This window comes from Durio zibethinus, chromosome 22 (genome assembly GCF_047325235.1).
Source record: "Durio zibethinus cultivar Kanyao isolate XHJ-2024 chromosome 22, ASM4732523v1, whole genome shotgun sequence".
Taxonomy (NCBI): Eukaryota; Viridiplantae; Streptophyta; class Magnoliopsida; order Malvales; family Malvaceae; genus Durio; species Durio zibethinus.
In genome coordinates this window covers 4,013,374-4,085,462 of record NC_143183.1, presented here as the reverse complement: position 1 = coordinate 4,085,462, position 72,089 = coordinate 4,013,374, and the positions used below count along the sequence as shown (strand labels likewise).

The following is a 72,089-nucleotide window of genomic DNA, read 5'->3' as shown; positions in this document are numbered from 1 at the left end:
TGTAAAAATTATCATGAAAAATTTTGAGACATTTTAAAATCATTAATTATTTTTCACAGTTAATAAAAATATATTTATATTACTACTTTAATAGATTAATTTTGACAAATAATCATTCTTATGTGAAAGTTACCACAATACTATGACCCGATATCAAATTTACTTCCATTTGATCAATATACTTTCAATTTTATTTATTTTTAATAAAAATAAAAAATTCACAATATTTAGCTAACACAAATAATAAATTTTCATCAAATCCATTATTTTAACACAGTAATAAATTTCAATCAAATCCATTATTTTAAAAAGTTTACAAAATTTAAATATAATGATTCACCCTTCGTGCAATAAATGATTTTATCTATATTCAATAATTTTAAACACATAACAGTAACATAAAAAAAAAAAAACAAAAATGATGTAATTTAAAATTTAAATAAAAACTGTATAATTTAACAAAAATTGAAAAAATTTATGTTTCACATTTAATATGTAAACACAAATTATATTACGATAACTTTCTTGTATGACAATAAACACAAGCCGAATATACAAATGCCATATTTAATATGAGCACATTTTAAGCTTGATAGATTGAGCTATAGCTGTTGATAATTATGATGCTTTTCTAGTCTATTCCGGCCAATCCATGAGCATTCAAGCCGAGGGAACATCTATATAGAAGTTGTTTTCAAGGCAAAGGGTGAAGTAAATAAAAAATTTCCTAAATTGAAAAAAGAATCTAAAGAAAAAAAAAAAGCCAACATTATAATTGTTCATCCGCAAATGGTTGGAATTACAGCAAACCAGTACCCATAAAAGTATCATTCTATTCAGACATTGCAAAAATTTTAGCTTTGATTGTAAAACATGTTTCACAGCATTGATTTCTCTTGTAATACTACTCCAGATAATACACCTATAACAGCAAAAATGCAGACAACAAACATTACAAGTTTGAAGTTTCACATCACTTATCGTGCAAGGACTTCATTAAATATAATCTGTTGAAGCTCTGCCCAGCAACCCTGTAAAAATTATTTAACCATGACAAAATTTCAGAATGTCATGCCAATGATCGTTTGAGACAAAAAAATAACTGAATAATTTAACCACTTGTACATGAAAACAAAAGTAAAACCTTCTGTCATTTTCTTTCTTTTTTCTTTACTTTTTGAAAAAAAATAGATTAGATTACACTACTTCATATTATTTTGCTCCCAAAGAAATTAGATTTCGGGACAATTGTTGTCATTTTATTTTCAGGTCTGAAATTTTTAACAGTGTGAAGTAGCAATTATCAGTAATACGGTTATAACAGTCAACATAGTTGCAGAAGACAAATGATAATGCAATCACGTGATATAAACAACAAGGACAACAAATAAATAATGCATTACAAAGAGATTGGTTGTGGGAAATCAAGCCAAAGGGGAGCATCCATTAGGATTATATTATGCTAAAGCATTAGTGAAAGTCTAAAAGGAAGAAACAAGTGAAACAAAAAACAGAGAAATAGGTTGAAAAGCAGAACTTGAGATGTCAGGCTATCCTGAAAAAAATGAGATTAAAAAAAAAAAAGACAACATACCCGTTGATTTGGTTGCAGTAATTAGCGATTTGATTTGTTATGAGAAAGCTCTCCAACCGTGACGGCTCAGGGATTGGCTTAAATATGGGATTTGAGGGATCTTCCTCAGGCAAAGGCTCCTCTCCGGCAGTTTTTCGTGCCATGTTCTCAACCCTACAGATATAAAACAGAACATACATGCTCAACCATACATTACATAAATTAGGTGAATTAAGAAAATAAAAACACAATATAAACTATAAAGCCTTTTGATAAAACAAAATCCACTCTATCCAAAAAAGAACAGAGAAGTGGCAGCTCGAAATCCTAAAGAAAGAAGAGCAACCTTCAACGAAATCTGCTTGAAAACTTTGTGCCCCAGAAATTTCAAAGTCATCATACACTAGAAAACAATTTCTTTTATTTTATTTTCTTTTCATTTTTTATCTTACAACTTTGTTGTTCTGTTTCCCTCTCTGGCAAGGGAACTCACTTATAAGGTTAGCAGAAGGAATTTGTTTGAATAACATGGATAGCTCAAGCATTCTACCTCCTTTTCTGAAGCCATGCCTGTTGCTGGGCTTGTTGACGTGACAGGCTCCTATTGTAAAATTGAAACTGCAAAATTGGGAGGAAAAAAAAAGAAATTTATGTTAGACATAAAATAACAGCTAATGACAGCAGTGTAATTATCAGAGAAAGGAAAAAACAAACCTTCTGTTGTTCCATTGACAAATCATCCATGCATTCAATCAAAAATTCCATATTCCTCTCCATATATGGATTTGTTGACAATTGCAGTCGGTCATAATCACACTAAAATAGAAAATTACAGTTAGAAGGAAGGAAAACTTCACAAATACAGTCTTTGACCATGGTACTACTAAATTTTATTTAACGAACATCTTATATTTCACCTGTGTGACTGGTGTATCAGATTCCAGCTCAGTCATAAACGCACTGATAAGGGCAGAATTTGAGACTTTGATCTGTCATACATAAACAGCACCAACATTAACATGAAAGTGGGAACCATGTTTTTTCCTTCTTTTTCAGTACAACAGGAACCATGTTTGTTTCATTTGCAAATACACTAGACTGAAATCTTTATAAAAAATGTAACAACACAAACTTCAGTACACATAAGGCCAGTCCAAGCTACAAGCTCGTACATTCAATTGTCAGGACACTTTGCTAATTATATGCAAAGTAATTACCAGGACACTTCACTTGTTTGAACTTCGATCAGCAAGATGAAAAATACCAATAGACTAATAGTTATATCATACAAAATGACAGCCAAGGATAATGCGGCCTCTATGATAGATTACATTAGTTCATCAAAACAGAAAACAGTGGAAGCCTTAGAACTTACAGGAATTTCCTCAAAAATATCTACCCATGACAAGTTTTTCTCCCTCAACCTATAACAGCAAAAGAGACCATCAATATGGGATAATACAAAATTCATATTCATAATTTTTGACAGTAAGGAGAAACCATACTTCTCTCCGCTAAAGTTATTAGCCCGGTAAAGTTCCATAAAAGAATCAGATAGCTTCAAAGCCTTAAGAGCCAAGACACCTTGATTTGACCTTGAAGGATCATAGATAATGCACACACACCTCCTAATATTATCCTGCATGGAATAACAATTAGGCAGATAAATAAATACTTTAATAAATAAAACAACAAAATAAAGTTTGACAAGTGAATTTAAATGGAAAGCAACACAAAATTTTAAGTTCAAACAAATGGCCATAGAGCTTCTATTTGATTGTATTATTATTTTTAGTTTTTTATTCTCAGATTGAAGAGAAACATCATGTTCATTATCAAGCAAACATTTATATTCAGGAGTTTCAAAAAAAACTGACACCAAACAAAGGCAAGGATGTTTCCTTTACAGCTGTTCAGGTTAAAGCAGGGCATATGTTCTCTTTAATAGCCACTGTCATGTCTTTAGTTCTAGCTGTGGTGCTCATGCCAAGTCAATAGAAGCAGCGAAGGAAGACGCATAAATCTGAAGCAGAGATTTGCAGCAATCTTCATATTGCAACAAAATAAAACAAAGGTGAACCAGTGCCCTTAAGTTCAGTACCTGATAATTCATGAAGGTCTCAATCAACTCGACCGTCTGATATGAACCCAAAATTGTTGATTGGTACCTGAAAAATATGCATGGCAAAGATCACTGCAGGAAACATAAAAAGGTAGAAGTGTGCATAATTTACCATAAATTAAGGTACAAATTACTTGAAAAACATAACTATTAAGATACTTAACATACTACAATAATGGTATCACAATTAATTATTAAATGAACTAGTATTGTTAATAACTTAAAGTCATAAACAGGATTGTGGTTGCTAACTCTATAAGTATCTAATAAAACATCCATCAACTACTACAAAATGTTAGGCTCAGCTTGATGTCGTGTTTTTCTTTTAGAAGCAAAAGGCACACAAATGCAAATGTTTAGAGAAATAAAAAATTAAGAAAAAAAGGTTTTCATGAACAGCTGCAAAGTGCGTGATCTTACTATTAAAGAGAACAATTATTTCGGGATGTTTCGCATTTTTTCAATCAAATATGAGTTTATCTTTTACTCCTTACTTCTACATCTTTCAGCAGCTTTTAATGAACCAAAAAAATCAAGTTACAAAGTAACAATCAAACGAAACCAAAGAAAAAAATGTTAAATTTGTAAAACATAAAAGACAGACATTACCATCCAACAGTGTTGTTATCAACATTAACCTCTCTAAGACATCTCATCATCTCAAGCTGATAATTAGCTCCATCAGCTTCAATCTCCTCCTCTTCCTCACGAACCTGCCTCCAATATTTAAAACATGAAACATTCTAATTCAAAACACAGAAAACAAAAACAAAAAACAAAATTAAAAAGAAAGTAAAAGGAGATTGGCCAAATTACCGGGAACGGGAAACAGTTAGTAACTTCAAGGACACTACCAACATCTAATCCAAGAAGCTGGCCAGTAACCAGTGCCGGTGAAAACTCCTTGCAGTGTTTGATTATTTTTAATATCACCTAATTTTCAAAATGTATAGAATAAATTTAATTGACAAGAAAATAGAAATTCAAACAAAATTAGCAAAAAAATTAGAAGAAGAAACGAAGGAATACCAGCCCTTCGATCTGGACAACTCGGAGAGGAGAAGCAACCTCTTCCGTTGCTGCAACCTGAAGGAACGACCTTGCCATTGAGTTCGCCATTGTTGATTTTTCGGTTATCGCCGACGAGAAGCTCTGGTAGCAAACAACTGAAGAGAAAACAAGAGAAGCTAAGAGAAGAGAAGAGAAGCCCTAGGTTTTGCTCCGCTTTCTCTTCTTTTCTTTTTTTTAAATAATTCTTTTTCTCTTCTTCATTGATTCGGATTGGGATATGTATAGTATTGGGCTATTGCTGTTTGGATTAAATTTAGGCTTTGACTTCAACCTGTTATTGGATTGGATCAGGTCAAATTTAAACGGGTGATGGTTTTTGAACGAAAATTTATTTATTTATTCATTTGAAATAATAATATAAAATTAAATATTTTTATATATTTTTTATTAATTGATTGACATTTATTCGAGGGTTGAAATTTTTATTTACCTTTTAAATGAAATAAAAAAATAATAAATAAAAAAAATTAACGCAACAAAGTATGGATGAATTATAGCTTACTCTTTGAATAAAACTTGGTTTGTTACTATTTTTATAATTCTTACTTTTTATTTAATTATTTTTAAAATTATTTTATTATACACTAAAAACCAATTTTTTTAAAATTTACAGACATAATTAAAATATTGTCATGTGCTCATTTAAGTATTATCGAGCTATTGAAAGGAAAGCAAAGGAAATATATATTATTAAAATATTTTAAAATTAAAATTAAATAAAAATATTTCTTATTTATTAAATAATAATGTCTCGAGCTTCATAAACAAGAGGATAATCCACCACCAAAAATAACAAATTTAAAATCAAAATTTAATGCAAGGGTTGATACAACGATAGGACATAAACATTTGGGCGGTTATGATTGATTGCCCATTTGCCTTATATATGACTAATAGAAAAAGATGTGCGTTCGTAGAAAAAATTGCAAATGTCACGATCCATGCACAAGTCTAAACCCATTATAATTAGGCTTAAATTCTCAACTCATGACAGTTGCAGCCAGTGTTTATTTGTTAAAGATGGTGGGTCGACAAATGGTGATAACAACTTTTAGAAAGGAAGACTATGATCGTAGGCAAGGAAGGCACTCAATGGGCTTGCCGGCAGGATTAGTAACATGTTCACTCCCCTCCTAGACAGTAAACCTCACAATTTGTGCTTGTCTATTATGTTCATTTTGTTTTATTTTAATTAAATTTATATATAATTTTTAAAAAAAATTTAAATTATATCATTTTTTTTTTCGAATCAATTTTATATTGTACTTAAAATTATTAAATTTATTAAACAAGACTTGAATTTTCGTAATCGAGTAAACATTAATTAGAGGGTGAAGGAAGGGGTCCTTTGGATTCAAACCCAAACCTCTACGGTGCACGATTCCTCACTTCGAGTAAGAAATCATTCACCAGGCACCGAGCCAAATGCTCAGATACAATGATATGATAGTTTATTGATTTACTTATTCATTTCATTTTATTTATTAATTTTTACATAAAAGATAATATATTTGATTGTAATTATAATTTTTTTTTATACTAATAACTTTATGATGGCCCTACAAACGGCAGATGAATAGCGGTTTGTTCTGAAAGAATCGGCTATTCCCAATACATTCACGGATGCAAAATCCTCGTCCAACAGCACATGCATGGCACTTACTACCGTATTGTCGTTTTTCTTTTGTAATTTTTCAAAGATTTTTTTATTTGATTTGTCTCTGTTTTTGTCTTTTATTTATTATTAATTATATAATTTAAGATATGTTGTTGATGTTGTATGTTATGGTTTTAAATTAATGCAATCAATGGGGTAAAGAAATGAAGAAACTTAAACAAAACAATTTTAAGAAAGCTTTAGTTTCACTGTTAAGGTGTAAATAGAGATATGGAAACATTATCCCAAAATACAATATTTAAATGAAGAAATTTAAGATTACATTTTAAAAAGTTTTAAACACACATGAATCGTAAAACAAGAAATTAAAATGAGAAAGAATGATTTATTTTTTTTTATTAATCAAAGATTTTATTTTTTTGAAGATTATTTCAGGAATAAAATACTAAACACATCAAATTAATATGAAAATATATATATGTTTTTAAAATCGTTCGAGAATTAAAAACAAATAAAATTTAAAGATATATTTATTCCTGTTATCAAAAAAGTAAAAAATAAAACATTATTTTTCTTTCTGCCACCGACAAAAAAAATGTATATATTACTGTTAATTTTTTAAAATTTTTATCTTATTTAAATATATTATGGAATTTTTAGATTTTAGATTTTTTTCATTTTTATCTAATTTAAGTATTTCATGAAAATTTAGATTTTACAAATAAGATTAATAAAATAATATATACCTCTTAAATCATTAAAAAATTAAAAAATAATTAAAAAATTAATCTTTTAATTATATGAAGTTAAAAATTTCTTTGCCAATTAAAAATGAATTTTCAAAAATAGTTTAACCTGAATTTTATATATACGAGGACAGGGATCCGCATTTCGGTTGAAGATTTATACAAATTTAAATGTAATTTTTTCAATTGAGTAAGATAATTTAAAAAATAATTGATTTAAAATTTATATAATCTAATCAAGAGTAAGACAATTTAAAAAAAAAAAAAAAACTGTTTTCAAAAACCTATTTAATCTACATTTATTTATTTTTTTTAAATAAGCAAGACATTTTAAAAAAATATCTTTGTGTTACATGCATTATTATAAAATGCTTTATTATCATCAAAAAATAATTTCAATATCTTAAAAAAAATATAAACAAAAATTTCAGTAGTTTTATTAAATCACTTTAAAATAATAAAAAAAAGAAGGTAAATATATTAACTCATTTCATTTAATGGGTTAACTCGTCAAATCAATGCATACAACTTTCATATATCTATAAATATATAAAACCTAAAAGCATCTTACTTACTTTTATTTATTAGATTTGACATATGTTATATATGTGTATGTAACGAAGATCATTTGAATTGGAAGTAAAGCTCAAAAATTATTACCTAAGATCAGACGTCCATATGAAAATGAAGTCAACTGATTGGGCCTACCCTGACAGCATCTCTCGTGGGTTCCACCACTGTTTCAATCACGAGGCAGCAGCTGCTGCTTATACATATAGTCCCTAGCTGATCTTGCTGCTACTATATGCAATGGACATGAAACCATCTGGGATGGATTTGGCTAACCAGAAGAACAAGGCTGAGGAAGATGGGAAACAAGAGGAGGAGAGCAAGATCAAGAACAAGAAGCTTGGAGGCATCAAAACAATGCCATTCATTCTTGGTGAGTTTGCATTAGTATTGTTCTTTGTGTTTTTGTCTGTGCTGCTCATGTTTTACTTCCAAAACCAACATTAATTCCCAGATATGGCGTAATAGTTTGTGAAGACTAAATTTCATCATCCAATTTCTTTCTTTTGGTACTTAACTTGCGGGGATTGAACTTGATCAATGAAATTAAAAATCCAACATTTTATAAATAGATCATATATATGTCGGCAATCATCCAGTTTTATATTCTTTTGCAGGGTAAAAAACATGATTTTTTATCCATAACATTTTAAATTAATATGTTTCAAATTTATCCTTTCATTAACATATAATTAAAATTTGGACGGAATTTATCAAGTGCATTTAAACAAAATCGTCGTGCAACAAATTTAATCCACAATTCATCCAATCTTTGGTGGATATTTAATGGTGGAAGTGTAACAAATTCAAAATTTTGGATATGAAAAAGTTTATGTTTTTTAGGAAAAAAATCAAAGACTAATGAAGCAATTTATTCAATTAAAGGAGTTGTTAGCCAGAGAATTAACTGCATCTTCGATTTTTTTTTGACAGGAAATGAAATATGTGATAGATTTGCAGCTAGTGGATTCCATAGCAACATGATAACATACCTAACTCAGGAACTAAACATGCCCCTGGTTCAAGCCTCCAACACCCTCACCAATTTTGGTGGAACCGCCAACTTTACTCCCCTCTTTGGTGCTTTGATTGCCGACTCATTTGCTGGTCGCTTTTGGACCATCACTCTTGGTTCCATTTTTTATGAACTGGTCTCTCTTTCACTCATTTTCCTCAAGTGCTAAGCAGTTTGCAATGATAAAATTAGTAATGAATTCATTCAATTGATTAACCCATTGCCCTGTATCTTGCTGCAGGGCTTGGTTAGCATCACCATATCGGCAGTGCTACCATCGCTTCGTCCGCCACCGTGCCCGACTCAAGAAAACTGCCAGGAAGCTTCAACATTTCAGCTGTGGATATTGTATATTTCTCTTCTCCTCACATCTCTTGGCACTGGTGGCATTAGGCCTTGTGTTGTAACATTTGCTGCTGACCAATTGGACATAGATAAACCAAGCACTGCTCGATCTAAGAAATGGAATTTCTTCAATTGGTACTATTTTAGCATGGGATTGGCCACATTGACTGCCTTGACTGTGGTGGTTTACGTCCAAGAAAATGTGGGCTGGGGTTGGGGTCTTGGGATCCCAACAATAGCCATGGCTATATCTATTGTAACCTTTCTTATAGGTTCACCCTTCTATAGAAAAATGAAACCAGGTGGAAGTCCATTGATTCGATTGGCTCAAGTGATTGCTGCAGCTGTGAAAAAAAGAAAGGAAATTATACCTGAGGACCCCAAGCTCCTGTATCAGAACAAAGAGCTTGATGCAGCTATTTCTGTTCATGGAAGACTTGTACATACAAATCAATACAAGTAAGCTATGCTTTTCTGTTCAAAAAACTTATTTTATATTTGAAATTATCAAGATTTGAACCCTGATCACTAAAACCAAGAGTCTGGCATGGCGTAACTGCTTGTTCAATCTCTATTTACAGATGGTTTGACAGAGCTGCAATAGTAACAGAAAGTGAGGCGAAAAATTCCAACCCACCAAATCTATGGAGGCTGGCAACAGTCCATAGAGTGGAAGAGCTAAAAACCATAATCCGAATGTTGCCAATTTGGGCTGCTGGAATTCTACTTGTCACCTCATCCTCGCATCAGCATAGCTTCACCATCCAACAAGCTCGAACCATGGACCGTCACTTATCCAAATCCTTCGAAATCCCACCAGCCAGTTTGTCCATCTTCGGCATCCTTACTATGCTATCCGGATTAGTTTTATACGAACGCCTCTTCGTTCCATTCGCCAGACGGTTCACGGGCAACCCCTCGGGAATAACATGTTTACAAAGAATGGGCATCGGTTTCGGAGTCAACATCCTAGCAACACTAGTTGCATCATTTGTTGAGATGAAAAGGAAATCAGTTGCAGCCAATCACAACTTATTGGATGACCCAAAAGCCATAGTTCCCATCAGTGTGTTTTGGTTAGTTCCTCAATTTTGCCTCCATGGGGTAGCAGAGGTTTTCATGTCAGTGGGACACCTAGAATTCCTGTATGACCAGTCACCTGAAAGCATGAGAAGCACAGCTGCAGCTCTGTATTGGATAGCAATAGCTATGGGAAATTACATTGGGACATTGCTGGTATCACTTGTCCACAAATACACTGGTGCAAAAAGGAACTGGTTGCCTGACAGGAATCTCAACAGAGGAAGATTGGAATACTATTATTGGCTTGTCAGTGGGATCCAAGTTGTGAACCTGATTTACTACATAATTTGTGCTTGGTTTTATACATACAAGCCATTGGAACAGGTTAAGGAAGAAGATGGTGAATTTGATGAAAATAAGGTTTCAGAAAATGGAGTAGAGCTTGCTAGAAATGAGACAGCTTAGAATTTGCTGCTTTAGGGAATTACATGGTCGGCTTCCTAATCGGATGGCAATGGATAGCTTACGTATCGTTAAACATCATGGTTGAATTAATAAAAAGAAAAAAAAAATGTAATCTTCATGATTTTAGTCCAAAAACTACAAAACCAATGATTGCCAGCCAACTCAGCAAAAAAAACCTCTCTCTTCAAAAGGCCGAAAAAGAGAAAGTAAATTTCAACATTATCCGGTGAATTTGGACTAAAATCTCATTTTAATCACTAAACTTTAATTTATTTCAATAACATTATTAAACTTTATAAATTATATTGAATCTAATAATCGTAGCCGATTTCATTAAAAAAAAAGGAAAGGTAGACACCTAAGCTGCCACGTAATTTTTTGTGCATACCACATCATCATTTCTCAAAAAGAAAAAAAAAATCAAGTTTTTAGCTAGCTTTAAATTATCAACATTTTTTAGTACTTAGTTCTTCTAAGGAGTAAGAAAATAATTAAAAAATAAAAAATTGATTTTAGAATTGTAATATTTAGTTCGGATTGATTTTTTCATTCAATTCAAATTAAATTTAGATATTAAATATTATTATTAGGGTTAAATTAGATTTTGAATTGAGAAGTGAAAAAATAAAAAAATAATCAAATCAAATCGAATTATATATTTGTTATTAATTTGTATATAGAATTCAGATTTTTATAAAATAAAATTATTATTTAATATTTAAATTTATTTAAATATATTAAAAATCATATTAAATTTTTGTACAATAATGAAAATATCAATCATAGAAATTGTGGCATACATAAAGTTAACTTATATATTCATAAAATATAAATAATATTTATTGATTCATATATAGTATAAATCTGTATTATAATTTTTTTGTATTTCATTATAGCCTTTTTTGCAAGCGTGTGAAGAAAAGATAGTTGATTGCTGCTTACAATTTCATTTATTTAAATCACATATCCAGTGGCACGGGCTCTATTTTTTAATATTTTATTGCTTTGGTATTTGTAACAGAAAAAGAGTCCTAATATTTTCTTGTACTTTATAATCTTATGAATGCTTTCATGATATATTATAATACGTGACTAAATCATTACTAAATTATTTTACATTATTTTATACAAATTTGAAAATAATTAAAAGCCTTAAATTTAAACATTGTAATCCATAATTAATTAATCTATTTATAGGTCATTAGCAGTTGATTGTGATTGACTCTGTAAATGATATGGTTTACTTTTTCAATTTAAGAAAAGGTAACCCTAAACCATCACAATAACTTAAGGATATAATAAAGATATACTTGTCTTTCGTAACGTGAAATTAGTTCTATTATATTTATGATTTATTTAAGAGTATAATGTGTGGGTATTCTATTATTGTTTCAAGGATTGACTATCCATAATAATAATAATAAAAAAAATCATGAGTTACATTCATGGTATGTTTATTTATTTTGTTTTATCAATTGTTAACACTAATGTAAAAAGCACTTGACAACTCTATAATCATTTGCAGGTTTCTCATCAATCAGAAACTAAAAAATGTGAGTATTATATCATCCGTTTCATGAAAAAAGTAATAGATAATGATATTCTTAATACACCAAATAAGGCTAATTATTGTTTTTAATTATATATATAATTAGTATATGGAGAACTATGAATTGCATATTGATTTTATATATTCGTTTAATTAATTAATTTTGGTAGATTAGAAAGGAACATTTCATAGATGAAGAAGTTAATGAGGTGCATCATGAATGGTGTGACTATATAGTCGGATTTATAGAGTGAGGACAAAGAGTTTACAATATGGTATACAATATCCCTTTTATATTTTATGTATATTTATGTAAATTTAACATATAATGTTTATAAAAGTCCAAATCTTTTTTTCTTGCTTTTATATGAATCATTTGTTTTCATCCAAATTGTGTAAATTGAATAGTTGAGAACAATGATTTGTCAAAAAAGTTAGTTTTTTATGCGTTTGAGGACAAAATATGTTGTTAAACTTAACAAAGCGGATGTTTTGTATAAGTTATAAAATATAACTTGATAAAAATGACGTTTTCAACAAATTAAACGTAATATTTGTCTAATTTAACTTAACAAAGATTATGCCTTTATGTTAAAAATACAGTATTTGTCAAATTTTATTAAATTTAAAATTTTAATTATGTAAAATTTTACGTTAATTTGACAAAAATGATGTTTTTATTAAGCTAAACTCAATTTTTGTCTAATTTAATTTGATAAAGATAATGTTTTTATGTTTAAAATGCAGTTTGAACCAAATTTTATAAAATTTAAAATTTTAGTTATGTCAAAATTTATGTTAACTTGATAAAAATGACATTTTCATCAAGCCAAACGTAGTATTTGTCCAATTTAACTTTGACAAAAATGATATTTTTATATGAAAAAATGCAATCTTTGTCAAATTTTATTAGATTTAAAATTTTTATTATGTTAATCATAATGTTTTTGTTTTAATAAACCTAGTATTTGTCTAATACTTTCTTAAATTAAAAAAGTAATTATATAAATTTAAAAAAGTAATTATAAATTTCCAACATACAGCCTTTTAGTTAAAGGCCAAAAGATATAATGTTTTCAATATTATATACATTTTTTAACATTACAAACAAAATATAATGTCCATAATTTAAAACAGCTACATATTTTTTGTAAGAGGAAAATCAAATGATTATCGATACGTATTATATTCATTCAATTGCTTCTTTATGTAATCATTTCTAAATTCATTTGACAGAGTAAAAAAGTAATTAACTTTGTGTGTATCTCTCGTGATATATTCCCCAACAGATACTATTTCATCTCGAGAGATTCATCTAGTTGCATAATTTTATTAAAGAGCAACATTTGCCTATCATTTCCCTCAGCTTCTTTCTCAAAGAAAGTCGAAATGCCTTTAATTTCTTGCGCTATCTTATAATATGTAGCCCTATTATTACCTATATGCTCTATTAATTTAGCTAAGTTATCGGAACCCTTAGAATGCTTCTTGCTTGATAATGTTTTGCTTATAGTAAGAATTATATCATAGGCTGAACCTTCAACTTCCTTATCTTCTATTCTCTCTTTATCATGATAAATGTCAAGCTTATTTTCATTAAATCGAAAGTCTAACATTATCATCACCATAAAATGATTCCACATCATCAGTTATGGTTTCAACTCTAGCTTCAATTGCTTTATTTTGATCAAATATCTTCACAAAGTCATCAAAGTGAGAAAAATGTTTGTTCCTTAAGCCTTTAGCATGGGGTGAGTCTACAAAAAAGTTAAATTAAAGAGATTGAATCATATGTATAAAATATTTTGATAAAAAATAAACAATCAAAGTAAATTTGACTTGCATATTAACTACTTATTTGAACCTATTGATCAAATACATTCTTGGATGCATTTAAACATTTATCTTTATTGTTCCAACCAAATTCACTTTTGATGGCTATTATATCACAAATAATATTATACTACCTCCTAAGTAACTTGACCCTTAACTTTATGTGTGGGTTTGCCTTCAATTGTGAGTTAAGAATTTTTGCCTTTAACACCCTTTCCAATTGTCTTAAGTATCCAACTCTGAATGTATCATTATCAGCTTTCTATCTAGGATCATTTGCCAATACATGTAGGTATTGGACAAGTGTGACATCCTTAGCCTTTGTCCATATGTAATTACTAAAAATTTGTTCCTTTTTATGTACTTTTTACATTCACATCGGATGACATGTTATATCCTAATAATTTAGTTAAACATTATGCAACAAATACTTATCACATAAAAAACTAAAAATGAAGATGAACCAATAATAAGAGGGGGAAGAAAACCACTTTACATGTAACAAAATAAATATTATTGCAAACAATAGTTAACTACATCGTATCATAAAAAGTATATCAAATAATACAAGAAATACATCAAATAATAAAAAATAAAACAATTATAGAAAACAAATAGTATACTAACTCTATCATACACTTAACAATGTCAGCAAACAAAATGATAAAAAAATTAAACAAATTGTCCTTAACTATTAGATTGCAACCAATTAGTGAACATCTCTTCTGCCAACTTGTTTCTAAAATCAATTAAGGCATCGCTTGGCTCAATTACCTAATTAAATCTTGATGATCATCACTTTCTGCTTAGTTACTACTCAATTCACCATCACTTTCAATATGATCAACTAACAACTCAGACATAATAAAATTATGAAAAAAACAATAAGTAAAAATGATTTTACATTGTGTTTTAATTGGATAAAATGATTTTGCCCTTAAAATTATCTATCTAGCTTTTAATGTACAAAAACATCTCTCAATACAATTTTTTATTGTGAGTGTTTCATGTTGAAATATTCTTGGGGTGTCGTACGTTAGTATCTTGGCCTTCAATCATTCAAGTAATATCTTTGATCTTTATAAAGTGTCAAAAAACCTTCCTTATTTGTGTGTCCAATATCACACAAATAGTAAAAACCTAACCTAACGTTACAGTTCATTAATATATATTTAAAATATGTTTCATGGCATAACTAAAACCAAAATATGAAAGCCAATACCTTGTAGGATCCTTAAATCATTTTTACATATAGTGGCATTGTTGAGCATTTTGCCATCTATTGCAAAACCTTCCTATCCTAGTTAAAAAATAAATGAATTGCATGTCTGGTGTGTAAACACTAAGAACATTTATAGTAATTTTATTTTTCTTAAACCTGTACCTTGGCCTGTCAACTGAGTATACATTCACCTTTATGTAAGTTCCATCTAAGACACCCAAACAATCTTGAACCCAAAAGCTTTGATTAATACATTCATATATATATATATATATTATACAAAATTGAGAGTTAATATTTATTTATTGTAAGCAATGATTAATGCATTACCGTGAACCATTTTCATCTATTTTTTTGTTGAATTCTCTACTACAGGTTTCAATTCCTTAAACAACAGGACAATCTTGAACCCAAAAGCTTTGATTAATACATTCATATATATATATATTATACAAAATTGAGAGTTAATATTTATTTATTGTAAGCAATGATTAATGCATTACCGTGAACCATTTTCATCTATTTTTTTGTTGAATTCTCTCCTACAGGTTTCAATTCTTAAACAACAGGGAATACAGTCTCAAAACAAATTTCAACAAGCATGAAATTACCTATTAATTGTCTCTCCAGATCTTGTTACTTGATGTTTTATAACCTTATTTTTCCTATGATGAGTAATGATGTGAAGAAAGTTAATAATTATTTCTTCTATTGATATATTTCTAAATACCTTTAATCCTCATTGTGTTTGAGGCAATTGACATATTTTATCCATCCAACAATTATCCACACTTCATATATTACTCTTAAAGAATATTTTGTTTAAGTTCAATGACATAATATGAAGTCTATCAAGAGTTTCATTAGTATAAAAGATTCTACATCTTTTTCTGAATTTCATAGCATCTAATGTCAAAGTAACAATAAGCAATAGCTGAAACATATACTCTTCATCTACTTTATTTGCAAAATAAGTATTGTTACCAATTGTATCTTCTTTCTTATTAATAAACAAGCTATAACTGTTTACAAGAAATATTTTTGCTAATGTCGAAAACATTTGTTAAAAACAACAATGTGCATTTGGTAGATCAAGATTTAGGCCACATCCAATAAATAACAAATAGCAAGAACTCTTATGAAAGATTAACAACTTTTAAATAAAGATCTAAGCCATATCTAGTAATATAGTAAGAACACATCTGATGCAAACAAATAATATAAAAATTAAAAAACATAAACTCAATTGCACAAAAACTGAGAATAGACTGATCAGATAATGACAAAGATAAGCTAAACTAAATTGAAAGCTAGAAGGTGATATTATGTGAAATAGAAAAGCTACGATTTAGGGTTTGCCTAGAGCTTTAGGTTTGGCATAATAGAATAATTATACAACATTAAGATATAAGAACAAAAATAGATATGCCAATTACTATGTCTCCAGAATAAAAAAACATTGTTAATATTACAAAAATATAAATTTATTTTGTTATTACCTTTTATTATCAATTATGTTTTATAAGTAAAAATCGTGATCATTACCAGGTGATAACCGATAAATTATTTCATTTAATCAATGATTACATTTTCATAACAAGAAATGTTGTTGATATAGAAAAATATAAAATTTATTTTGGTTTTATAATTAATTACATTTTATATGTAAAAAAAATCATTAGTTCTAGGTGATCAATTACTATAGTTTATATTAACTCTACATTCCAACAACAACTACGTTTTTATATAAAAAACCGTTATGTTTTATCAATTACTATGTTTTTATATTAAAAAATGTTATTGTTATTGAAAATATAAAATCTATTTTGTTATTATTTTCTATACTCAACTACGTTTCATGTATTAAAAACGTAATGCTTCTGAAACTATATAAAATTCAAAATTATAATTTTGGAACAATCTAATACATTTTAAAAAAAAAAACATTGTTTTTAAAGATATTATTTTTATTATAATTAATTTTTTCATCATATTATAACATATGAATATGTTTCTAACATAACTATTGTCATATTCCTTATTTTTTATTATAATTAATTTTTTTTTGTCATACTAAAACCAACTACATTTCTATTATTAAATAACAACTAAAGTCATAATGATTTTTTAGACTACTAGATGAATTTTAAGAAATTAAATCAAAATTAAGGGATTTGCCACTAATCTTTTTTGGTTAGATATGATCGATTATCTTAAAAGTTTATCTTTTTAATAAAATTTTAAAATTAATTGAAACCTATTAAAAGATAATTTTTGGTTTCATCTGCAAAAATAAATTTGAGTTCAAGAGTATGGCTATATATGAGAAATGATTAGCATATACACATCGTCCGTTTTGAAAATAGTATGAATTAATTATATGTTATCTTTAGTATTGATAAAAAATAGTCTTAATTTGAATATTTAAAATAATTTCCTTAATTTGATTTATTCTTGCAAAATCTTTTTTAAAACCTTTTTATTTGAGAACAAAATGAAAATTTTTAGTGTCAAAAAAATTTTCTAAATTCCTCAATAACTAGGCGGAACATCAAAAAATATTTTTTCACTTACAATCTTCATAATAATCCTTAAAACATGGCATAATATTCTTTTGTAAAGAATAATTATTCGAAATCCCTTTAATATCTAAGGAAAGTCTTAAAAATTATTTTTTTACTTAAAAATATCATCCTTTTTTATTTCTAAAAAGGCTTTTATTTTACCACTTCTATTTTATTATTAACAAACGCCATGCATAATGATGCAATATAAAATAAATGATACAAATAAAATAAAAAAATAAAAAAATCACACACTGCAAATTAACAAACACCATAGATAATAATGCAATATAAAATAAATGATACAAATAAAATAAAAAATAATAGTAATAAAACCACACACTGCAAATTGAATTCTTCTGTGCGGTTGCTACAACAGCATATGGTCAACAGGGTTCGTTTTGTTTCCTAATCTCTTTCTCCCCCCTCCCCAATTTTGCACGTGCATTGGTTAACAATAGAAATGGTGTATGTGTGTGTTCATGCGTGCTGGTTGAACACTTAAGAGTCATCAATTGACCTCTTTTTACATACTGGAAAATTTGTACTCTTAACATCTTTTTCATACTTTTTCCTAGTTTGATATATGCATTAACTAGGTAGATGATTATTCCCTAAAGTTTGAAAGAAATTCATATGTACCATAAGGACTGAAAATTTTGGTGTTTTCTACATATCTAGGATGCCTACCACGAAGCTTGCCATCCGATGTGGTCTTTGACAATTCAACAGACTACAGCTTTGCATGTGACTTGACTGACAATATTGCAGCTCCATGGCCTTCATCATCTTCAATGTCATCCTTGTCTCTCTGTGCTCCAGCTTGTAATTGTTTGAGAAAGAATAACTTTTTTATGTTACTTTTATTTTGAAGGGATCAACACAGTTAAAAAGTTGGGATTCAATAAGGAGCATGTTTGCCTTGTTTCTTCATCTTATTGTTCTTAAGGCTGCTGCCTGCTGTCGCAGACATGTCATTGCCTGCCTTACCAACACCGGAGACGCTGAAAATCCTGGTGTGTAACATTTATTATTTGTATTGCCTTTCTATTTGGTTAACTACATAGAAGCATGTGGCAAATGAGAGGCTTAAGGTAGCAGATAAGAGGCTGTTTAATAGGGTATATGTAGTAAATGACACGTAGCTTGTGCTTATTTAGTAGAAAAGTTGTTTCAAAGGCAGACACATGCTTGTTTCTCATCAATTGGTGATGACGTGATGAATTTAAGTTATTTGTAAAGTTTAGGATAGCATGATTACATTAAGATATATTTAGTTTTGCATATGTTAAGAATACTGCAGGACTGAATGCAATCTATCGATGCTAAAGGTAAATGCTCATATCACTGTGTAAGCTGGTTTATTAAAGCGTATTCTCCTTTCTCTTACAAGTTTTGAACTGTCATGGTGTTTGTATTTCTAAAAATAATTGGAAACTTCTTCCCTTCTTCCAACTGTCATATCAATAGATGCTATGAACAAATTCTGGTTTTCTTTGTTTTTTAAAATTAAATTATAACCAGCAGAATATGCAATAGCATATTGAATGATATGGGAAACTTATATTCTGCTAACGATTGGCACCAGTTAAGCCCGTCCTTCAGAAAAAGCTTGCAGAATATGCAATGTGTAAAAGAGTTGGAGGAACATTATGAAGCTTTTTTTTGTCTCTTGTTTAAAAAATTAAATCCAGATTAGCAGCCAAAATAGCCTATAAATCAACTAACTCGTACAGAAAATGTACTTCTACTAAGGAATATCTGAGAAGATGCATAAATAGATTGCTATTGAAGTGAGAAACTTGCAGTTGAAAGTTGGAGTAAAGAAGGTGAAAGAAGAGTTAAAAAGCATAAGCAATAACTTGATGACAAAAGTTGATTTATCTCTTGGACCTTCTGCAGAGGTTTGATTAAAAGATATAGAATTGAAGATGGGGGAAGGGTGGGGAGGAGGCATGTACAATCTAAGACTTGAATGAAAATATTTTGATACTAAATAATGAAACATATACATTTATATGTGGAAACATTATTTATAACATTAAACCTTGGAATTAATTAAATGTTCTAACAATCTTTTATGGATGAATGTGATAGGCTGTTACGACAAGTATCATCACTGAAGGTAAGTGTGGCCCCATATGCAGAGTATGACACATGAGACACTCATATGCTCCAGAAAATAGTCCAGGGAAGAATTTTTAACCTATCCCGTATCTTAGCCTACTGAGTCAAAGCTCTCTGTTATTCATCCCAAAATATGGAATTAACCTAGGGACCTGGCCACTATTCCCAAGTTTAAGTCCACTTGCTTAATCAAAAATTGGTAAAGATAGAATGAACCAAAACAAACATCTCCAGTTATCAATTTTCTTTACATTTTTCTTGATGGCTTAACTTAACTTTTTATGCTATGCAGTCATAGTTTGGTCAATTTTAAGTTATGCATTAGTAATAATTAACATCTAATGGGTGATGTCATATCTGGAAAAAGTCGTTAGTAGAATTAGATGAGACTAGGTGTTGGACATTATGCAATGATTTTGTTCATCGTTTGTTTCTACTCATCAATATTTGTTGCTTTACTTGCCTCTCCAATTTTCTCACCGTGATGTGAGATTGATTTGTTGTGTCTTGTGTTGTACATTTTGGAAAGTTTTACTTTCGTCTTTAAATACCCACTGTTTTCTATCTTGTTAACAAGAAACAAAATACTGTTTATTTGGGCTTGACATCTTCACTCTGCATTCTGATGCATAGATCATACTCATTCTGGTATATTATCATTTTATGCACTTTTATCTGCCTTAATTTGTATTAGTAAACACTTTAATTTAGCAATCAGTACCTTTTTCTTGATGTGATACAGCTTTTTCTAACTCTAGTTTGACAATCTTTTTATTCATAGGATATAGGTTTAATTTAACTATCATGTCATTGTGCAGAGAGAATATGAGTTAACTTGGAGTGGTGTTCCACCTTACATGCGTCCTAACATATGGAGACTTCTGCTGGCAAGCTTGATGGTCTAATAAACCATCGGTTTTAGGCATCAGGAGGACTTGAACCGTTTGAACCACTTTGATCCACTTCTTTTCTGTAAGGGCTGAAATTTTTGTTTTTCTCCTATTAGGATTAGAATGATGTTAATGATTTTTTGTTAATTACTGCCAACTTTAATTTTATCAATCTTGTGGAATCCTCCAAATAAACAATTTCTGTATGATCCACAGGATTGTGCTTTTAAAACTTTATAACATGTTATTGCTGCATCCCTGCTTCTGCTTTTAGTGTCACATGTATCTTTTTTAGGAGGTATTGTTTTAGTATGTTACAAATGCAAGTTCTGTCAAGGGGGTTGGCTTTCTCTTTGTTGTATATTTTTGTCAGCTTTCTCTTTGTTGTATAACCTTGTTGGCTTTCTGTTCCAATTAACGGAACCAATGAGGCCACTTTTTAGAGCGGAAGAATCTACATGTCTCATATTTGGTATGCAGGTTTAACTAACGTGACGTCTAATGGGTATAGGTTGTCTTTATCAAATAGATTTGGTTGCTTGTATGAAATTAAAGTATGAACAGACAACAGGGATATGCACCACCTAATTCAGATAGAAGGGAGGGAGTTCTAAGGAGGAAAAGCCTTGAGTATCTTGATTGTGTTGGTCAATTTTATGACATTCCAGACACTGAACAGTCAGATGATGAGATTAATATGCTTCACCAAGTACCTTTAGCCCTTACTTAATTCCAAACTCGATTGTACGCCTTCTATATCCAGTTATTAACAAATGCGTTTATTTTGTTTGTTAAATTGCTGTTGATTGTCCTAGAACTGTACCTGATGTTGCTTTCTTTCAACAAGCACAAATTCAAAAATCCTTGGAGCGCATTCTTTATACATGGTAAGATACTATTTGGATTGGTAAATTCAAATTTATTGATGGCTTTCTTATAACACGTACAACACAATATTTTTTAAGAACTGAAAATTAAAACTTCTGTTTTTATGGATAACGGAATGCTTGATTGTTCTATGTGGAATGCCCGAGACATGGTTATGATTACAGCGTAGCTTTGAAGTATACTATCTAACTTTTTGCTGCTCCAATTTTAATGTAGATCTCTACTGTGCTGCCCTGATCACTTCTATTTCTTATTAATTTGTGTTTAAATTCCTTATTTTAAGTGAGACTATTAATTATTAATTTCAAATGGAGCTATAACTTTGTGCATCTTAAGATGATGTGGAGATCCCAGTGTCGTTTTGGGAGAAATTGATGTTTTTCTTCAACTTCATGTACAGGGCCATTTGGCATCCTGCAAGTGGATATGTGCAGGGGATAAATGATCTTGTCACACCCTTTCTAGTTGTCTTCTTAGCAGAGTACTTAGAAGGGAGCATAGATAGTTAGTCACACCCACTATCACATGCATTTGTTTAATTATCCTGCCTTTCAAAATTTTGTCTGATTGACAAACTAGTCCTACTTTCAATTTTTCTTGCCGCTCTTTTGGATTTATTTATTTGTTCTTTTTTTTGTTTAACAGATCCCTTTCTATCTGGTAATCCGTCTATGGGACACCTATCTTGCAGAAGGAGATGCACTGCCTGACTGCCTGATTTCCTTGTGTACATATTTGTCAGTTTTCTTTAACGGTGAGAAGTGCTTTAACTTCCTTCATGCTGATGAATTTACAAGCATTCATCTTTGACTACAACCTTAAGGGGATACAGTTATGATAATTCTTCAAAAAAAAAGATGTGTGTCTGTGTGTGTTTTTTCTTGCTTCTTTTTCTTATGATTATTTCGTTGGTCAAAAACATAATTAATACGCCAACGGGGTTGATTGAGTTGGTAAGGTTCAAATACTTCGCTTGTAAAGCCTAGGATCAAATCCCGCTGCCAACAGTTCTTGTTGGCGGGCGATCTCTAAATCTAATGTATGTCCTCTATGAGGCTTGGTCATTCTGTTCTGGTCCTGGAAGGAGAAGCCTCCTCTCACTCTAAACTTCATAGGTATAAGAGCTTGTGTTCTCTAGATTTACTCTATTTAAATTGAATGACGCTTGTTGTCCTGGATTGCTGCGACATCCTCGTAAGCGTTATATCGTTTCTGTTCTGTGTAATGTCCTACTCTAAACTTCACTTCTGCATGATTCCTAAGGAACATCCACCTCCTTTTTGCTTTTCTTCCTTCTTTCCTTAAATATTCTTTTCATCATTTCCTTTATTTTCCAATAATACTTTAGAACATTTATCTGATTCCTTATGGACTCTGTTGATGATCTTTATTGCTGTGATTTGTAAACATTCAACTGCAATTCTTTTAGTCGCATAATTAATGATGCTTCGATATTGGGTGCCTCTGAAATAATTTATTCATTTATGATTAATCATAATCCTTAACGAATCTTGTGAAGCTAAACGGATAAATAGTTTGTTCTATATGTTCAGTGATCAGATTAACTTCAGAAGCTTGATTTCCAAGAGCTGGTGATGTTCCTTCGACACCTTCCAACTCACAACTGGACATATCAAGAGCTTGAAATGGTATTTTCTAGGGCACACATGTGGCACAGTATGTTTAACAGCTCTCCCAACCACTTGGCTAGCTAAACAGAAATTTTATGTTTACTATTTCTATTTTTCTCCCTTTAAATTCAATTTGTTTGTTGATCAAAGTGGTTCAAAGAGCAATGTGCATGTTTTTCTTTTCAAGTAGAGGCTAAGAAACGTTTCTTCTTGTATTGTGGCATGCAATTTCACATATCTGGGATACCAAGCTAGCATTCCTTTGTACATCTTCCTTGAGCATAAGAAAGAACACTTTCCTTCTATAACAAATTTTGATTTCCATTAACAGAGTTGACAGAGAATGGTGTTTGATTTCTTTTATTTTGATCACAAATTTTTTAGTCACTCCATATTGTTATCCTATAGACGGATCTTATTTGAGATCCCAGTTTTTACATCACGTTTTATGAAAGAATCTTGACATTCTTGTTCTTGTGCCATATGAGAAAATCTTGAGAATGACATATTGAGTACTGAATCCTAAAAGTCGAAGTGACCGTCGATATTAAAATTGAAAGTGGAGAATAAAAAAAGAAGGTCATTAAGATTTAGATCATATTCGAATTTAAAATTTAACTCAATTAATTTATATTGTTATTTTTAATAGATGATATCTAAAAATTTTGAAATTTAAGTTTTAACACTTACAATTCTTTTTGCTATATAAGGTTACGGCATTTTTTTTTTTCAGAAAAAGAGTGAGACCATAACCAAAGATTAAACTACTAGGCCTCTTTTACATGAATTTTCTGATTTAAAAAATGTATACCTATAATCTGAAACAATTAGACTCCATTGAACTTGTTTCTTCTCAACACAATCAATCCCAATTTAAGCTATTTTTTCTCTTTATATTATGTTAATTTCTGGGGTTGAAAACGCAAGACACTAGTGCAAGAATATGTGCTTCCCTACATTCGACTGCCTACTTGAAACGAAGTTCTAATATTAAAAGTTATCACAGGATTAAACCCAAGAATGATAATAGAATGGATATCGGTTATTTTTAAGATATTTGTATTTAAATTCGTTTAACTTTAATATTATTATTTTAAATCTGAATCTATTTAAATAGGTATTATTCGTTTTAAATATTTAAATTTGTTAAAATTTTTGTTTATTTAAATTTTTATTAAAATATAAAATAAATATAATTTAATTTAAAATTTAAGTTTACTCTTAATTAATAATAAATAAAAATTATTTTTTAAGGTCTGAAATTTTTTACAAATAAAAAATTTTATATATTATATATGTATATGAGTAATATATTCGGATAGTTATTATTATTTATTAAAATTTAACAGATTCGAATAATAAATATTTATGAGATACTATTCATATTTATTCCGAACCTATTATGAATAATAAATTTTTTATCCGAATTTATTAATTATTTATTTATAATTATTTGAATATAATATAAACAGATCAAATAATGATAAATATTCATTTATTTACTTTTTATTGTCATCCCTAATCAAACCATGGTAGGAAGAGAGATAATTGATGGACAATTTCTGATATCAAACCATTCAAATATGTCATATATATGGTAGTCCAGTATCTTTTTAAACAAGTATATTGTACCCGACAAGAAACATACCTGTTTCCTATTTCAAGTAACAAATTCACGATTAATGCTTAACCGCCAACCTTTGTTTTCTTCATCCTCGTTTTGGGTTCAAACAATTATTTATAATTACTAAGTTTAAGGAATCATTAAGGCTTATACTCATGAGCCAATGCTGAAAGTTAAAACTGTTTATGAATCAAACGTTAATAGAAAAATCATAGAATAAATGGATAAACAGTAAATAGCTTTTTTTTCGAACATGGAAGAAATAGTTTCGTTAGCTTTAAAAACATCAATAACGGATGCCTACGGATCATTCTTGTGTAACTAAGTTGAAATGTCATTTTACTAATAACCGTGTTCTAATGTCATATTTTTACTAGCAACAGAAAGAAAATAAACATAAATGATAATTGACTTGTTTATAATTTGTTCTTAGTGATATTAATGTTGATGTATATAAAAATAATGATGAGCATAGGATTCCTTCCTCACAGATTCAAAGACCTAAATGCTGACATCATTTCAGCTAAAAACCCATAACTGAAAAGCAAATCATAATGCATAAAGCTTCAAAGGGTTCCTTCTAATTCATCAAAGGAACCCACGAAAAGTTTCCAAGAAAAGAAAACATATATATATATATATATATATATATAAAAGTACCTTGAGGGCTAAGTGGAATTCATTTTGTATTTGCAACTTAGCCAAAGTGTCCAAAAGGTCAGCTTTGAGTAATCTGGAAAGTCTGGTGGAGAGAGAGAGAGAAAAAAATCCATTAAAAAAGGGTATTTTCGGTATATAGTGTTAAGTGGTCCAGGGCCATGGAAGTTGATTATGCGACTCGGTTGACTTAAAATAGCATTCGAAGTCTTGCAAGCGTGATTAAAACATTTTACACCAGAGGAAAAGCGAAAGCTGTACCATAATTGAAATCTGATTCAGAGATTACCTGCAAAATTTCTCCAAAATTAGTATGGAACATAAGGTAGTTGAAGCTGTCCTCGGTGCTGCTGTGGAGTTGACACTATCCAATGTGATTTCACTTGCTGCTGAACAAGTTAGCCTAGCCTGGGGTTTCAAGAAGGACCTGCGAAAGTTTAGAGTCTTGCTAACCATGATTCAGGCAATGTTACAAGATGCAGAGGAAAAGCATGTTAGAGATGGGGCTGTCAGGCTGTGGCTGCAGGAGCTTAGAGATGTTGCTTATGAGGTTCATGACGTTCTAGACGAGTTTGCTTATCAAAATCTCCAGATGAAGGTAAAAATTCAGAATCAAATCAGTAGAAAGCTCTGCAATTTCATTTCACCTTCCATCCCTGTGTCATGTCGTCTCAAGATGGGTAATAAGATTAAAAATATCAATGTATCCCTCAGAAACATTAATGATCAGGCCAGCCAATTTGGACTCCAAAGGAAAGTTGGGGAAATGGTTCCTGTACCTAGAGGAAACCAAGAGACCCACTCTTTAATTGGTGATTCATTTAATGTTGTAGGAAGGGAAGATGATGTCTTCAAAATTATTGACTTGTTGATTAACTCCAATACTCAGCAAACTCTCTCTGTTGTATCTGTTGTGGGTATGGCTGGCCTTGGGAAGACTACTTTGGCAAAAGTAGTATGCAACAATGAGCCAATACAAGATCATTTTGGTAAAATCATGTGGGTTTGTGTGTCTGATGATTTTGATGTGGAAAGAATTGTGGTGGAGATGCTAGAATCTCTTAGCAAAAACCCTTGTGCAATTAAAAACAAGGATACAGTGCTTCGAAGAATACAAGAAGAATTAGGAGGGAAAGATATCTTCTCATACTTGATGATGTTTGGAATGAAAACACTGAAAAGTGGGAAGATTTAAAAGGATGTCTGTTGGGAATAAGTAGAAATATAGGGAGTAAAATTATTGTGACAACACGCAGTGATTATGTAGCATGGGTGATGGGAACAATTCCTGAACATAGGCACTATCCTAAGAAATTGGTGGATGATGAATGCTGGTCCATAATCAAAGAAAAAGCTTTTGGAAGCGCTTCAATACCACTAGAAATGGAGGTTATTGGAAAGGATATTGCTAAAAAGTGCAGAGGTGTGCCACTGGTTGCAAGGGTTATAGGAGGGACTATGAGCAATAAAAGGGACAAAGAGGAGTGGTTGTCGATTAAAAATAGTAACATTTGGGATTCTCTCGAAAGGAACGATGGTATTTTGCATGTGCTAAAGTTAAGTTTTGATCGCTTGCCTTCACCATCTTTGAAGCAGTGTTTTGCATATTGTTCAAATTTTCCCAAGGATTTTCACATTGACCGGGAGCAATTAATTCAGTTTTGGATGGCTGAAGGATTCCTTCATCCATCTCAAGAAGGTCATCATATGACCAATGAGGATACTGGTAATGCACACTTTAAAGCACTCTTATCAAATTCCTTGTTCCAAGATGTGGAAAGGGATGCCTATGGGAACATTGACGTTTGTAAGATGCATGATTTAGTTCATGATCTTGCAGTGTTTGTTTCGAAAGAAGAAACCATGGTTTTGGACACCGACTCCATGCGTGATACATCTCATATTCGACATATGAGTGTCATCTTCAATGGGGAACTGGTGCCAGACATTTTAGGACATGCTGCACCAAAGTTGCACTCTTTGTTTTCCAAGGTTGATGTATTTTGCAACTTTTCAGGGGATCTCAAAAGGTTACGAACTCTAAAGTTATCTGGAGCCTACATAAAAAAGTTGCCAGATTCTCTGGGCAAATTAAAGCATTTAAGATTCTTTGACATCTCAAGAACAAATGTCACAGAGCTACCAAAGTCCTTTACTCAGCTCTATAATCTGCAAACCTTGAGAGTTGTAAAGAGTTCTCTTGAGAAGCTTCCTAGAGGAATGAAAAATCTAGTTAGCATGAGGCATATTTATTTCGATCTTGAAAAGTTAATGCCAGTTGATATTGGACGCTTAACTTGTCTTCAAACATTGTCGTTCTTTTTCGTGGACACGGAAAAGGGATGCCGAGTAGAAGAACTGGGATGCTTAAGCCAACTGGGAGGAAAATTGAAGATATGCAACCTTGAAGATGTAAAAGACAATGCAGAAGCCAGTAGGGCTAACATTCAAGCAAAGACAAAATTATACAAGCTGAAATTGAAATGGAGCTACAAAAGAAAATGCCACATAAATGATAAGGAAGTACTTGAAGGCCTCAAGCCTAGCTCAAATCTGAAAAGTCTAACCATTGTGAATTATTGGGGGGATGACTTGCCGTCATGGATGTTGAAGAGTGAGTATGGTTCTGATCACCCATTTCCACTCAACAATTTGGTGAAGTTAAAATTAATCAATTGCAAGGAATGCCTGAATGTTCCATGTCTCGGGCAATTGTGCAATCTGAGGGTGCTTGAAATAGATGAAATGAAGAAGGTGAAGAGGATTGGTGGTGAATTTTATTTCAATCGATCTGACAACAAGATTGACAAAACAAGTAGCCAGGGTCAGGGTGAGGCAACGAAGTTGTTTCCAGCTTTGAGAAGATTTATCTTAGTGGAAATGGAAAGCCTGGAGGAATGGGCAGATGAGATGGATAAAGCTATAATAGAAAGAGAAGATGTGGCTGTGTTTCCTTGCCTTGAGGAGTTGATTATTTCTGGCTGTCCCAAGCTGAAAAGTGCTCCAATACAGAGAAAACTTTCATCTCTTCAGGTACTCCAAGTTTCCTATTGTGGTGAAATAAGCTCTTTAGGGGATGGACTATCTGCCTCCTCTTGTCTTAAAGAATTACACATCCAAGCTTGTCCAAATTTAAGATCCATCCCAACCATGGATGGACTCTCTATGTGTCTCAAAGAATTAAGAATATGGGACTGTCCTAATTTGAGATCCATACCAAGTATAGAAGGCTTCTCCTCTCTTACAGATCTAACAATCAAGGATTGTGAAGGATTATCATGCCTACCTGGTGGGTTAAAATCATGTAATTCTCTTGAAAATTTGAACATACACAATTGCCCCAGCCTGAGCTCTGTTCCACAAGATCTAGGGGAATTGCGTTCTCTTATGTTTTTATCCATAACATCTTGTCGAAAGTTGACTTGCCTTCCAGGAAAGATTCTAGGTTGCCTCACTGGCCTGAAGACATTGCATATTGGTGGATTCTCAGAACAGCTGGAAGAGTTCCCAGGTCTTACTTCAATCTACCATCTCCATGCATCCCTCGAATATTTGGAATTATATGGATGGAAAAATCTGAAGTATCTACCAAATCAGCTTCAACATCTTGTTTCTCTCAAGTCTTTTGAAATATGGGACTTCAATGCGGTGGAAGTGTTGCCTGAGTGGTTCAGAAACTTCTCCTCTCTTCAACGACTTCAATTTTGGAATTGTAACAACTTGATGCTTTTGCCATCTATGGAAGCCATGCAACAGCTCTCCAAAATACAGAGACTTGAAATCAACAAGTGTCCCCAACTAAAGGAAAATTGTGCCGAGCAAAGTGGCCCTGAATGGCCAAAGATTGCCCACATTCCAAACTTACAAATTAAGTAACATTCAGTAATGACAGTTTCTAATTTCCTGGTATTCTGAAAATCAATGGTAAAATCTCCATTTTCTTTTGTCATTCATTCATTCATTTTTTTCCCTATGTATTGATTTATCAATCGTTTGATTACTAAGAAAGATATACATCAATTAGGTTACTTATCATATCAAACAAATTTTCTTTCTTTCACTTTGATAAGAAAAATTAATTGTATTTTTTTATCAAGCGACGAGGTTTTTGGATTTTGTCTAGTAAATTTCTTTTTTGGATCGGTCCAAGCAAACTTACCTATGCTGGACCTAGTTGATTTATGAAAAATTATCTTCCCATTGATATTCCAACAAATTTAAATCTAAACAACAAAAGAGAAGAACATTTTCTTTATCATTTGAATCAATCATCCATTCACACTAGTTGTTTCTTTGATATGACCAGTATCCTACTTGTTGTATCTGTTTTTATATCAAATCATCCGTTCATATTAATTGTTTCTTTGATATGATAAGTATCCTTCTTGTTGTATCTGTTTTTATATCAGCTCTGTGTATTGCCATACCTTTTCAAATGTATCAGTTGAAAAGTTAGCTGTAAATCACTGACTTTAATTTCTAAACTTTCAACCAATTGTATATGCTTTCTATTTGCTATTGGCAAATAAAGAACACAATCATCTTATCTTTTGTTGTTGTTATTGTGGGCTTTTTGTAGGCATTACATGGATGCTTTAAATTCAAACACTTGATCTCTTAGGGACACTATCATGCACAGTTGTCTCAAGTGTTGACTCCTAATCAATACATTAAGAGCTAAACTTGGTGTCAGGATTGGTCTTTTCTTGGTCTAAAAAGGGTATGTGGAATCTGATTTACACTTCGGTGCTAAAATTATGCAATGTTTAATTAATATATGTGCTGGATTCTTATAGAGTAATGATATTAAGCACGTAATCTATTATAGAATTTTGGCAACTTTTAATATAATTTTAGTAATCTATGATATAATTTGATAATCTCTAAAATGTTTTTGATAATATCTATCATAATTTTGGTAACGTAGAATACAATTTAGTAACTTTTAATACAATTTTAATTATTTATGATTGAATTTTGGTAAACTCTAATATAATTTTGGAAAATTTTATACAATTTTAATTATTTTTTATATAATTTTGATAACTTCTAATAAAATTTTGATAACCTTTAATATATTTTGGTAACTTTTATTACAATTTTGATTACCTTTAATATACTTTCGATAATTTTTATACAATTTTTAATAACCTTTTATATAATCTTGATTATTTATGATATACTTTTAATAACTTTTAATAGAATTTTGATAAATAATAATTTTGATATCCTTTTTACCTCACAATTTCTATTATTTTTATTAAAATGCATGTTAATATTAATTGTGATTTTACCATTACATATATTTTAATTTTACTGCAATTAATTTTACTTTTATGTACACGAAAAATGATAATCTCTATCATAAATGATGAACATAGTTTAATATATTGTAATTAATTAAAAATTTTTGCCAAGAGAAAATATTGAAATATAAAAATAATATTTAATTGTCAAAGTTATAAAATAAATTTTTTTGAATATTTTTATAAATTATATCAACTAATAAAAGGCTTTTAATAAAATATGTTCATAAATTAAAGGTTATCATTATAATAAAATAAAATTTTCATAATCTTAATTTTGTATAACAAAAATTATTTATTTTAATTTCTTTAATAAAATTTAAGGTCAACTGCCAATAAACAAATTGACAAACCCAAACTGAAACTGTCAAGTGATTCATATTCACATCATCTCATCTAGAGGTATTGCCTCTAAATTTTGCCTTTTCATGAGCTAGGGGAATGACTAGGTTGTCTTTATTAAATAAATTTGGTTGCTTGTTTGAAATTGAAGTATGAACTGACAACAGGGATATGCACCACCTAATTCAGATAGAAGGAAGGGAGTTCTAAGGAGGAAACGTCTTGAGTATCTTGATTGTGTTGCTTAATTTTATGACATTCCAGACATTGAACGGTCAGATGATATGATTAATATGCTTTGCCAGGTACCTTTAGCCCTTACGTAATTGCCAAACATAATTTGTCCGCCTTATATACCCAATTATTAACAAATGCATTTATTCTGTTTGTTAGATTGCTGTTGATTGTCCTAGAACTGTACCTGATGTTGTTTTCTTTCAGCAAGCACAAGTCCAAAAGTCCTTGGAGCGCATTCTTTATGCATAGTAAGATACTACTTGGATTGGTGAATTCAAATTTGTTGATGGCTTTCTTATAACATGTAGGACACAATATTTTTTAAGAATTGAAAATTAAAACTTCTGGTTTTATAGATAACAGAATGCTTGATTCTTCTGTGTGGAACAATTATGTTTGAATTAGTGGTTTTTCAACTTTTACTCATTTTTAATTATACATATCATATGGTATGATGATTTCTTGTTTCACTATTTGTGGCTGCTTTAAAGCAACATTTCAGGAAGCAAAATACACATGGTAGAAAGCAAGTAATAAAACAACAACCCAATAGAATGCTAACTGTACATTCACATTCAGTTGTTAATAGAATATATTTTGGAAAGTATTTTAGATTGTACCATATTTACCTAATCCCTGCTTTGTTTTCTTTGATTAACCAAGAAAATTCATCCTACCAGCTTTATTTTTGCATTTTATAAATTTGAGTATTTTCTTCTTCTGTGTTAGGATACGGTTTTCAGATTTTTTACACTTTTTTATAAAATTGAAAATTTTTAGTAGTTGATAGGATCATACAAGTTTATGATCTAAATCTAGTATCCACTCACGTGGAACCACAAATGGTCTTAAGTGGAGCTGTTTAACTACTGTGGTTGGACATGTATCTGTCACTCAGATAGATACCTGTTAAAGCCCTATCCTAATAATTTGTATGCTGTAGTTCAGATTCTAGTGGGTAAATACTTCACAAAGATGTCCTACACTCCTGTTGTTGCTTTTGCCTTTACTTGTAAAGTTTTTTAGCTTCTGGTAAATCTTCAATGTAGTAGGCCTCTGAACAGTAAACATAAAAAAAGTTCTCTCCAATATTGGCATGATTTATCCTTTGATTCTTTCTCAACTGTCTACCATACCATAATGACTTAATGATTGCTGTTATTTTGGAGAGCTTAGACATCATGTCATATCATGATATTATGATTACACGTAGCTTTAAAGTCTACTATCTGACTTTTTGCTGCTTTAGTTTTATTGTAAATCTCTATTGTGGCGCCTGATCACTTCTTTATTCTTATTAATGTGTTTAAATTCCGTATTTTAAGCAATAGTTGATGACTATTAATTATTAACTTGTGCAGCTTAAGAGGCTGTGAGATCTCTGTTTTGGTGGTAATTGATATTTTTCTTCAACATCATGTACAGGGCCATTCGGCATCCTGCAAGTAGATATGTGTAGGGGATAAATGATCTTGTCACACCCTTTCTAGTTGTCTTCTTATCAGAGTACTTAGAAAGGAGCAAAGATGGTTGGTCAACCTCTGATATATCTTCAGAGAACATCTCCAGCATAGAAGTTGATTGCTATTGGCGCTTGTCAAAGTTGCTTGATGGCATGCAAGGCCATTACACATTTGCTTAACCAGGAATCCAGAGGCTTGTATTTAAGCTGAAGGAATTGGTTAGGCGATTTGATGGTAACTCTTTAGGGGCCTTCAATTCTATCCACAATTTTTTTTTTATTCTTGAACTCAACCACCATTTGCTTTATGAAGGGAATTTAAGCCTTCACTTATTGTGTGGATTTCTTTTTCTTGCAATGGCTCTAAAAAAAGCAAGACATTGTGCACGCGTGTGCAGACACACCCATCTTAATGTTACAGAAAAAAGGAAAGGTTTTTGTGTGTGTATCGACAAACACTTTTTTTTTAAGGTTACAGACGAAAGAAAGTGGTTTGCATGTCTGTCTTATTGGACATTGTTTAATAATGCCCCTGTATATAATGTGCGCGTGATTTTCTTTATTCATTTAAAGTTTTGTTTATTTTTTATATGTTCTAATTTCACATCTTTGTCATATTAACACTTCTGTTAACTTGTACCAGAACCTGTTTCTAGACATATGGAGGACCAAGGACTTGAATTTCTTCAATTTGCTTTTCTCTAGTTCAACTGGCTATTGATACGTGAGGTAAGGTTTAATCCCACTATCACTTGCATTTGTTTAATTATCCTGTCTTTCAAAATTTTGTCTGATTGCCAAACAGGTCCTACTTTCAATTTTTCTTCTGTCTCTATAAGATTTATTTATTTGTTCTTTTTGTTTAACAGATCCCTTTCCATCTGGTAACCCGTCTATGGGACACGCATCTTGTTGAAGAAGATGCACTGCCTAATTTCCTTGTTTACATATTTGCCAATTTTCTTTTAATGGTGAGGAGTGCTTTAACTTCCTTTGTGCTGATGTAATTTACAAGCAGTCATCTTTGACTACAAACTTAAGGAGATACAGCTATGATAATTCTTCAAATAAAAAGATGTGTGTTTGTGTTTTTTCTTACTTCTTTTTCTAATGACTATTTCTTTGGTCAAAAACATAATTATTACACCAGCGGGTTCGTTGAGTTGGTAAAATTCAAATACTTCGCTTGTAAAGCATAGGTTCTAATCCTGCAATAAGCAGTCCTCTTTGATGTGTGATCTGTAAATCTAATTAAGTGCACTATGAGGTTTGCAGTCTGTTCTGGCCCTGGAAAGGGAAGCCTCCCCTCACCTTGAACTTTTTTACACAAAAAGAAAAGAGAAAAATTATTACCATGGGTGAAGCTGTTGGATGGATGACATCCAAACTTAAAGCGAGCATCTCTTACTGCTTACTTCGTAGGTATAAGAGCTTACGTTCTGTTAGATTTACTCTATTTAAATTGAATGATGCTTGTTTTCGTGGATTGCTGCGACAAACTGTTTTATCGTTTCTGCTATGTGTGATGTCCTACTTTAAGCTTCACTCTTGCACGGTTCCTAAGGAACATCTACCTCTTTTCTGCTTTTCTGATTTCTTTCTCTAAATACAAATTTAAATAATTATAATTATTTGAATAATTATTTATTTAAAATTATTATAACATTTTATTTTATAATAAAATAATTGTTTCCGTTCATAAAATTTTATTCAAAATAAAATAATATTATTTTATTCATATTTTAAAAATTAAAAAGTTAAAAATTTAAAAAATAAATCAATTTATCGAATGAATTCAAATAATTATAATCATTTGAATAATTATCTATTTTAAATCATTATGAAGTTTTGTTTTATCATAAAACAATTGTTTTTTTTTATATAAGCCTATTTGAAATAAAATAATATTAATTTATTAATATTTTAAAATTAATAAGTAGGAGTTTAAAAAATAAATTTGTTTATCAAATTAATTTAAATTGTTATGACTATTTGAACAATTATATATTTCAAACTATTATAACTTTTTTGTTTTGTCATAAAACAATTATTTATGCTCATTCAAGCTTATTCATAATAAAATAATACTAATATAATAATATTATAAAAATTAATAATCAAGAGATTTAAAAAATAAATTTGTTTATCAAATTAGTTCAAATAGTTAAGGTTATATTAATAATTATCTATTTTAAATCATTATAACATTTTATTTTATCATAAAACAAATATTTTTGTTCATATAAATTTGTTCAAAATAAAATAATATTAATTTACTAATATTTTAAAAATTAATAAGAGATTTAAAAATAAATCTGTTAACCAAGCCAATTTGATTAATTATAACAATTTGAATAATTATTTATTTCAAATCGTTATGACCATTTTGTTTTGTCATAAAATAATTGTTTCTATTGGTGCAATCTTATTTGAAATAAAATAATTCTAATTTATTAATATTTTAAAAATTAATAAGTAAAAAATTTAATAAATGAATATGTTGGCCTGACCACTGCAAATAGTTATGACTATTTGAACAATTATCTATTTCAAATTATTATGACTTTTTATTTTGTCACAAAATAATTATTTTGGTTTATACAAGTTTATTAGAAATAATATAATTCTAATTTATTAATATTTTAAAAATTAATAAGAGATTTAAAAACTAAATTTGTTTATCGAACAAATTTAAATAGTTATGACTATTTGAATAATTACCTATTTCAAATCGCTCTAACATTTTATTTTATCTTAAAATAATTTTTTTCATTCATACAAGCTTGTTTTAATTAAAATAATATAAATTTATTAATATTCAGACAATTAATAAGTAAAGAATTTAAAAAATAAATCTGTTTACCAAATAAGTTCAAGTTATTATGACTATTTAAACAATTATGTTAGCTTTTTATGTGAGATAGTGATCTAAGAAGGAGGGTGAATTGGATTTCTTCAAATTTTTCTTAAACAATGATTTCAATATAATTGAAAGAAAATTAAAAAAATAAGCACTTTTGATGAAAATATAATGCAAACAATAACAACTAATGAACCTAAAATCAAATATAAAGAATAATAAATTGTAAGGAGATAGGGATAGAGAAATCAAACATAATGATTTATAGAGGTTCGGTAATTCTCCACAAGGCACCTACGTCCTCTCTTCTTAGTTGTCTACACCAAGGCTTCAATCCACTATTCTTGAATTGAAAATACAACCTATCTTTTTTTTTCTAAGACTTAAGATAGAAACCTCTACCCTTTGTATTTTGCCCAATCTCACTACAAAGTTCTCAAGAGGATACCTCACTTCTTATTCTCTTTCACCCTTGTATATCAAAGGTAATTTTGCAAACAATAGAACAACCTTTCTAAGGCTAAGTGTTTGCTAAATTTAAGTACAAGAAAATGATGAATGAACAACAAATAAAAATTGGATACAATAAATGCAAAGATATGGACTTTGAAGCTTTAAAAACTTTGATTCTTTGAGAGAATGAAAATGTCACTTATTGGCTCTTGCTCTTTTGATTCATCTTGATTCTTCTTTTTTCTTGGTGTGTTGGAGTACTCAATTTATAGAGAAATTGAGAAACTATCCGTTGGGAAAGCTTGGAGTGAAGAAATACCCGTTGGAATGATGAAAAAGTAGCCGTTTGAGGTCTTCACGCCCAGAACCAATCGATCCCTTCTTGAGGGGATCGATCCCTTGCCTGGGTGATCGATCCCCTATGTGGGGGGATCAATCCCTTTTCTGGATTTTCAGCTTGGGGGGCATTTTGTTTGAGGAAGCAATCGATCCCTTCTATAGGGGATCGATCATGTCCAAGCTGGTGGTTGTTTCCCGTTTTGTACTCTACTCACTAATTTGATCATAACTTGAGTTACACAAATTTAAATCATAAATTATTTAAGATTTAGAAACTAGTCTTAAAGAGCTTTCGATCTATATAAAGTTCATCACCTAATTCACTGTGTACGAATTATAATGAATTTTCAAATCTACCCCTTGTGCAGTTTCATGGACAACTGCAGTGTGTCTAGTAAAAATTCAAAATCTTTTTCTTAGAAAATTTGGATTTTCATTTTGTTTAATCCATTAGAAAGTAGACTCAAAGAACTTTCCAACCATATAAAATTCAAATATTAAAACCTTGTGAATTTATACAAAAAAATAAAATAAGTTCAATGTTGGAAAACTTTGTTCTTGTAAAAATAACTTTCTTAACTTAATTTATTTGCCAAAACCAATATTATCAAAATTGTATTAAGTCTGAAATGAATAAGTTCCCTTTAAAAACAACAATTGGACTTTGATTTAAGCTCAAATAAATAATCTTTAAAGGTAAATTTAGTTTGAGAAATATGACACCAAGAAAGGTTTGTTTAAACTTTGAAAATCATATTATTTATTTAGTACCAAAATATAAAACTTAAGAACATGTACTAAATAAATCTTTTTCAAAATCTTGATCAAGTTTATTTAGCTTTAATGTTTTTGTCATTTCAAAATAAAGATATATTTAAGGCTAACAAATTATTTATTTCAAATCATTATAACTTTCTTTTATCATAAAACAATTGTTTTTATTCATACAAGCTTATTTGAATTAAAATAATATTAATTGATTAATATTTTGACAATTAATAAGTAAAAGATTTTAAAATAAATATATTTATTGAACAAATTTAAATAATCATAACTTTTTGAGTAATTATCTATTTAAAATCATTATTTAAAATCGTTATGACATTTTATTTTGTAATAAAACAATTGTATCAGTTCATATAGCCTTATTCAAAATAAAATAATACTAATTTATTAATATTCCAAAAATTAATGAATAAAAAATTTAAAAAATGAATCTATTTACTGAATAAATTCAAATAGTTATGACTATTTAAATAATTATCTATTTTAAATTATTATAGCCTTTTGTTTTGTCATAAAACAATTATTTCTATTTATACAAGCTTATTTCAAATAAAATAATATAAATTTATTAATTTAAAAAAATTAATAATTAAAAATTTAAAAAATAAATATGCTTTTTAAACACATTTAAATAGTCAAGACTATTTAAACAATTATTTATTTTAACTAGTTATGACTTTTTATTTTGTCATAAACCAATCGTTTCTATTTATACAAGTGTATACGAAATAAAATAATACTAGTTTATTAATATTTCAAAAATTAATAATTAAAAAATTTAAAAAATAAATCAGTTTATCAAGTAAGTTCAAATAATTATGATTGTTTGAACAATTATTTATTTCAAATAGTTATAATCTTTTGTTTTGTCATAAAACAATTGTTTCTAATCATACAAGTTTATTCAAAATAAAATAATACTAATTTATTAATATTCTAAAAATTAATATGTAGTAGATATAAAAAATAAATCTATTTACCAAATAAGTTCAAATAGTCATATCTATTTGAACAATTATCTATTTTAAATCATTATGACTTTTTGTTTTCTTATAAAACAATTGTTTCATTCATGGGAAATTATTCAAAATAAGATAATACTGATATCTTAATATTTTGAAAATTAATAAGAAATTTAAGAACTAAACCTGTTTACAACAACAGTTAAAATGTTATGATTATTTGAACAATTACTTATATCAAATCCTTATGATTTTTATTTTGTCATAAACTAATTGTTTTCTTTCATACAAGCTTATTCCAATTCAAATAATATTAATTTAATAATATTCAAAAAATTAATAACTAAGAGATTTAAAAAATAAATTTATTTGTCAAATTAATTCTAATAGTTAAAACTATTAGAACAATTATCCACTCCAAATTGTTCTAACTTTTTATTTTATCATAAAAAAAATTGTTTCAATTCATAAAAACTTATCCGAAATAAAATAACATTACTTTATTAATATTTCAAAAATTAGTAAGTAAGAGATTTGAAAACTAAAGCTATTTTTTGAACTAGTTCAAATAGTTATGATTATTTGAATAAATATCAATCTCAAATCGTTATAATCTTTGTTTTCTCATAAAATGATTTTTTCTGATTATACAAACTTATTTGGATAAAAATATATAAGAGATTTAAAAAATGAATGTGTTTACCGAACCGGTTCAAATAGTTAAAACTATTAGAATAATTATCTTTTTCAAATTGTTTTGACCTTTTTCGTTAGTTCTATAATAATTTTTTCAGTTCATATAAACTTATTCGAAATAAACTAATACTAATTTATTAATATTCAAAAAATTAATAAGCAAGAGATTTGAAAAAATAAATCTATTTATTGAACAAACTCAAATAGTTATAACTATTTAAACAATTATCTATTTAAAATCATTACAATCTTTTGTATTGTTATAAAACAATTGTTTTAGTTCGTAAAAATTTATCCAAAATAAAATAATACTATTTTATTAATATTTTAAAAATTAATAAGTAAGAGATATAAAAGATAAATCAGTTTACTAAATCAATTTAAATAATTATGGCCACTTAAACAACTATTTATTTCAAATTGTTATTACTTTTTTGTTTTGTCATAAAACAATTGGTTTTCAACATACAAGCTTATTCGAAATAAAATAATTCTAATTTATTAATATTTCAAGAATTAATAAGAGATTTTAAAAAATAAATTTGTTTACTAAACCAATTCAAATAATTATAGTTATTTGAACAATAATCTATTTTAAATTGTTATAACCTTTTGTTCTATAATAAAACATTTGTTTTTGATCAAGCAAGCTTATTCAAAATAAAATAATAATAATAATTTAATAATATTTTAAAAATTAATAATTAAGAGATTTAAAAAATAATATCATTTGTCGAGCCAATTCAAATAGTCAAGATTACATGAATAATTATTTATTTTAAATTGTTGTGACCTTTTGTTTTATTATAAAATAATTATTTTAGCTCATACCAGCTTATTCATAATAGAATAAAACTAATTATTAATATTTTAAAAATTTATAAGTAAGAGATTTAGAAAATAATTTCATTTTCCAAACCAGTTTAAATGATTATAACTATTTGAGCAATTATATATTTCAAATCATTATTATTTTTTATTTTGTCATAAAATAATTGTTTTTGTTAGTATAAGTTTGTTCGACATAAAACAATACTAATTGATCAATATTTACAAAATTAATCAATAAGAGATTTAAAAGGTAAATTTGTTTACCAAACTGTTTCAAATAATTTTGACTATTTGAATAATTATATATTTCAAATTGCTATAACCTTTTATTTTGTCATCAAACAATTAGTTCTGTTTATACTATTTTATTTTGACTAAAATAGTACTAATTTAATAATATTTCGAAACTTAATAACCAAGAAAATTTAAAGATAAATTTAATTGCTAAGCCAGTTCAAATAGTTAAGATTATATGAACAGTTATCTATTTCAAATTGTTATGATATTTTCTTTTGTCGTAAAATAATTTTTTGTTTGTACAAGCTTATTCGGAATAAAATAATATTAATTTAATAATATTTTAAAAATTAAAAAGTAAAAGATTTAAAAAATAAATTTGTTTATCAAATCAATTCAATTGGTTAAAACTATTAGAACAATTATCTATTTAAACTTGTTATGACTTTTTGTTTAGTCAAAAAATAATTGTTTCAATTCATACAAGTTTATTCAAAATAAATTAATATCAATTTATTAACATTAAGAAAATTAATAAAAAAATATTTTTAAAAAATCTATTTACCAAACAAGTTTAAATAGTTATTACTATTTGAATAATTATCCAGTTAAAATCGTTATAACCATTTGATTTGTAAAAAAAACAATTGTTTTAATTAATACAAGCTTATATGAAATAAAATAATATTAATTTATTAATATTTTCCAAATTAATAAGTAACAAATTTAAAAAATAAATCTGTTTATTAAATCAGTTAAAATAATTCTGGTTATTTGAATGATTATCAAGTTCAAATCGCTATGACTGTTTGTTTTATCATAAAACAATTATTTTTTATCATACAAGCTTGTTTGAAATAAAATAATACTAATTTATTAATATTTCAAAAATTAATAAGTAAAAGATTTAAAAAATAAATTTGTTAACTAAACCAATTCAAATAATTATTACTATTTAAACAATTATAAATCTCAAATTGTTAAGATCATTGTTTATCATAAAACAATTTTTTCTGATCATAGAAGCTTATTTAGTTAAAAATAATACAAATTTACTAATATTTGAAAAATTAATACGCAAAAGATTTGAAAAAATTAATCTATTTATCGAACGGGTTCAAATAGTTATAACTATTTAAATAATTATTTATTTAAAAGCATTAAACCTTTTGTTTTGACATAAAATAATTATTTCAGTTCATAAAAGCTTATCCAAAATAAAATAATACTAATTTCTTAATATTTCAAAAATTAATAAGTAAGAGTTTAAAAAAATAAATTTGTTTGTCGAATAAATTTAAATAATTATGACTATTTGAATAATTGTCTATTTAAAATCATTATGATTTTTTTTTGTCATAAAATAATTTTTTCAGTTTATACAAGTTTATTCAAAATAAAATAATACTAATTTCTTAATATTCAAAAAAAAAAAAAAAATAAGTAAGTGATTTAAAAAGCGAATCTATTTACCAAATCAATTCAAATAGTTATGATCATTTGAACAAATAATTATCTATTTTAAATCATTATTATCTTTTGTTTGGTCATATAACAAGTGTTTTTTATTATACAAGTTTATTTAGAATAAAATAATACTAATTTATTAATCTTTCAAAAATTAATAAGTAAGAGATTTAAAAAATAAATTTATTTACTAAATCAATTTAATTAGCTATGACTATTTTAACAATTATATACTTCAAATTGTTATAGCCTTTCATTCTGTCATAAAAGAATTATTTATATTCATACAAGTTTATTTAAAATAAAGTAATACTAATATAATAAAATTTCAAAAATTAATAACTGAGAGATTTAAAAAATAAATTTGTTTACCGAACCAGTTCAAATATTTAAGACTATATGAATAATTTTCTATTTCAAATCGTTAAGATCTTTTGTCTTGTCATAAAATAATTTTTTTCAATTCATACTAGCTTATTCAGTATAAAATAAAATGAATTTATTAATATTTTAAAAATTAATAAGATATTTAAAAAATAATTCTCTTTACCTTATCAATTCAAATAATTATGATTATTTGAATAATTATCTATTTCAAATCGTTATAACCTTTTATTTTTTTCATAAAATAAATGTTTTTATTCATATAAGTTTGTTTAAAATAAGATAATACTAATCTATTAATATTTTAAAAATTAATAAGAGATTTTAAAAAATAAATTTGTTTATCAAAATAGTTCAAAAAGTTATGACCATTTAAGTAATTATTTATTTCAAATCATTATGACTTTTTGTTTTATTATAAAATAGTAGTTTCTGTTCATACAAGCTTATTTAGATTCAAATAATATAATTTATTAATATGTTGAAAATTAATAAGTAAAAAATTTTAAAAATAAATATGTTTATCGAACTAAATCAAATAATCATTTCGAATAATTATTTATTTTAAATTGTTATGACCTTTTATTTTGTCATAAAAAAATTATTTCAATTCATATAAGTTTATTTGAAATAAAATAATACTAAGTTATTAATATTTCAAAAATTAATAATTAAGAGATTTAAAAAATAAATTTGTTTATCAAACATGTTTAAATAATTATGACTATTTAAATAATTATCTATTTGAAATTGCTATAACCTTTTGTTTCATCATAAAATGATTTTTTTTGCTCATACAAGCTTATTTGAAATAAAATAATACAAATTTATTAATATTGAGATAATTAATAAGTAAAAGATTTAAAAGATTATCTGTTTATTAAATAAGTTTAAATTGTTATAACTATTTGAGTAATTATTTATTTCAACTTGTTATGACTTTTTGTTTTGTCATAAAATAATTGTTTCTATTCATATAAGCTTATTCAGATTAAAATAATACTAATTTACTAAAAGTCTAAAAATTAATAAGCAAAAAATTTTAAAAATAAATCTATTTACCAAGTGAGTTTAAATAATTATAACTGTTTAAATAATTATTTATTTCAAATCATTATGACCTTTTTATTTTGTCATAAACTAATTATTTTTGTTTATACAAGCTTATTTGAAATAAAATAATACTAATTTATAAAAATTCCAAAAGTTAGTAAGTAAAAAATTTTAAAAATAAATCTGTTTACCAAACGAGCTGAAATAGTTAGGAGTATTTGAACAATTATTTATTTTGAATCTTTATGATTTTTGTTTTGCCATAAAACAGTTGTTTATATTCATATAAGTTTGTTTGAAATAAAATAATACTTGTCATAACATATAGATCCGTAGACCTATCACTAGATATGGATTAAAGAAGAATCACCACCAATCTTTTTTATTAAAGTATGATTGGCCACCTGACAAAATCTGTCCCATTTAAAGAGAAGTCCCATATTGACTTAGGTATCTTTAAATAGTATATTCTAGTTTATGAAACTAGATTTTAAGTTCGAGAGTATGGTTACGCATGAGAAAAGTTATAGCACCCTCACAGCGACCATCCAAAGGATTGTATTAGTTTGATTTTAGATTATCCAAGCCTTAACCATGTTTATGATTTACCAAAATATGTAATATTGAAAATTAATTTTAAAATTATTTAAATAGTTTTGTAATAATTTAAAATAATTCTCTCACTTCAAGAATATTCATGGAGATTAGTGTCCTACCCTGAATAGGCTTCGTTGTTGGATTCATTAATATATTTTTATTCAAGAAAATAATTAATAAAATCTTCCAATGGTTTGGTAAGATTTATTTTGATGTAGATCTCCCAATAGGTTGGTGAGATTTCCTTGTAAATTTATTTTTAGAAACTGAATTAAATCTTCCAATAATTTGGTAAGATTTAATTTAAGATGCAAATCCTCTAATAGTTTGATAGGATTAAAAACATTTTTTTTGTAAACCTTTTTTTATTAAAAGAAAAAAATCAATTAAAATAAATGAACATCATGCAGTAATATAATGTATCATGCAATTAAATAATCATGCAATCACATATTCAAATATGCAAATATATTAATCATATACCAATCATGCAAATAAATATCTATTAATAATTATGTAATTAAATTCATGCAAAAATAAACACCATGTAAAAACTAAATAGACATCATGCAAATAACCTTTTCATTTTTTAAGACAAAAAAATGATTAAAACAAATAAAATATAAATAAATTAAATAGAAAGAAAAAAAAAACATATATATACCGAAAGTAGCTCAACTGTAGAGAAGAAGACTGGCTGAAGTGACTTGGAATGGTGGCTTGGCTTGGCTCACCTATTGGTTGCTGAAATTGGGTCGTGCAGTAAGGTTGGATGATTTGCGTGGGTTTCGGGTCAGTTTGAAGAAACACATAGATCTTGGCACACAAATCCCTCAAACGCTGTCGTTTCAGCAACAATATAAAATCCAACAAATTTTGGTTTTTTTCATATTAGCTTTCCCCTTTCTCTTTTTTCTTTTCTTTCCTTCTCACTCTAGCCTGATGAACACAATGCCGATTTCTAGAAATTACAACTAGAAAGTCTTTCAACCACTAACAACTTGAAGGAAAACTAGATTATTTGGCCAAAAAACTAGAAATTTGGCTAGAATATCACCAAAGAATTCAACCTTGTTGGAAACTTCAATAAAAAAAAATTTAAAAATTCATCTAATTTTCTAGATTTTCTAAGAAATTCCACAAAAAAAAGAAAAAAATCCAAGAAATTCCAACCACTCCCAAAAACCAACCCAAGAATTTCACAATCAAAAACTCAAAGCCAAAAAATTAATTCCCCAAATTAGAACTTCAAAATTAATCCCTAAAAAATAAAACAAAACACATTTAACCCTAAAACCTTTTTTTTTTTCCTTTTTTGATTTCTCCCCCCACTTTGTGTGTATGCTTGAATATCATTTTATCGGGATTCAATCCCTTTTTATTTTGACAAGTAAATCGAATCTGGGATTGTGATTGCATGTGATTTGATTATGACTTAATTTCAGTGTTTACATAAATCAAGCACCAAAATTTCTTGCAAAATCTTCAATTTTTTTTTCAAGCTTTCCTTTTTTTCCCTTTCTTTTTTTTTTACTTTTTGAAACAAGTAAAATTAAATAAATAAATAAATAAATAAAACAAATTAAATCAAATTAAAAAAATTTCTATTGGGCCTGAAGCTCGTTTTCATTACGAAAAAAAATTTAGACAAAATAGGGTGTTTACACCTTTTTTGCATAATTTCTTTGAAATAGGAATTACACAAAGATGAAAAGACATCAATTTTGGTCAAGTCAACTCAAAGATCCTCTAAATAGAGGCATGCAATTTGAAAAATGAGCTCCTCTATATAGAGGCCAAGCGAATTTAAACTTATTTAAAATTTTAAAATTTAAACTTATTTAAATCTTTCAATTATTTAAACTTATTTATCTTAATTTAAATTAAATAAAATTTATCTCAAAACTCACTTATTTCAAATATATATGTACAACATTTAAAATTTAAGTAGCTTTTTCATATTAAATCCCTAAATATTGGTAACTATCAAAAGCATTATATATATATTTCCAACTAAAACTACAAAATTCATATTTCAAATATATATGATATTTGCACAGAATTTGATTTCTCTTTTATCACTTATCATATCTTTTTAAATTCAAAAAAATTATCCATAAATCTTGATTATCATATTATGTATTAATGCCATACATTCTCTTTACCAACAACATTTGTTAGGTTATATATATGCCTAAATTATGAGTGGTATAACATGGTTTCTTTTAACCTATTTATGAAATTGCCATCAATAATCATTGAAATTTATTATCATTAACAAATTAAGAATGTGGATTTCTACAATATCAAACTCCTTGAGCTAGAATATATTTCAATGAGATATAAGTTCCAGTGATGTGAGGTAAGCTCTTCCCTTGATATATGTGCTTTGTACATGTTGTCTATTTTTTTTGTGCAATTATGAATGCACAAATGTTTTTTCAAGAATTATCATTGTGTGTGTGACCCACAAAATTGAAATGTTATGTAGTAATGTAGCTATTGGGATTTGCCTTGAATCTCATAATCCTACATTAAAAGTAAAATGAAGTTAAATGAAGTTAAAGGAGTTTGAGTTTATTTTGTATCCCACATCAGGAGTTTAGTAAAGGTATAAGGGGTTTCACCCTTATAAATAAGATGTTTTGATTTTGATTTGATAATTCTAGATAGTTAGACACCAAGAGAATAGCTAGGTGAGTAGGCTATTAAAATAGTGTAATTGAATTTTGGGTTAAGTTTTGAGTAAGAAATTTTTAGTGATTTTTCTCATTTAAAAAATCTCTCAATTGTAAAAATTTATTTAATTGATAGTGGATTAGGTTTAGAGTAGGCTATTTTGAGTTGGTAGAAACATATATATTTATGTTCTTATTCTTGATTTAAGCTTGCTATTTTATTCGTGGGTGTTGCATGTAGTGTTGATTTTTCAATAAATGGTATCAGAGCTATAGTAATCCCTAATAAGTGGTATCAGAGCGAAGTTCAAAGTTTGAGGTTCGTGAAAAGAAGAGGCAGGCTTAAAAGAGATCGTGAGATCGTGAAGCAAGTATTTCAAAATGTCTGAAGAAGATATATCTAGTATGCCTATGTCAAAGTTTGAGATTTCGTTATTTGATGGAAAAAGTAATTCATATTATGGGAAAGTACAATTTAATATCTGTTAGTATAACATGGATTAGATCAAGCATTAGAGAGTAGAAAACCTGAGAGAATGTCTGACGGTAATTGGAATAAAATTCAGAAAAAGACTGTTAGTACTATTAGATTAGCATTAGATCTAGAGGTAAAGTATAATGTATTGACTGTGAGTATTCCAAAGACTTTGTGAGATAAGTTTGAAGATATTTATGCATTGAACTCATTAACTAACAAATTATGTTTGAAAATAGATATGTATTCTCTGAAAATTGAAGAAGGTATAAGTCTTCATAATCACTTGTATGAGTTTAATATATTAGTTTTCCAATTATTGATGGTTTCGGTTGATAAGTTAGAGATGAAGAGAATGCTTTAATTTTGTTGTCATCTTTGCTCAAGTCTTTTAAGCCTTTAGTTCAGACTTTGTTAGTAGGTAGGTTTACTTTGAAGTTGAATGATGTAACTACCTTGTTGCATGAGAACGAAAGGTTTATGAAAACACAAAACTCATCACTTGGAGAAAGTACACTAGTTATAAAAGGTTTTAATCAAGAGAAAACTCAAAAAAGAATTGATAGATCAAGAAGGAGATCCAAGTTAAGAGACAGAGATTACAGTTATATTGAATGTTATTATTATAGTGAAAAATGATATATCCAAACGTGCTACAAGAAAGTGAAAAGGGATATGACAACTTTCAAAAGGGTGAATGATAAGAAAAAATCGGATAAAGTAAAGAATGATCTTATTGCTGTCATGTCTGATGATGAAAATGTCATTTTGACAACTCGTATGAATGAAATTCAAATTTTGAAAAATGATAAATGTTGGGTTTTAGATTCAGCTGCTACAACCCATGTTTGTAATGATAGGAATTACTTTATTGAGTTAGATAAAAATGAGAAGTATGGAGATATTGTAGTTGCTGTAGACACCCAATTGGGTCCGGCCCAAATCAATTGGGCCTGGCCCAAATGGGTAAGCCCAATTCAATTTTATCTTGTATTTTTTTTCTTTTCTTCTTCTTTTGTATTTTATGTATTGTATTATTTATTATTATTATTATGTATTAATATATGTATATATTTATTTATTTTTTTTTTGTTAATATTTATGTGTATTTTATTATTTATGTATATATATATATATATTTTTATCTTTTTTATTTTATTCATTTTTGTATTTTTACTTATCTAATTATATATCTGATATATATATATTTTTTATTATTTATCCTATAATATCTGTTGATTTATCTTCTCTAATTATCTAGTTTTTTTTTTTTATTTTGATTTTTATTTTGGAGGGCTAGGATTGAAAGTTGAAGAATCCCACTGGGAGTGGGAATTCAATCAGAAGAGTCCAGACTGGATTCAAAGATTGAATTCTCGTCCAAAGGGGAATTGGGATTGATCAGAAACTCCTGATCAATCCCTATATAAAGCACCTCCTGGAACAGAATGAAAACACACAGAAAACAGTAAGCAAAGCTACTGATTTGAGAGAAAAAGAAAGAAAAAGAATCCGAATAGGAGAAGGCAGGCGTCTGGATACACGCCACAATCTTTTTTTTCAAACAAAAATGGTTGTTTCATTTTCTGAGGATTTTTTTCTTTGGTTTTCTTGAATCTCAAAAAAAAAAAAAGGAGAAATGAGAGAGTGTATTTCGATTCATATCGGTTAGGCCGGTATTCAGGTTGGCAATGTTTGCTGGGAGCTTTACTGTCTCGAGCATGGCATTCAGCCTGATGGCCAAATGCCAAGTGATAAGACTGTTAGTGGAGGAGACGATGCTTTCAACACCTTTTTCAGTGAAACTGGTGCCGGAAAGCACGTTCCTCGCACTATATTTGTTGATCTGGAGCCTACTGTTATCGATGAAGTTAGGACTGGAACGTATCGTCAACTGTTCCACCCTGAGCAACTCATCAGTGGGAAAGAAGATGCTGCCAACAATTTCGCCCGTGGCCATTATACGATTGGAAAAGAGATTGTTGATTTCTGCTTGGATCGCATCCGAAAGCTCGCTGATAACTGTACCGGACTCCAAGGGGTTTTGGTTTTCAATGCTGTTGGTGGTGGTACTGGTTCTGGCCTTGGATCTCTTCTCTTGGAGCGTCTCTCTGTTGACTATGGAAAGAAGTCAAAGCTTGGTTTCACTGTGTATCCTTCACCTCAGGTTTTTACATCTGTTGTAGAGCTTTACAACGTTGTGCTGTCCACTCATTCGCTCCTCGAGCACACTGATGTTGCTGTGCTTCTCGATAATGAAGCCATATATGACATCTGCAGGCGTTCTCTGGACATTGAACGACCCACTTATACCAATCTTAACCGCCTTGTCTCTCAGGTTATCTCATCTCTTACTACCTCTTTGAGGTTTGATGGAGCTCTGAATGTGGATGTGACCGAGTTCCAGACTAACCCGGTTCCCTATCCCAAGATTCATTTTATGCTTTCCTCCTATGCACCTATTATTTCAGCTGAGAAGGCTTACCATGAGCAACTATCAGTGGCTGGGATCACCAACAGTGCTTTTGAACCCTTTTCCATGATGGCCAAATGTGACCCACGCCATGGAAAGTACATGGTTTGCTGCCTCCTGTACCGAGGTGATGTTGTGCCCAAAGATGTGAATGCAGCTGTGGCCACCATCAAGACCAGAGTGAAGGTTGTTGATGGGAATTTTACAGACCAGAGACGACAGCCTACTCAGCAGCAGCAAAATTTTCATGCGACTGGAGCTGCACCAAACACGGGATCACCTCGATATGAATAGTCATATGCTCAAGGCACAGGTCCTGCCTGGAATGGTCAATTGGTTCTACAACAGCAGCCCTCTTCACCTGTCTATGGTGCTCAGAGAAGTGGCTTGCTACCACCATCACTCTGGAAAGCACAGGCGGCAGACTCTAGCCCAGTTGCGGGTGTTCAATATCCACAGTCAATGGTTACTCAAGTTAGTGTAACACATGGCCAACCTCAAGGACCTCAACATGTGAGAAGTGATCGGGTGGTGGGTATGTACATTCAGCCAATCACAATCGGTCATTTGTCAACAATTAATAACGAGGCTGTTCAGGGAAACCGGTTCGCTGGTTTTCATCCTCAACTAGTTCTGGGAGCACAGTATATGGACATACTTTCACAGCAAATGGCTCCTATGTATCCTCGACAAATGTATGGCAAGTCAAGATAATCTTTTTTCTTGGTATTTTATTTTTTTACTTTTTTTTTGTGCTAGTTATTTTCAAGAGTATTATTTTTATTTATTTTATTTTATTTTATTTTTATTTTTTGCAGAAAAATAAAAATTTTCAAAAAGAAATATTTTTGAAGAAAAGTTGAAAGTATCAATTTTTCTTAAAAGAAAAATAAATTTTCAAAAAAATATATTTTTAGGGAAAAGTTGAAAGTATCAATTTTCCTTAGAAATAAATTTCCAAAAAATATTTTTGGGGAAAAGTTGAAAGTATCAATTTTCCTCAGAAATAAATTTCAAAAAAAAATATTTTTAGGGAAAAGTTGAAAGTATCAATTTTCCTTAAAAGAAAAATAAATTTCCAAAAAAATATATTTTTGGGGAAAAGTTGAAAGTATCAATTTTCCTTAGAAATAAATTTTCAAAAAAGGGATTTTTGAGGAAAAGTTGAAAGTATCAATTTTCCTTGAAAATCGAAATCTCCAAAAAATATTTTTGGGGAAAAGTTGAAAGTATCAATTTTTCCTACACAAGAACAATCATTCTCTCCTTCCTTCCTATTTTTATTTTGATTTTGATTTTTTTTTAAATAATTCGACGACGGAGCCTCTGCAAGTAAAACAGTAGTTTTTCTTGCATACTCTTGAGGTGAGGGAATTTTTTCAATTTTCTGCTAAAAGTATTAGAGTCAATTGAGAATAATTTCCAACAATTAATTACTTGGTAAAATTTTAAGGCTTTTTGGATAACACAAATTTAAGCTGGTACTATCTTTTGATGGGCGTTGTGAGGGTGCTATAACCTTCCTCACACGTAACCGGACTCCCGAACCCTGTTCTGGTTAGCAGACCTGAACCTATTCTTTTAGGGACCCTTAAGCTTAGGTGTTCCCTGAAAGGACAGATTCTTTAGGTGGCCAATCGCACCTAGACAAAAAAGATTGGTGGCGACTCCCTAAAAGTCAATGTCTAGCGATAGATCCCCGGATCTAGACGTTACGACTGTAGACACCCAATTGGGTCCGACCCAGATCAATTGGGCCTGGCCCAAATGGGTAAGCCCAATTCAATTTTATCTTGTATTTTTTTTTCTTTTCTTCTTCTTTTGTATTTTATGTATTGTATTATTTATTATTATTATTATGTATTAATATATGTATATATTTATTTATTTATTTATTTTTGTTAATATTTATGTGTATTTTATTATTTATGTATATATATATATTTATCTTTTTTATTTTATTCATTTTTGTATTTTTACTTATCTAATTATATATCTGATATATTTTTTTATTATTATTTATCCTATAATATCTGTTGATTTATCTTCTCTAATTATCTAGTTTTTTATTTTATTTGATTTTGATTTTGGAGGGCTGAGATTGAAGGCTGAAGAATCACATTGGAAATGGGAATTCAATCAGAAGAGTCCAGTGGGATTCAAAGATTGAATTCCCGTCCAAGGAGGAATTGGGATTGATCAGGAACTCCTGATCAATCCCTATAAAAGGGACTCTGGAACAGAATGCAAGACACAGAAAACAATAAGCAAAGCTACTGATTTGAGAGAAAAGGAGGCGTATAGGAAGCTAGGAAAAGTTTAGGAGTGTTCTGGGAGTGAGAAAAAATTTTTTAGAGATTTTTTGGCGAAAATTTTTTCTGGAAATTTCTGGGAAATTTCCAGAATCCGACGAAAATTTTGGCGAAATTTGAATTTTCCGGCAACAATTCCGACGAACATTGAAGTTTCCGGCGACCTACCCAGTTTCCGACGAAGAATCCCAGAAACCGACGATCTTTCGGCCAACTTTCGACGAAATTTCTAGATTCCGACGACATTTTCCAGAATCTGGCACCGGTGTTCTTCAGTTTTTAGAGAGAAGGGAGAGGAAAAGGGAAGAAGAGAGAGAGAGGGAGGAGCGGTCTGCCGAAAAAACGAAGGAGATTGCCTTTTATACCCTCCCAAAACGACGTCGTTTTGGCCTTAAGTAACCAGAGGATCCGCGCGTTTTTTCGAACCCGACCCGACCCGAGCGTCGACCCGCTTTCCTGACCCGCGCGTGCTGCCCCTCCTCCGAGCCGAGCCGAGCCGCGCCAAGCCTCCAAGCCGCTCCCCCCGAGCCGTTTTCTCTTCCTTGAGCCGAGCCGCGATCCAAGCCGCTCCAGGTTTTTTTTTTTTTTCTTTGAATTTTTTTATTTGTCTATTTTTTTTTGTTTATTATATTAGGTTTATTTAATATTCTTTTTATCTCAATTTTATTTTTATTTTTGTTTTACTTTTCTTTATTTTTTATTATTTATTTATATTTTTTTATTATTCTATTTTTTTCAAATAAAAATCAAATTTTCCAAAAAAAAATATTTTTAGGGAAAAGTTGAAAGTATCAATTTTCCTTAAGAATAAATTTCCAAAAAAATATTTTTAGGGAAAAGTTGAAAGTATCAATTTTCCTTAAAAGAAAAATAAATTTCCAAAAAAAGGGTTTTTGAGGAAAAGTTGAAAGTATCAATTTTCCTTGAAAATCAAAATTTCAAAAAAAAAATATTTTTGGGAAAAAGTTGAAAGTATCAATTTTCCTTAGAAATAAATTTTCAAAAAAAGGGTTTTTGAGGAAAAGTTGAAAGTATCAATTTTCCTTGAAAATCGAAATTTCCAAAAAATATTTTTAGGGAAAAGTTGAAAGTATCAATTTTTCCTACAAAAAAAAAATCATTCTTTCCTTCCTTTCTATCTTAATTTTGATTTTGTTTTTTTTCTTTTAAATAATCCGATGACGGAGCCTCTGCAAATGAAACAGTAGTTTTTCTTGCATACTCTTGAGGTGAGGGAATTTTCTCAATTTTCTGCTGAAAGTATTAGAGTCAATTGAGAAAATTTCCAATAATTAATTACTTGATAAAATTTTAAGGCTTTTGGATAACACAAATTTAAGCTGGTACCATCTTTTGATTGGCGTTGTGAGGGTGCTATAACCTTCTTCACACGTAACCGAACTCCCGAACCCTGTTCTGGTTAGCAGACCTGAACCTATTCTTTTAAGGACCCTTAAGCTTAGGTGTTCCCTTGAAGGACAGATTCTTTAGGTGACCAATCGCACCTAGATAAAAAAGATCGGTGGCGACTCCTAAAAGTCAATGTCTAGCGATAGATCCCCGGATCTAGACGTTACGACAGTTGCTAACAATAAAAATGTGTATATTTAAGGAATTGAGAGTGTTCGCCTTAGATTTCATAATGGTGTTGTTAGAACACTTCGTCATATAAGGTATATACCGAGTTGTAGCTATAATTTGATTGTTTTAGGTGAGTTAACTTTTTGGGGTACACATACTATGATAATAATGACTTGTTAAAAGTGTACAAGAATGGTAGTGTAATTCTCTAGGGGAATAGGGTCAAAAATTACTTGTATGTGCTTGATGGAGACTCAGTTGCTAGGATTCTTATGATGAAAAAAAAAAAGAAAAGTAAGCGTGTCAGCTTTACAAATACTATTGAAGTGTTTGAAAATTCAAGTTAAGAGAGGATTTGTTGGGATTCGCCTTGAATCTCATAATCTCACATCAAAAGTTAAATGAAGTTAAAAGAGTTTGAGATTGTTTTGTATCCCATATAAAAAATTTAGTAAAGGTATAAAGGGTATCACCCTTATAAATAAGATGCTTTAATTTTGGTTTGGTAATCCCAGATAGTTAGATACCAAGATAATAGCTAGGTGAGTAGGCTATTAAAATTGTGTAATTAAGTTTTAGGTTAAGCTTTTAGTAAAGAGTTTTTGATGATTTTTCTCATTCTAAAAGTCTCTCAGTTGTAAAAATTTATTTGATTGATAGTGAATTAGGTTTGGAGTAAGCCATTTTGAGTTAGCCGAAACAAATTTATTTATGTTCTTATTCTTGATTTGGGCTTACTATTTTATTCATGAGTGCTGCATGTGGTGTTGATTTTCCTACAAGTGGTATCAAAATTATGGTGATCCCTAACAGTAGTAAGTTCATCTTTTCTGAAAGATGATCTTTAAGAGCTTTGGCTTTATCATTGTTTCACACCATTTACATTATTTTGTGTATGCCTTTTCTTTATGTTAATGTTTTTGACATAAACAGCTACTCCTAGCGATTTTTCTCAATATGCCTATTGCTTTAAGCATAGTAACCATACTTCCTTAATTTTAAGCTTTACTACATGGGTTAGCACTTTGGTTTGATATTTAATTTAGTGGATCAACAAATTCTCCTACAAATAATCATGCTACATCTTCACTAATAATCCTATGTATGGTATCCAGAAGAAGAAACAAGCCAATCCCAATGAAGCATTTGCTCTCAGCAACAATAGAGGATCTTGCATTACATTAACAACATGTATTACCATATTAACTTTAAGTTTGCACATGCTGAGTTTGCAAACAAAGACACCACTTGTACATCAAAATTGTTTAGTTTTTTCAAGATATATACTATTGGTTTAGCATAAAAAAATCAATATTTTTTTATTTTTTTATAAAAGTGTGGCCTATAATCATAAAAAATAATCATAACTATTTTTAACAAAAATATAAGTTGCAAACATAATATGGAGAAAAAATGGAGATGAAAAATGGAATAATTATTAAATTTAAATAGATAAAATTAATATGTACATTGCATGGGTAATAAACTAATAAAATGCTTATGTTAAGCCATGTGATAAATATACAAATAATACAAATGAATAAATGATGCAAATAAAAACAAGATGATGCAAATAATCAATTTCATTTCTCGTTTCGCAAACTTTTAATTTTATTACTTTATTATCCTTTCATTTTTCCTCTCAATGAATACTTGGTTATAAAAACAAAATTCTTTAGTATTGAAAATTTTCTTTAATTCTCCAATATTTAAGTGAAATTTAAAAAAATTGACCATCTGCTTAAAGACTCATAATAAATTCTCAAAACAAAGATAATATTTTTTGCTAAAAAATAATTATTTGAATTTTTTACAATATGTCTCCAAACTTGTTTTTTACTTAGAGATATTATCTTGTTTTATTTCTAAAACTCTTTTTAAAAGATTATTTTGAAACTACAAAATTATTTCAATTCATTTTTATTTAAAAAATTATATATTTTATTAACAAAATTAAGTATTTACAACCACCAACAAAAAACTTTGAAACTTAGACCATATTTTTTAAACAAAAGCATTGTCTATTATCAAAGAGGTTGTTGCTAGACTACCAATACTTTTTCCAAAAATATTATTTTGTATTTTTGAACTAATTCCAAAAAGGATAAATAATATAGTTTCTCCTATGAGAATAGAAAATGGGTATATTGTTGATGTATCCTAGAAAATAACAAAGATAGTGTTCGAAATTTTGTTGCCATTGGATCTTTTTGGAATGGATACAACCATTACTTTCACTACAATTGATATGGGGAGTTAGTAATTGTTTGTCGAATTGAACTTTATTTAGAACAACATGGTTCCAAATGTTCCCTGAAAGCATGGGGCTTGACTGTAACGGTAGTGTATTTGGTGGATTTGGAGGGTGTTCTTAAGTGAAGGAAAAATGGGATGTCTTTGGTTGTGTTGGTCTTGGATCACTGGTGCACTTAAGCGTTGTAGGCAATTAATAATAGACTATGTTTTTTAACTCAAAAATGTAGTTTATTTTATAAAAACACTACGACTATAAAAAGAAACCTAGTTTTACCTAATATTAAAGTTTTGAGTTACTATGGATATAAGATTATGATTTTAAAATTAAACCTTTATTAAATATATATTATAAAAAATTTATTTTTATTAGATTTTGAATTTCAATAAAAAAATTACATTTTTAAAATTAAAACATAATCTTTGTTAGTTTATCTAATGGATTTAATGAGTATTCTCAAGTGAAGGAAGGAAGGGATGTGTTTGGTTATATTGGTCATAGATCGCTAGTGCATTTGGGCGTTATAAGTAATCAATAAATAAATTACATTTGTTAGCTTAAAAACGTAGTCTACTTTATAAAAACACTATGATTGTAAGAAAGAAACGTAGCTTTATCCAATATTATCCAATATTAAGGTCACGAGCTTCGATGGATATAAGATTATGCTTTTAATATTAAAAATGTAGTTTTTTGTTAAAGATATATTATAAAAAAATTATTTTTTTTAGTTCTTGAATTTAGTAAAGATTACTTTTTTTAAAATTAAAAATGTAATCTTTGTTTAAGATATATTATAAAAAATTTTACTTTTATTACCATTTAGGTTTCAACAGAATCAAAATCCTTTTTTTAAAAAAGCCAAATAAAAATGTTTTGAAAATATTGTATACACCTAATTTTGTTCAGATAGATTTTGACTAGTTGTGGGGCTCTTAAAATCTGAACCAGTTCAAATCCAACATTTCTTGAAACTTGACAAGTTTTGAGAATCGAATTTAAGATCAATTTGACCTAAATGCCTCCAGGTGAAACTTGATCAAACCTGATCAAACAAAATAAAACTTAGTCAAACATGATCAACATTAGTCAAACCAAATAGAACTCGGGTCAATCTTATAAAATTCACAACCAAATGGGGTTAACAAGCTTTGGGATTAATATTTGTGATTTTAAAGCGCTAAAAATTTTGATTGCACTTCGAAAATGGTAAAATTACTAAAATGCTCTTCAGAGATATTTTTATAATTTGACTTTCTTGAAGTCGAATTTTCGTGAAAACTTTCATATCATATTTAAATATTATTTTATAAATTTTTATGCATTAAAAATCTTGATCGTACCTTAAAATGTATGAAATTATCAAAATACCCTAAGAGGTATTTTCGTAATTTAACCCTTTCAATGTCTTTTTTTTAAAAATGCTCCAGATCGTGGTTTCATATTATTTCATAATTTTTTGTGCATTAAAAACTATGATTGCATCTCAGAAGGTGTGAAATTACTAAAATTTTCTTATAAGGTATTTTTGTAATTTGACTTTTTTATAGTCGATTTTTTATAAAACACTTTAGATCATGTTTTCATATTATTTAATTATTTTTGGTGCATTAAAAACTTAATCACACTTTGGAAGGTATAAAATTACTAAAATAACCTTATAAGGTAATTTTATAATTTGACCTTCCCAAGGTTGGTTTTTCACATAAACTTTCATATCATAATTTCATATTATTTTAAGATTTTTGGTACTTTAAAATCACAAAAATGAAGAATGGGTCATGGTTCTCCAAGAAAATTGCATAAAAGGTTAAAACTTTCTAATAGGGTAAAATGGTATTTTCACTTAGTTCCACCAACATTAAAAATGCCATATTTGGCTATAAACATTTTAAGCCATGGGTGATCTTAAGGGGCTGAATCCAATGGTGAAAAGTGGTTTATTACAAAGAAAACATGAGAGAAATGATGACCATTGGATGAAATTTTTATATAAGGGCTTGCATGATTTTGCATGGGATATTTATTTATCCTTAAAGGCTAGAAAAAATAGGTTTTTAGAGATAAGACGGTTGGGTGGCATGAAAAACAATGGGAAAAAGAAGAAAATAAAAAAAAAATGAGAGCTCACTTCCTTGTATTTCATCACATCTCATTTCATTTTCATATTTTTTTCTTGAGAAAATTTATAGTTGTTTATGTTCATAGCTTCAAATTTCATCTAAAAATTCAATCAACTAGTCTATAGTTTGATTTGAAACAAAAAAGATAAAAGAAAATAAAATTAACCATTGAAACATCCATTGGGAGGTTCAGCTAAGCTCCCCTACCTTATAGTCGAACCTTTTTTTGGTTTTTTTTCTTGTTTTAGATTAAATGTATGGATGTTTAAAATGTTTAAGTTGTTATTCTAAACCCTAAATCAAATCTTAAACCCCAAACCCTAAACATAAATCCTAAATCAAACCTTAAACCCTAAACTCTAAACCTGAAAACATAAACACTAACTCCTAAACCTTAAACCTAAACCTTAAAACCTAACCCTAACGTTAAATCCTAGCCTAAACCCTAAATCAACCTAAAACCCTAAACCAAATCCTAACCTAAACTGAAACCAATTTCCAAAACCCTTAAAACCAACATTTGCCCCCATTCACACATTTGCATTACATTTTACTTTGATGTTACATATATTCTCAAATTGTCGTGCATTCGTTCCATGTCATTCATGTTAAGTTATCATGCATTCATATTATATTCATGTTCATGCATACATGCATTAGTTTTATAAATAAGGTTTTCCAAAGAAAAGTATTTTAAAATAAGATAATATCTTAAGTAAATATAATTTTTGAGAATTTGTTCTAAATATAAAGAAACTTTCAACAATTATTATTTATATAAAGCATTATTTCAGTTTTATGGGGTAATTTTGAAAATTCTAAAAAGATGCATTTTTTAAGCTTTACATAAATATAGAAAAGTGGAAGAAGTGTGTTAATACTTAGGACTTTTTCATTTTGATCCAAAAGTAAAGTGTTTTACTTAAAAAAAAAAACAAAAAAATGATTTGCCTTAAAAAAGAGAAAAAAAAGATTTATTTTTAAAAAATAAACAAAGGAATTAATTTTTAAACATTAAAAATATGACCATTTTTACTAAAATCTAAAGATAATATGCAATCAATTAGTACCATTTTTTACGAATGTTATGGGATACTAGTCATTCTCCATGCATAATCGACTCTTGGACTCAACTTTATTTTCGCAGACCACAAAATTATTCTTTTATAAAACTTTAAACTCATTTTAAATGTTTTAAAAAATGACAATTTTTTTTTGTGATCAATCACACCTTAAAAAAGATTGGTGACGATTTTTTATTTTAGTTTTTATTGAAAATGCATTTTAGCACTCTGTTAATTTTCCATTGCCTATGTCCAGCAGTCAAGTTCCTCAAGTCTGCACATTGCAACAAATATTTAACTAAATATATAAATAATTTATAATTAAAAAATTCTATAAAATTCTATAAAATGTTAAATAAATAAATTATTTTTTTCATATATTATTCATATGTTATCAAAGACAATATAGTAAAAGATTCTATTAGGTAATCTTAAATTCTTCTAAGCAAACACAAAAACCTTTTATTCTTTAAGGTAAACAAACCCCAAAAATTACCCATCTGATTATTTTTCTTTAAAATCACTTTCCCTCTTAAAATTGAAAAGTTTATGAACCAAACACTCTCTAAGATTATTTTATCATACTTTTTTTCAAAATCTCAGCTCGTTTGGTTCAATATGTCCAAAATTTTTTACTATTTATTAAACATTTTAAATATTTAATATATACTATTTTTAAATATATTTTAAATTAAATAAATATATTTTTACTTATTGAATATTATCCCAAGCTTCATAAACCTTATTCAGAACTCAAGCCTGCAGGCGAATCGGGTAATCCATCACCAAAGTAGCAAATTTAAAATCAAATTTTAATGTAAATATTAATAAGGCTAATGCTAGCAATAGTCATATTTGCAAAAAAAATTCTCTCCACTACTTAAAAAGTAGTGGAAGTTTCCACTAATTTATCTAATAGTTAATAATGTATATTCATCTAAATTTATGGTTTAATTTTAATAATTTTAAATTAAATATAAAAATAAAAATAATTTAAATAAATATCAATTTTGAATTTAAGTAAATATACATTATTAATTATTAGATAAATTAATAAAAACTTTCCCCACATTTAAGTAGTGGAGAGTATCCTTTCCCTATATTTACACCCACTTTTGAATAATAGGGATTCTAAAGAGCCACACCTAGAGATATAATCGATCGAATTCGAGTCAATATAATATTAAACTTGAGCTTGAGCTTGATTCAAAATTCAAGACTCGAAAGTCAGTTCAAACTCAATTAATTTTTTTTTAATTCAAGCTCAATTCAATATAAAATCAAGCTATTTAAGATATTCAAGTTTGCTCGATTAAGTTCAATTAACATGTAAAAATAAGTTCATTCTTATATTCAACAAAATTTTAATTATTTGTATTCAAGCTTAAACTCGAGTTTAAGATATTTTATTAATTAAAATAATTAAAATATATTAAAATATAAAAGCTCGATTAGTCATGAACTATTCGAACCGAGTATAAGAATGCTTGAACTCAATTCGATCAATAAGTCAAGTTACTGGAGCTCTAGTTTCGACTCGATAATAATCTGAGTTGAATTCGAGTTTTATTCAAGTCAAACTCAAATAACTTATAAGTATTAATGTATTATTTACATTTTTAATTACGCCCTTTTATATTTTAAACTGGAAACCCGCTACCCATTGTTTTGGTTACCTTCAACCTTTTCTTTATCCTTTATTAGAAGTCTAAAAGACTTTATCTTACTAGCAACTTGCAAGTTGCATTTTTTCAAATGAATTTTTAATAAAAATATAAAATATATCCATAACCATAACCCATAAAACTAAAATATACTCCTGCTTTTTTTTTTTAACTCAAAATACCAAAAAAGAAACATTAATGGTCTTTTTTTGTGAAGTAATCTTTTAATAATATAACTGTTATCTTTATCATTTAATAAAAATGAGAGCTTTTTTTTTTTGGATACTTTTTTGAGTTTAATCTACTTTAATCTTAATTTTTAAAAATAAATAGCATTCCATTGGCAACTCTCAGTTCTTCCATCATAATATTTCTTTACATCTCCAATATTTTTCACAAATGGATAGGCAAATTTGGCTCAAAGAGACAGAAAATTTTCGCCATTACAGTAACAGGAAATAGTCAAATGTTCTTTAAAGTTCCAAAGACCAGCTCGTATCATTGACGACAAGAGATTTGGCAAATCTGAATGGATCAGATCAGCATATCTTCAATCTCCTGCTTAGTTAAGAACAAAAGCTTCATTTTCTCCTGTAGTTTAAAAATAAATAAATAAAAAAATAAAAAAGAAGATAGGTTACAGAATTACAGTTTGTTGAATGCGTTCCAAAGTTACAAGAAAACCTTTTCGAAGGAGGGAATTTTTTTTTAAATAAAATTGGGGGGGGGGGGGGGGGCAGTGGCATTAGTCGTGAGTCGTGACTTCAACTTTTGAGCTTCTCTCTGTAATTGTTCATAGTTTATCCCAAGTCAGAGGAGACACAACCTACTACTAATTAAAAGTTGCCGGTCCAAATTCTTACGTAGGAGTGACGTGACTTTTTGAGAGTCCGGATGTAAATCTTATCACTTAAAACAGAATATAATATACGATATGAATTGGAGATGAAAAAAATATATAAAATAATATAATTTAAAACTTTAAAATAATTTTATATAAATTTAAAAAATTTAAAAATTATACTTTATATTTCGTATTAACATAAATTACAATATATATCATAAATTATAATGTGTAATTTTTATATAAAATACGATATGAATATATAAAATTTAATATTTTACATAATAAGTATATAAATTATCATATCTATATAAATTAAGGGTGAATCGATTGAGTTTGAATTGACACAATATCAAATTCGAGCTCGAGTTTGATTCGAAATTTGAGGTTCGAAACTCGACTCGAATTCAAATTCAATCAAGTTTTATTTTTTTAGTTCGAGCTCGACTTAAAATAGAAATCAAGCTACTCGAGTTTGCTTGATTAAGTTCGATTAACATATAAAAATAAGTTCAATTCTTATATTCGACAAAAGCTCGATTATTTATTTTCGAACTCGAGTTTGAGATATTTTATTAATTAAAATAATAAAAATATATTTAAATATAAAATTTCAATTAGGCTTGCAAACTACTCGAGTCTGATATAAGAATATTTACACTTGATTCGATCGATAAATCAAGTTATTCGAGCTTGAACTCGACTCGATAATAATTTAACCGAATTTAAATTTTATTCTAATTAATTTAAATAACTTGTAAGTATTAATGTATTATTTATACCTCTAATCCGAATGTTAAAAAACTGAGTGTAACTATACTGCCACTAGCATTTTCCTTCTTTATATATGGCCAAGAGAAGAGGGTGAGCGATCATAGCATTAGTGAGAGAAATTGCATGCTGCAGCTTATGAATTTGTAGCTAGTGTTTGTTTGTCAAAGATTGTGGGTCTACAAACGGTGATAACAACCTTTAGAGGAAGACAATGATCGTATGCAAGGAAGGCATTTAATGGGTTTGCAGGCAGTATTAGTTAGATTCTATGTTACTTCTTGTCCATTTTGCAAGTGTTACTATTTTAATGCACTGATTTAATTCATAGGTATTCAAAATATTTAATAGATATGGTAAACATTAAATATATGAAACATTAATAAATGTAGAGATAAGTTTTGTAAAAAAAAAATTTTTTTATCATTAGAGATAAAACGTCAAAGCTAGCGATGCGAGAATCTGGAAGTTTTGTAATACCTTGAGTCAACTAAAGATGAGTCATAAGATTTTTTTTTTTAAGATAATTGAATTTAAATTCAATTTGAATTTAAATTAATATAATTTATACTACTTAATAATAGATGTGAATTTAAATTTAAAATTTATAAAACACAAAACACAAGGTAGTTTGAATACCGTAAATATATGAATGCCTATGATCACGAATAATCTAAATACATTCAACTATAATTAATTAGGTTCATAGATTCATAGATTTATGAATGGTTAAGTTCATGAATAATTAAATTCATGCAATTTAAATTTGATTCATATTATTGATACTATTTAATAATAATAGATATGATTTTAAAATAAAAATTTAAATAACATAAAACACGAAGTATATTCTTTATAGTTAATTGAATTCATGAATATAATAATTTAATAAATATCTAAATTCATGTATAGTTAAAATTATGTAACTTAAAATTAAAAAATAAAATATTAATTAATAATAATCTATACATGCATGAAAGTTCATTTATATATCTATATAAAAAAATAATATTATCATCTAAATGGTTTTTTAAAGAGGACACACAGCATAACAACAGCAATCTGGAGATAACTTATACTTACAGGGTAATTTTCACATAGAATAATATTAGAAACAGGAGATAAAAATATATGAAAGTAAGACATGTTCACTCTCTTCCTAAATAATATACAATAATTTTTACATTTACATCATATTTATATCATGTTAAATACATAAAATATAAAAATTATCATATTAAATTCATATTAATACATTAAATATAAATTTTTTTTATTTTTATCAAATTCATATATAATTTTTATAAAATTTTTAATTATATTATTTTTATATTTTCTTTCATATCATTTTCATATCATAATTTAAATTATTAAATCTACGTTCCTAATACTTCACAGTTTAGTAGACATTATACTAGAAGGTGAAAGAAAGGGTTAAGCAAGGAAATCGTTCACCAGACACCGAGTCAAATGCTAGGAGACAATTGAATGATAATTTATTGATTTATTTATTCATTTGATTTGATTTATTAATTTTTAACATAAAATATAATATATCCAATTGTGGCACTAACTAACTTTATAAAAAATAATATAAAATTGCTAAGTATGAAAGACAAAAAGAAAACATATATGATGGCCCCACAAATGGCAGATGAATAAGGACACGTAAGTAACCAGGTTTGTTTTCCAATTTGTTCTGAAAGAATTGGCTATTTCATGGATATAAAATCCTCCAGCGGCACATGCTCCATTACCATATATCAAACAAGTCATATATGATAAAAAAAAGCCATATATGCATTAACAAAATTTAAAGGCGAAAAAGGAATTATTTCATGCAAAGTTAATTTCTTTTATTTTTATTTTATTTAAGTATTTCATGGATTTTTTAGATTTTTATAATTTCTTTCATTTTTATGTTATTTAAATATTTCATGAAAATTTTAAATTTTACAAACAAGACTTGTAAATTAATACATACCTCTAAAATTATATTAAAAATAAAAAAAATAAAAATAGGACATACTGATCTTTTGACTATGTGAAGTTAAAAATTTCTTTGCCCATAAAAATGAATTTAAAAAATAGTTTAACATAAATTTTATATATATGAGAATAAAGATTCACACTTCGATTTGAGACTTATACAAATTTAAATATAATTTTTTAATTGAGTAAAATAATTTATAAAATATTTGTTTTGAAACTTATATAATCTAATAAATGAGTAAGATAATTTCAAAAAAAAAAAAAATTGTTCTCAAAACCTATTTAATATAGATGTAATTTTTTAAAAAAAGCAAGACTATTGAAAAAAAAATCTTATTGTTATATGTATTATGTATTATTATGAAATACTTTACCACCGTCAAAAAATAATTTCAATATCTTAAGAAATATAATAAAAAATCATTAATTTTGTAAAATTACTTTAGATTTCTCATTTCATAAATATGTTAACTCATTTCATTTAATGATTAGATTTCTCTCTCCTTCCACATATCGCCTTTCTCAACTCATTTCTTACCATATTCTATAATAACAACACTACTCCTGCCATCTCAAAATTTTCCCAACAGCTGTTATCAACTATTAAGTCGTGTATACAATTTTTAATTCAATGGATACATATATAACCAAAGCATCTTACCTACTTCTATTTATTTATTAGATTTGACTCAATTATTGCTACAAAGACAATTTGAATTGGAAGTAAAGCTCAAAAATTGTGACCTAAGATCAGACGTCAGATATAAAAATGAAGTAAACTGATAGGCCCTACCCTACTCCGACCACACCTCTCGTTGGGTTGCACCACTGTTTCAATCACTGGGCTGCAACTGCTGCTTATATATATGGTCCCAAGCATATCTTACTGCTTCTCTATGCAATGGAGATGAAACCAGCTGGGATGGATTTGACTAACCAGAAGAACAAGGCTGAGGAAGATGGGAAACAAGAGGAGGAGAGCAAGATCAAGAACAAGAAACTTGGAGGCATCAAAACAATGCCATTCATTCTCGGTGAGTTTCCATTATTATTGTTTTTTGTGTTTATGTCTGTCCTGCTCATGTTTTACTTCCAAAACCAACAATTTCATTCCAATATATGGTGTAATAGGTTGTAATCACTAAGTTTCATCGTCCAGTTTCTTTAATTTGGTAGTTAACTTGTGGTGATCGAACCTAATCAATGATGTTATAATGTACATGTGTGTAAACTTATCAGATATAATTTATAAGTCTTCACAATATTTTTTATTTAGCTACAATTGACTATTTAACTAAATCCGTCTCTCTTTTAAAGATAAGTTCCAAGCTTAATTCAAGTATTTTTAAACAAAAATTAAGTCTGAGAGTATGATTATATATGAAAAATATTATAGTACCCTTATAATGTCTATCCAAAAAATAGTATCAATTGATTTCTTATTATCAAAGCTTTAAAACATATGTATAATTTTACTGAATAAATTTAATATTGCAAATTAATATTAAAATTACTCTAATAGTTTGATAATAAATTAAAAAAAAAATTTCACTTCAAGAGTATTCATAAAGATTAGTGTACTACTCTAAAAAAGCTTTGTTGGTGGATTCATTAATGTGTTTTCTAAAAATTAATTGTTTTCAAAATCAATAATATCTTTTAATAGTTTGGTAAGATTTTAATTCGAAACACATCTTCTAATAATTTGATAGAATTCGTATTCAAAAATTTATTTATAAATTTGTTTAAAAGAATTATTAAATCTTCTAATAATTTGATATATAATATTTAATTTCGAAATTTAAATCTTTCAATAATTTGATAGGATTGAAAAAAATTATGAATTGTTTTATAAAAATCATTACATCTTTTAAATTTTGGTAAGATTTAATATGAGTTTTAAATCTTTCAATAGTTTGGTAAGATTAATTTCAAACATTCATTTTCTTTGAAAAAAATAATTAAACTTTCTAATAATTCGATAAGATTTAATTTTAAAATTTAAATTTTTTAGTAGTTTGGTAGAATTAATTTTGAAAAAAGATATATATTTTTATTAAATTTTTCTTATGAAATTCTCCGATACTATGTAGAATTCATAATTTTACATTAATTTTTAATCTATGAAAATTCTCTAATAGTTTAGTAAGATTTATTTAAAAATATTTTTAACAAAAAATAATTTAAATATTATAAATAAATAAAATTTACATAAAATAAATAAATAAATAAAATTACCAAAAAGACTATTGGCAGCTGAGCTCAGGCTTGACAGCATCTTATCTATAAAAACAAATGATAGTTTGGCAGCTCAATACATGGCTTGGCTTTAGGATTGTGAGATGCAGGTTCTTAGATCTTAGTACTATGGGTTGGATCCACAATCGGGTTGACACTGTTAGACACAAAAGCCTCTAATCCAATTGAATATTTATGCCAACGGAAACAAAATCAAATAATCAATTAATCATACAAGAGATAATAATTTAAGGTGGTTCGACCCAATTGACTTACGTTCACGGATGAGAAACAAGATCCATTAGTTATAGATAATTACAAATATACAATCATATCACCCACATCAATACCATACACTTTCAATTTCTTTTAGTCCTATTGAGTATTTTCAACCCAAACAATCAAATACCCATGTGCACCCATGCACTATATTTATGTAGATCATCTCAATCTCCTCTAGTCTACTCACAAACATCCACACTGATAAGATGTAAATCTTTAGTAATCCTATGAGGTATCTATCCCATAAAACCCTACAATTCTCTTTTTTTTTTTTTTCTCATACTTAACCTTATAGAGATTTCACCTATTTATAAGCATATAAACTTGCCTTTCAAGAATCTTTTTCCTCTTAGAACTCTTCTTTTCCAAATCTTTTTGTCCATCAGCAATATCTAACTAATTCCAAACAAATCTCTTATGAGATTTGAGTCATTATTCTCAATAATTTTCACTTTAACTCAAATTCTATCAATCATCAATTTTTACGCTAGATATGCTTGACTTTACCTATAATGGAAATCTTATAACAATCTTCTCTTGTGCATCTTCAAGCTTCATGCAAACCAATCCTTAAAATATGAACTCGAACTCTTTCTTTAAATCAAGCTCCTCTAGGTTTGATCTTCATGCTAGAATGCTTGACTTCACTTGCAATGAAAGTTTCATAACAATCTTCTCTTGTGCATGTTTAAACTTCATGTAAACTGATCCTCAAAACATGAAATTGAACTCTTTCCTTAAATCAAGCTCCTCTAGGCTTAATATTTTCCTATATCTTGAACCTCTAACTCTTTTCACGTCTTGAACCTTCAGCTTTGATATCACTTATTAGGCACAAAAGCCTTTAATCCAATTAAACATTCACACCAACGAAAACAAAAACAAACAATTAATCAATCATATAAGAGACAATAATTTAATGTGGTTTGACCCAATTGACTTACGTCTATGGATGAGAAATAAAATCCACTAATTATAGAAAATTACAAACATACAATTATATCAGCCACATCAATACCCATAGACACTCTCAATTTTTTTTAGTCTTATAGAGTATTTTCAATCCAAACAAACACATACCCATATGCACCTATGCACCATACCTATGTAAACCATCTCAGTCTCCTCTAGTCCACTTACAAATATACACACCTATAAAACATAAATCTTTAATAATCCTATAGGGTATCTATCTCATAAAATCCTACGACTCTCTTACATCTTTTTCTCATACTTAACCCTATAAAAACTTTATCTATTTATAAGCATATAAACTTGTCTATCAAGAATCTCTTTTCTCTTAGAATTCTTCTTCTATAAGTCTTCTTATCCATCAAGCAATATCTAATCAATTTCAAATAAATCTCTTATGGGATTTGAGTTGCTATTCCCAATAGACACTTAGGTTGGGTTGAGTTGACACTTAGGGAAACTGAGAATTATCATTAGAATCTGAAAGTATTGTCAAAATCACTGTCAGGAACTTCAACGCTCACTAAAACCTGAAAATCTCTTTGAATATCGATGGGAACTAGAAAAAGCCTAAATTTTGAACTTAAACTGCATAAAACTTTTTTACTCTCAAGTTCTTCTCTATAATTATTGTTTTGGTAAGTGATAAATTGTTGGGTATTTATAGGAACTTAATCCCATTTTGATAAAGTCTCTAACTCAATCAAAGATTATTCTAAAAATTATCTTCAAAGTAATTTTAGAATTTCATCTTTGTTCTCACCCATTTTTGTTAAAATGAAACTCTTTAGATTTTATCAATGCATTATGTATCTGACAAAAAATTTGATCTGGTACAAAACCCTTAAATTTAATAAATTCCTTTCCTTTAAGAATTCAAACTCAACTATATCCTTTTTCAACCCTTTTCATTTTTTTTATTTTATTTTTTTGTTTCAAAGTAAAGATAATTAAGAAATAAATAAAGATATATAAGAAATAAATCTCTAAATGAAAATAACTAATGAAAATGAATAACCTATAAAAATAAATGAAAATAAATAATAAAAAAACTTAAAATAATAAAAGGGAAATTGAGTTTTTAAGTTTAGATCCAATTGGATCCAAATAACATAAAAAATAATACATTCCCAAAAGTAATTTCAAAATTTTAAACTTTAAACAAAATACGATATCTATAAATAAAATTAAGAGTTCAATACTTTATAAATAGATCATATATATGTTGGTAATTATCTAGTTTCATATTCATTTGCAACACAAAAAACATTATCTTTTATCCATAACTTTTTAAGTTAATATGTTTCAAATTTATCCATTCATTATCATATAATTAAAATTTCGACAGAATTTATCACGTACACAAAATTGTCTTGTAAAAAATTTTATGCACAATTCATCCAATCTTTGGTGGCGTATTAACGGTGGATTTGTAACAAATTCAAAAAGTTACACATGAAAAATTTTTTGTTTTTTAGGAAAAAAAAAATTAAAGACTAATGAAGCAATTTATTCAATTAAAGGAGTTGTTAGCAGAGTATTAACTGTCTTCGATTTTTTTTTTTTTTTTTGACAGCAAATGAAATATGTGATAGATTTGCTGCTAGTGGATTCCATAGCAACATGATAACATACCTAACTCAGGAACTAAACATGCCCCTGGTTCAAGCCTCCAACACCCTCACCATTTTTAGTGGAACGGCCAGCTTTACTCCCCTCATTGGTGCTTTGATTGCTGACTCGTTTGCTGGACGCTTTTGGACAGTCACTATTGGTTCCATTTTTTATGAACTGGTCTCTCTTTCACTCTTTTTCCTCAACTGCTAAGTCGTTTGCAATGATAAAATTAGTAATGAATTCATTCAATTGATTAACCCATTGCCCTGTATCTTGCTGCAGGGCTTGGTTAGCATCACCATATCGGCAGTGCTACCATCTCTTCGTCCGCTACCCTGCTCGACTAAAGAAAACTGCCAGGAAGCTTCAACATTTCAGCTGTGGATATTGTACATTTCTCTTCTCCTCACATCTCTTGGCACCGGTGGCATTAGGCCTTGTGTTGTAACATTCGCTGCTGACCAATTTGACATGGATAAACCAAGCACTGCTCGATCTACGAAATGGAATTTCTTCAATTGGTACTATTTTAGCATGGGATTAGCCACATTGACTGCCTTGACTGTGGTGGTTTACGTGCAAGACAATGTGGGCTGGGGTTGGGGTCTTGGGATCCCAACAATAGCCATGGTTATATCTATCGTAACCTTTCTTATAGGTTCACCCCTCTATAGGAAAATGAAACCAGGTGGAAGTCCATTGATTAGATTGGCTCAAGTGATTGTTGCAGCTGTGAAAAAAAGAAAGGAAATTGTACCTGAGGACCCCAAGCTCCTGTATCAGAACAAAGAGCTTGATGCAGCTATTTCTGTTCATGGAAGACTTCTACATACAAATCAATACAAGTAAGCTATGCTTTTCTGTTCAAAACTACTTTTTTTTTTTAATATTTGAAGTTATCTAGATTTGAATCTAGATCATTGGAATCAAGAGTCCAACAAATTACAGGGCTGTTGGCGACTTGTTGTAATTGATATATTTTTGTTCAAAAATATCAGATGTCTAAAACATTTGAATGCTTAAACTGCTTGTTCAATCTTTATTTACAGATGGTTTGACAAAGCTGCAATAGTAATAGAAAGTGAGGCTAAAAATTCCAACCCACCAAATCTCTGGAGGCTGGCAACAGTTCATAGAGTTGAAGAGCTAAAAACCATAATCCGAATTTTGCCAATTTGGGCTGCTGGAATTCTACATGTCGCCTCATCCTCACACCAGCAAAGCTTCACCATCCAACAAGCTCAAACCATGGACCGTCACTTATCCAAATCCTTCGAAATCCCACCAGCCAGTTTGTCCATCTTTGGCATCCTAACCATGCTATTCGGACTAGTTTTATACGAACGCCTCTTCGTGCCATTCGCAAGACGGTTCACAGGCAACCCCAAGGGAGTAACATGTTTACAAAGAATGGGCATCGGTTTCGGAGTCAACATCCTAACAACACTCGTTGCATCATTTGTTGAGATGAAAAGGAAATCAGTTGCAGCCAATCATAACTTATTGGATGATCCAAAAGCCATAATTCCCATCAGTGTGTTCTGGTTAGTTCCTCAATTTTGCCTCAATGGGGTAGCAGAGGTTTTCATGTCAGTCGGACACCTTGAATTCCTGTATGACCAGTCACCTGAAAGCATGAGAAGCACAGCTGCAGCCCTGTATTGGACAGCAATAGCAATAGGAGACTACATCGGGACATTGCTGGTATCACTTGTCCACAAATACACTGGTCAAAAAAGGAACTGGTTGCCTAACAGGAATCTCAACAGGGGAAGATTGGAATACTACTATTGGCTTGTTAGCGGGATCCAAGTTGTGAATCTGATTTACTACATAATTTGTGCTCGGCTTTATACTTACAAGCCATTGGAACAGGTCAAGGAAGAAGATGGTGAATTTGATGAAAATAAGGTTTCAGAAAATGTAGAGCTTGCTAGAAATGAAACAGCTTAGAATTTGCTGCTGCAGGGAATTACATGGTTGACTCCCTAATCTGATGGCAATTGATACTTATATATAATCAAACATCATGGTTGAATTAATTAAAAAAAAAGGGGTAAACTTCAAAAACATACCCGCGGATAAGGACGGATTGAAAATGCCCATGAGGTTTAAAAGTGACAATTATTTTATGATTTGTTTTATTGCATTTTTAACTAAAACTATTACTTTTTGGATTTTTTTTTCCTTCTTCTTCATTGTTAATTTATTTTTTCTCTCTAAAATCAGACAAATTCTCTCTCTCTAAAACCAGGCAAATGAAGTTCTCCTTGATATGAAATCATTGCTTATCCAGGTAACTGAGAGTTCAACGGAGGCTTGAATTGATTTTCTGAGTAGCAAGTTCAAACGTGGCCTCATTTTCAGTATTGCAATTGCCTGGGGACATTATTCCTAACAACTTGCAGATATATGTAGTGTCTTTACATTAAAAATAAGAGAAATATAAGAAAAAGATGTAGACACCCCAATCCGTCTCGAGGTCTATTTGTTTCTGTTAATTAAAAAAAAAAATAGATGGTTGAATTTAAGGTTGGAAGTAAGAATTTAAAAGAAATCAAAGTCCTTTTCGGATTAGAGATTTCTGAATTTTTAACCATATAAATACAGACCCTAATCAAGTCTCAGAGGACAACAAATTAGATATACAAAGATCACACAGAAAAGCAAAAAACAGTCAAAAAAATTTTTTGAAGATTTTTTGGGTTAAAAAAAAAGAGATTTTTTTTCTTTTCTAGAAAAATTTGAAAAATTCCTAGATTTCGGTGACTTTTTCTAGTTTTTGGTGAATTTTCTGGCTCCAATTGAATTTTTTGATAGGTTTTCTAGAATTCATTTGAAGATTCTGATGAAGTTTGAATTTTTTGATGAATTTTTGGCAAACCAACCCAAATTTTGACGAAATTTTTCAAAATCCGACAAAGATTCCACCGAAGTTCTTTAGGTTTAGAGAGAGTGGAAGAGAAAAGAGAATAGGAGAGAGAAAGAGAAAGAAAAATTTGAGGAAAAAAAAAGAATTAAGCCTTTTACACTACTGTCAAACGATGTCGCTTTGGGCATTTAAAAAACACAGGATCCATGCATTTCCACTCAAGCCAACTTGACCTGAGCTCAACTCGCTCCGTCGACCCGCATCTCAACCAAACTCTTCAGCCGAGCTGAGCCTTAAAGCCGAGTCTCCAAGCCACTTTCTATGCTTGAAGC

The 72,089-nt window shown here is 28.7% G+C and overlaps 5 protein-coding genes and 1 pseudogene across 10 annotated transcripts; 5 read left to right on the top strand and 1 right to left on the bottom strand.

Annotated features, from left to right (window-relative positions):
* Positions 1–746: 746 nt before the first annotated feature.
* LOC111307802 (eukaryotic translation initiation factor 3 subunit H) lies at positions 747–4,957 on the bottom strand. Its single transcript, XM_022906044.2, has 11 exons — positions 4,725–4,957; positions 4,512–4,628; positions 4,305–4,408; positions 3,675–3,741; positions 3,079–3,212; positions 2,949–2,997; positions 2,491–2,562; positions 2,288–2,389; positions 2,124–2,191; positions 1,595–1,747; positions 747–1,031 (listed from the first exon to the last, which is right to left on the bottom strand). Exons 1-11 carry the CDS (start codon positions 4,812–4,814, stop codon positions 974–976), a joined length of 1,014 nt encoding a protein of 337 aa, XP_022761779.2. The 5' UTR covers positions 4,815–4,957; the 3' UTR covers positions 747–973.
* A 2,814-nt stretch (positions 4,958–7,771) lies between these two features.
* Positions 7,772–10,666, top strand: LOC111307800 (protein NRT1/ PTR FAMILY 3.1-like). The gene is made up of 4 exons (XM_022906040.2): positions 7,772–8,073; positions 8,634–8,851; positions 8,957–9,519; positions 9,642–10,666. The coding sequence occupies exons 1-4, from the start codon at positions 7,941–7,943 to the stop codon at positions 10,546–10,548; spliced, it is 1,821 nt and encodes a 606-aa protein (XP_022761775.2). The 5' UTR covers positions 7,772–7,940; the 3' UTR covers positions 10,549–10,666.
* Positions 10,667–25,846: 15,180 nt separating this feature from the next.
* Positions 25,847–26,728, top strand: LOC149512495 (putative disease resistance protein RGA4). Its single transcript, XM_089751459.1, has one exon. The coding sequence runs from the start codon at positions 25,847–25,849 to the stop codon at positions 26,726–26,728; it is 882 nt and encodes a 293-aa protein (XP_089607585.1).
* An 80-nt stretch (positions 26,729–26,808) lies between these two features.
* LOC111307799 (putative disease resistance protein RGA3) lies at positions 26,809–33,978 on the top strand. 6 transcript variants are annotated; one of them, XM_089751597.1, is made up of 7 exons: positions 26,809–29,457; positions 30,113–30,253; positions 31,371–31,486; positions 31,575–31,666; positions 32,844–33,115; positions 33,524–33,609; positions 33,750–33,978. In XM_089751597.1, the coding sequence occupies exon 1, from the start codon at positions 26,809–26,811 to the stop codon at positions 29,407–29,409; it is 2,601 nt and encodes an 866-aa protein (XP_089607723.1). In that variant the 3' UTR covers positions 29,410–29,457; positions 30,113–30,253; positions 31,371–31,486; positions 31,575–31,666; positions 32,844–33,115; positions 33,524–33,609; positions 33,750–33,978. The 6 variants fall into 6 exon arrangements, with proteins under 6 accessions (XP_089607723.1, XP_089607726.1, XP_089607725.1 ...); XM_089751600.1 differs by having other exon boundaries at positions 31,575–31,722; XM_089751599.1 differs by having other exon boundaries at positions 31,349–31,486; positions 31,623–31,666.
* A 14,392-nt stretch (positions 33,979–48,370) lies between these two features.
* LOC149512494 (tubulin alpha chain pseudogene) lies at positions 48,371–49,477 on the top strand (annotated as a pseudogene).
* A 14,833-nt stretch (positions 49,478–64,310) lies between these two features.
* Positions 64,311–70,957, top strand: LOC111307801 (protein NRT1/ PTR FAMILY 3.1-like). The gene is made up of 4 exons (XM_022906043.2): positions 64,311–64,810; positions 68,845–69,062; positions 69,168–69,730; positions 69,935–70,957. The coding sequence occupies exons 1-4, from the start codon at positions 64,678–64,680 to the stop codon at positions 70,836–70,838; spliced, it is 1,818 nt and encodes a 605-aa protein (XP_022761778.2). The 5' UTR covers positions 64,311–64,677; the 3' UTR covers positions 70,839–70,957.
* The last annotated feature ends 1,132 nt before the right edge of the window (positions 70,958–72,089 follow it).

Coding starts and splice junctions, on each gene's coding strand:
- LOC111307802 (XM_022906044.2), bottom strand. CDS start 4,814: ATGGCGAACTCAATGGCAAGGTCGTTCCTTCAGGTTGCAGCAACGGAA. Junction 4,629..4,724: donor TTGTCCAGATCGAAGGGCTG/GTATTCCTTCGT, acceptor TTTGAAAATTAG/GTGATATTAAAAATAATCAA. Junction 4,409..4,511: donor CTAACTGTTTCCCGTTCCCG/GTAATTTGGCCA, acceptor TATTGGAGGCAG/GTTCGTGAGGAAGAGGAGGA.
- LOC111307800 (XM_022906040.2), top strand. CDS start 7,941: ATGGACATGAAACCATCTGGGATGGATTTGGCTAACCAGAAGAACAAG. Junction 8,852..8,956: donor GTTCCATTTTTTATGAACTG/GTCTCTCTTTCA, acceptor ATCTTGCTGCAG/GGCTTGGTTAGCATCACCAT. Junction 9,520..9,641: donor GTACATACAAATCAATACAA/GTAAGCTATGCT, acceptor CTCTATTTACAG/ATGGTTTGACAGAGCTGCAA.
- LOC149512495 (XM_089751459.1), top strand. CDS start 25,847: ATGGAACATAAGGTAGTTGAAGCTGTCCTCGGTGCTGCTGTGGAGTTG.
- LOC111307799 (XM_089751597.1), top strand. CDS start 26,809: ATGGGAACAATTCCTGAACATAGGCACTATCCTAAGAAATTGGTGGAT.
- LOC111307801 (XM_022906043.2), top strand. CDS start 64,678: ATGGAGATGAAACCAGCTGGGATGGATTTGACTAACCAGAAGAACAAG. Junction 64,811..68,844: donor AACAATGCCATTCATTCTCG/GTGAGTTTCCAT, acceptor TTTTTTTGACAG/CAAATGAAATATGTGATAGA. Junction 69,731..69,934: donor CTACATACAAATCAATACAA/GTAAGCTATGCT, acceptor CTTTATTTACAG/ATGGTTTGACAAAGCTGCAA.